The 72,089-nt window shown below is 45.0% G+C and overlaps 1 protein-coding gene across 1 annotated transcript; it reads left to right on the forward strand.

Annotated features, from left to right (window-relative positions):
• Positions 1 to 28,004: 28,004 nt before the first annotated feature.
• Positions 28,005 to 58,403, forward strand: olfml2a (olfactomedin-like 2A). Its single transcript, XM_083644097.1, has 8 exons — positions 28,005 to 28,106; positions 41,623 to 41,886; positions 45,555 to 45,662; positions 46,052 to 46,228; positions 47,204 to 47,435; positions 52,976 to 53,284; positions 53,946 to 54,131; positions 56,881 to 58,403. The coding sequence occupies exons 1-8, from the start codon at positions 28,038 to 28,040 to the stop codon at positions 57,483 to 57,485; spliced, it is 1,950 nt and encodes a 649-aa protein (XP_083500223.1). The 5' UTR covers positions 28,005 to 28,037; the 3' UTR covers positions 57,486 to 58,403.
• Positions 58,404 to 72,089: the final 13,686 nt, after the last annotated feature.

The following is a 72,089-nucleotide window of genomic DNA, read 5'->3' on the forward strand; positions in this document are numbered from 1 at the left end:
AACCAGTTGTCCCATTTTATTCTGACTGACATGAAATCAGGAAAACAAAACAATACAATACAGTGTTCTAGCTCCTCTCCCAAAGGGAATCTATTGTCACCACACTGGCTTATGATGCTACTCAAACATACAGTGGTACTGCAAGACTTAGAAGATAAAACAGTAGTGTACCTGACATTAAATATGAAAAACAAACCAAATCCTCAATTCAGTACAATGTTCCAGCTCCTGCATAAATTAAACCAAGGAAAAAGGCGGAAAGTTAGCTTAACTCATATAAACCCATCAAAGAAAGTTTGGAAATTTGTGTTTGGTTGATCATTTCTCTGTTGTTATCTCATTGGAAAGCGTGTTCATTTCCCTTTACAATGATGTCCCATTTGTATGGCTCGTGCATTTGTGGGATGAGCAGCACAGCTGAGTATGTGCACTGGTCCCAAATGAAATGTGTCAAATGTCCCTGCCAATGTCAAACAGTGTACCCTCCTGTTGGTATCGACTCTATTGTTGCCCTGGTCTCCAAACTCTGCATTGGCCACTAGCACAGTGGTTCCTAACCTCTGGAATTCAAATGGGTTTTTCTTATTCTTTCTTTAACACCACACACAATTTAAAGATACCAAAGAGCCACCTGTGAATTATTATTATTATTATTATTATTATTATTATTATTTTGCTTAGATTTTTTTTTCTGAGTTTAAGTGAGGATTCTGAGAATAAAGTCAGGATTCTGAAAATAAAGTCAGAATTCTGAGATTGAAGTCAGATCTCTCAGATTAAAGGCAGAAATCTGAGGTAAAAGGTCAGCATTCAGATTTTAATGTCAGAATTATATGGGAAAAAAGTCAGAATTATGAGGAAAAAAGTCAGCATACAGTACTGTTACATGTGACACATATTACCGATGTTCCGCAATTTGAATGTCTGAATTGTTGTGACGTCACAGTGGGGTTACACAAAAAAAACGGCTGGGAACCCCTGCTCTAGCATGTACAGCAGTGATACTCAACTTGCAGCCCTTGCAGCCCTAGTTTTTATTGTGAATTAGAATTCACAATAAAAACTAATGTGAAATAAAGTTTGACTGAGTGCCGTCTGCTCGCTACCCAGGCACATGTATGTACTTAACCTAACTAACTTAACCTAACTAACTATCCGGTGTGTACAACATTGTCAGACTAAACTTCAGCTGACACCCCAAAAACCTACAATCTGCTATAGAAAAATGTATATTGTTTGTTTATTAAGTGGCCCCTGGCCTATCTTTTCACAAAAGTGGCCCCTGGGCAAAGCAAGTTGAGTATCCCTGACGTACAGCATGCCTGAGCTGATCCCACAAGTGTTCAATTGGGTTGAGGTTGAGGTCTGTAGTCAGGTTGAGGTCTGTAGTCAGGTTGAGGTCTGTAGTCAGGTTGAGGTCTGTAGTCAGGTTGAGGTCTGTAGTCAGGTTGAGGTCTGTAGTCAGGTTGAGGTCTGTAGTCAGGTTGAGGTCTGAATAACCCTGGCTTCCGTGGGGGCGAGCGTTGTCATCTTGGAGGATGGCGTTAGGTCCAAGATTATGGAGATATGGGATCGCCCCTGGCTGTAGAATCTCATCCCGATATCTTACTGCATTGAGATAGCCTTCAATGGTGACAAGCCTTGTTTTGCCAGTGATGGAGCCCAGAAGCCCAGAACCTTCAAAATCAAAGCGCACAACCTTCAAAATAAAAGCACATAACCTTCAAAATAAAGCCCAAACCTTAGAAATAAATGCCCAGAACCCCACAAAATAAAAGCCAATAACCTTCCAAATAAAAGCACTAAAGCTTCAAAATAAAAGCCCATACACCTTCAATATGAAAGCCCAAAACACACACAGACCTTAAAAATAAAAACCCAAAACACACATAGACCTTACACATACACAATACAACACAACACAACACAACACGCGCACACACACACACACACACACACACACACACACACATGCACGGACAGTTTATAGAGGCACCGTGAAATGTGCTCTCCGCATTTCTCCCATCCTGGCTCGTCCTTCCTCCTCAGGTCAGCTTCCTCCTCAGGTCAGGCCAGGAGCGGTGGGCAGCTTCCTCCTCAGGGCAGGCCAGGAGCGGTGGGCAGCTTCCTCCTCAGGGCAGGCCAGGAGCGGTGGGCAGCTTTTTTCCTCTCAGCGCCCGGGGACCAACTTCCTCTCAGCCGTCGCTGGTCAGCCAATGAGCTTCTGCATGTTTTTTTAGTGGGGGGTTCACCTCCAACCAGGCCGGTTGTTGTTGTGTGTCTGTTGTACCGGGCTGGAGTCCCACCAACGCAGCCTGATCATCTTCTAGTAGATTAAAATGTCCCAGTTTTACTGCCACAATTTATTGCACGCACGCACATGCACACACACACACACACACACACACACACACACACACACACACACACACACACACACACACACACACACACACACCAGAACTGCTACTATTTTAAGATATATGATTGAAACTACTTCAAACACTAAAACTACTATAACTGTTGTAGTAGTACCATTGCTACTACTCTTACTATTGCTACTTCTGCTTTCCCCTTTTGCAACCCAGGTTCCCGAAGACGAGCAGTTAGTCCCAGTTTTCCAGTCTGATAACTGTAAGTAGCAGCTTATCCTGTCATATTTATGGAGGTGGCAAGAGTCCCGCAACAGTGCATCAACACTTTGTGGAATTACACACATCCTTTATTTATGTCTATATGTTTCTGAATGAGAGCACTGAAAAGACGGCTCTGTTTCACCATAACAAGCAGATATTTTTTGCAGGTGGAACCACTCAGCGTGCGATCACCCCTACAGCTTATTTTCTTTTGGTTTGAACCATCGTAGAATAGTTCACGCTCTATGCACTTTTGTATTTGGGTCGTTTAAATTCACACTGCTTGTAAACCAAGGTCACATGGATTTGGCGAGAAGAGGGGGTGTCAAATCTGATTCCAGTCCCCGTAACTTGAGCTGGTCATGTAACTTGAGCTGGTGTCATGTACACTGTAAGGGTTAAACATCAAGCAAGGTAGCGGTGGTCGGTGGAAGAGCGCCAACTCGGCCTAAATAATGGCAGTTGATGTGGCCCACCAAAGCTGTGTGTTATAAAAATGACTTCCTAGTAGGGGTGCACAGATCGATCGGCACGCAATCTGTATCGGCCGATTTTGAGCTCAAATATGCGATCGGCTGATTGCAGATATTTCTTTTATTTAAAAAAATAAATAATAATAATAATAAAAAAAAAAAAGCCCTATCACTAATCAGGGTTTCCAACGATATAAAATACAATACCAATTGGTATTATTAAAGGGGAGAAATAATCGACCGAAATAACATTTCCAAGTTTATATATCGGTGATCGGTAATCGGTGATCGTGGCAAAAAACGTGATCGGTGCACCCTTACTTCCTAGCAAACTAGCTGTGCACTAACAAGATCAGATAAGGGAGGGTGGGAAAATATTATTAAGTTAAGCGGTTTAGAAATCAGTACTAAACAGCAACTGTATTGTGTATTCAAACATTACCAATAAGCTGTTTTCACACATACAGACAGGGAAATTACCTGTAAATCAAGACTGGCTATTTCCCGGAATTTCCATTCACACCTGAGGATCACATGTGTGAAAATAGCAGCTAAAGTACCTGTATTTGAGGGGGGTCGGGGGGGTGGTGGCACTGCAGAGCGGGTCCAGTGACGTGTGCACTTGGATGGGGAATCGTCCTTATTTTACTTGGTCAAACCAAACGGTTCAGCTATATTTAGGATCGGGAGAGACCATAGAACATTTCACTCAGACCAACAAAAAAACAACAACATCGAAAAAATATTTTCTTTAAACCGCATTTTTTTAAAACATTTTGGTCCAAGTGAAATGTTATGCTGTTATTTTGTTCTGTTATGGTCCAGTGAATTCCAGCTTCCCAGACTGTGCTCCTCCACTGTAACAGAGACCTTCACTGGTAAGATCTTCAGAGACCGTTCATTCAGAGTGTAAATGTTTGGAAACAGCGGCTCAGTGAATCTGTCTGTGAAGGTATATATGTGTGTGTTATTAACAGGATCAAAGAATGACAGCTGTCCTCTGTTCCAGTCCAGGTGCACCCTGATCCTCTGGATCTTCTGCCGCACTGGGAGACCAATGGCTGGTTTTGGTGGACAGGCTGCTCTGTATTCACCATCATAGAACCATATTCTCCATAATCCAGACAGTATGTCTCCATTCCTATGGGCTGACTCTGCTGCCACACCCACCATCCACTCTGTACTGTCTCCAACCTCAACATCCCAGCTGTGAGTTCCTGAGTTGAAACCCTCAGATCCCACAACAGAGTAGGGGCATAACCTATCTGGGGTGTCAGGAAGCCACTGTCTCTCTCCACAACTCACACTGGTCAGATCTTCAGACAGGGTGAGGCTTGCATGGGCAGTGTTTGGGTCCAGAATCACTGGAGAGTAGGAGACCATCTCCTTCATCTTGTCCCAGACTGTGAAGCTCAGGTTGCCCAGGTGTTTGGCCTCGTCTATCAGAGTTCCTGAGACCCCCTGTGGATCCTCCGGTAGGGGGCGCTGGACTCTCTCCGCTGTAGCCTTGTAGCTCTTCAGGAACATCCTATCCTGAGCTTTCAGCTCCTTCTCTATGTCTCTCAGTGTGTCTGAAAGAGCTACTATCGCTCTCCTCAGAACCTCAAGCTTCTCCTTCATCGTCTGACTCTTCTTCTTCTCTTCCTCCCTCAGTGCGGCGATCCTGACCATCTCTTCCTCTTGTAGAAACCGGTGAAGCTTCTTAAACTGGTCCTTAATCTGCGTCTCTGTGCGTCGGGCCTGGACCTTAATGTGATCCGCTGTTTGATTACAGATTCCTCTCACTTTATTAAACAGCTTCAGTTTCTCCTTTAAGGGCTTCAGTGATTCCTTGATTTCCTGCTTGTGATCCAGTGCAGCTTCGTCGATGGGCTTGAATATGTGGTTGGTGTGTGTTCCTGAATGCATACAGACGAGACACACTGGCTGCTGATGGTCCAGACAGAAGAGCTTGAGACTCTCAGAGTGCAGACTGCAGAGAAGCTCAGATCCTGCTGACGTCATCTTCTCTCTGAGTGAGGCTAAAAACAAAACAGACAAACAGCTCAAACAGGAAGTTAGTCGTGGCACCACTCCCTCTTCTACAATGTTCTGGAAAGTTACGATGGTTTGTGTTTCTTCTAAAACTCCTGAGTCAGCAGCAGGTTGAAGTGTCAGTATTCCAGTATGTTGCTGGTCTCTACTCTACTACTTGGCCATGTCTGCTGAATAGGTTTGAGCTGACTCCACTTTATCAGGAGAATAATATAGTTTGTCTACTCAAATGCTGACAGGTAATTGGCTGACAGGTAATTGACAGGCCTTGCAATTGGCCAAAAAGTTAATGACCTTGGCTGCGTTTCCCAACAAAGAAGCTTCTTAAGGAGTTAAGAAGCTTCTTAGGGAGTTAAGAAGGCTCCAAAGAAGTGTTTCCCAAACGCCTTCTTAACACATCGCTAAAGAAGGTAAGAAGCATCTTAACTGGAGCTGTCCACCATCTCGATGTGAGAGGTCCTCTGCGGCCCACTAGAAGGCACTCTGAGCCCACCAGTGGGCCACGACCCAGTGGTTGAGAAACACTGTTGTAGAATAACCTAATCGTCGTCATATTAACACATTAAGTGCCAGAGACGGACTAATTCGTCTTACATAATCCAGCGCTTAAGTGCCAAGGACGGACTAACTCGTCTTACATAAAGATTTTTTTTTTTTGACAGTGGGACATCAATCAACCGCTTTTACATCTTCGAGATCACTATTGGAGCAAGATAATGTGTATAATCTATTTTACCGACCCACTAAGTGTTGACAGTGCTCCCCCAGACGACCGAAATCAAAGAAAAAACTGCCGCGGGACCAAGCCGTTCAAGGAAATGCCGTGGCGATTTTACAGTAACAGACTTGTCTTGCCTGAGAGCGGCCGCGCACCGGCAGCAGCACACAGAGAGCGGAGAGCGATTTGCAAAATAGATCATAGGTGAAACACACTTTGAAACACCTCAGAAAGGCCAGAATCAACATCTGCCCATCGCCCACGCATTCCCCGGCCCATCTTGACTCGCACAAGGAGCGTCTGCACGCAGGCAAGCAGGCAGGCAGGCACACAGGCAGGCAGCAGCAAAAGCGCTTCTGACACGCCCGCTGTACAGCGGAGGGAGGAGGGAGGAGGGAGGAGGGAGGAGGGAGTTTGAATGAGAGGGGTGTTTCCTGTTGTTATGGAGGAAATTACTGTTCAAAACTATTGTTTAGAATGTCTGACGGTCTTACTGATGCCAAAAATGAATGGTTAAAGTGACTGTTTCACAAAAAGCCATTTATCTCTGAATAAATTTCCAGACGCTGAAACCATGCTGTACTCAACGGCTAATATCTACATAACTACTAACTCTGCAAACTAACTCTTTTAGACAGAGAAAGCACACATTCTATTAGTTATTTTTAGATGATTGGTGTTCATGAATTCTTAACAGAAAAGAATCCTCGGCTGTCTCTAAAATGAGCCAGAATCGTCAAAAACACCCCTGGCACAACTTACCTACAGGAATGAAAACATGGCTGGCATTCAATGTGTTAAACAAGAACTTCTTCTATTAAACATTATTTATTTCAGACATGGACTGCAGTTCAAATTGCTTCATATACACAGCATACAACAAAATTGCGAGAAACACTACAGAATTTAAGCGACCGTGGGTTCTGTGAAAGGTGCTATATAAATCCACAACATTCTTATTATAAAAGGAATCCATTCTGATTAGAGGAATATAGCCTACGGTAAAACATTTAAAACACAAGTAACCATACATACAGGGGAGATTTTCAAGTGCTCCCCAATTTTAAACACTAAAGGGTGCATGAAAGAAAGGAAAAAGGGAAAAACACAAGAGGAACAGTGGACACAAGTATCTCCTTTTGCCTGACGCGGCTGGATCTGCCAGTGTTTCGTCATTAAGAAGGTGTTAAGAAGGCCCCAGACCCTTCTTACAAAACCTTCTTAACGAAAGATCATCTTAGCGCTAAGAACCTTTTGAGAAACGCAGCCTTCTTAACGAAAGATAATTTTAGGCTAAGAAGCAATCGGGAAACGCGTTGGTTTCGTTGGCTTCTTTCGGGAGCCTTAAGAAGAGTCAAAGAAGCTTCTTAGCGCTAAGAAGCTTTTGGGAAACGCATGCCTTCGTAATGAAAGATCATCTTAGGCTAAGAAGCAATTGGGAAACGCGTTTGCTTCTTAAGGGGGCCTTAAGAAGGGTTAAAGAAGCTTCTTAGCGCCAAGAAGCTTTTGGGAAACGCAGCCCTTAGTAGTTAACCATGATGTTTTGACAACTGGATAAATAAAGTTGGTTTTAGCGTTGCACCTCTCCAGTGCTTTCTAGATGTCGTATTTTTGGCCGCACCTGCTCACAGCTGGTTGAAGGGCTGTCCTTCCCTCTCTACACTGTCCCAGTATTCCCAGTGTTCCCTCCTGGAGCTGTCCTCTCAGTGGAAGTCGTGAGTTTGGTCTGAAGGTGAGTGTTGTCGTCTATCTCTTCGTCTGAAGGTGAGTGTCTGTCTCTTGGTGTGTGTGTCTCTTATCAGTGAGAGGCAGAGCATTAATCACCTCTGTTTCCTGGCTTGTCTCCGGTAACAGGTAACGTAATAATCTCCGCCCCCACGCCTCAGATTACCATGATGTTGCAATGACATGTTCCAGCGGACGGTTTAATCCCAGTCAGCGAGGTATGTCAACTATCAAGTCTGAACTCTGAACAACCCCAATGTGGAAAAAGCAGCATTTTGTAGGCCTATTGCAAGCCTGTTGCATTCTTTATGTGTCTGAAGATGGCAATCTTAATCAGTGTTGGGGGTAACTCATTACAAAAGTAACATATTACTTTTAGCAGTAAATCAGTAATATAACTTATTACTGATAGGATTTCAGTAATATTATCCCAGTTACTTTGTCAAGTAACTCAAGTTACAAATTGATTACTTGCCCAACACTGATCTTAAAATACAATATGCTGACAGACCAACTGTTACAATCCTATTCTTATAGAGAGGCAAAGTGACCGCCTACTTCCTGCTTCAGCACTGTACCAGAGATTTTCATCCGCCATTTATTTTCCCATCCACATTTCGTGAAATGCGTATAAAAATAGTTTTACTGGTTCAAACCAAACAGTACAGATATATTTCGAAACAGCAGAGATTGCATAACATGTCACTGGGACCAAAACGTAAAAAAAATGCTGGTTTATGTTTTGTTTGTTTTTTTGGATCCGAGTGAAATGTTCTATGATCTCTCCCGATTATAGCGTTAGCTGAACCGTTTGGTTCGACGAAGTACAACTATTTTATAAGCATTTTACGAAATGTTTATGGGAAAAAAATAAATCTCTGGTACAGTGCTGAAGCAGGAAGTGACGTTCCACTTTGCCTCTCTATTATAATTTGACAAGTGTCCGTGTGCGTGCGTGTGAGCAGAATTTTCTTTGGCCGCGGCTGTGCCGTTTTACGTGCGATGGGGCTGAAACTTTCAGGGGTTGTAAAGAGCACCCCCTGCAGGTAGTCTTGCAGTGCCAGCCGTAGATGATATCTTCCATCGCTGGAAGCTTGATGCCGTCGACGGTGGGTCTGACCATGTGACGTGAGACTACCGTACGGGTGACCTGACAGAGCCGGATTTTTTAATTAGGTGATTGCCCTGATTACCTAATGATGTGATGTCATCAGTGATGTGAAAACTTGTCTTTTCATTTATGTTTTATTGTGATAATTCCCACAACTTTAACACTACCGTACATGTAACCGGTGAACTTCTGCATTGTGTGAGGTTAAGGAAGGACCCAACAACCAGTTGTCTTTGGACCTGACTCCCATTTTATTCTGACTGACATGAAATCAGGAAAACAAAACAATACAATACAGTGTTCCAGCTCCTCTCCCAAAGGGAATCTATTGTCACCACACTGGCTTATGATGCTATAACATACAGTGGTACTGCAAGACTTAGAAGATAAAACAGTAGTGTACCTGACATTAAAGATGAAAAACAAACCAAATCCTCAATTCAGTACAGTGTTCCAGCTCCTGCATAAATGAAACCAAGGAAAAAGGCGGAAAGTTAGCTTAACTCATATAAACCCATCAAAGAAAGTTTGGAAACTTGTGTTTGGTTGATCATTTCTCTGTTGTTATCTCATTGGAAAGAGTGTTCATTTCCCTTTACAATGATGTCCCATTTGTATGGCTCGTGCATTTGTGGGATGAGCAGCACAGCTGAGTATGTGCACTGGTCCCAAATGAAATGTGTCAAATGTCCATGCCAATGTCAAACAGTGTATCCTCCTATTGGTATCGACTCTATTGTTGCCCTGGTCTCCAAACTCTGCATTGGCCACTAGCACAGTGGTTCCCAACCTCTGGAATTCAAATGGGTTTTTCTTATTCTTTCTTTAACACCACCCACAATTTAAAGCTACCAAAGAGCCACTTGTGAATTATTATTATTATTATTATTATTATTATTATTATTATTATTATTATTATTATTATTATTATTATTATTATTATTATTATTATTATTATTACCATTATTATTATTTTGCTTTGATTTTTTTTTCTGAGTTTAAGTGAGGATTCTGAAAATAAAGTCAGAATTCTGAGATTAAAGTCAGATCTCTCAGATTAAAGCCAGAAATCTGAGGGAAAAGGTCAGCATTCAGATTTTAATGTCAGAATTATATGAAAAAAAAGTCAGCATACAGTACTGTTACATGTGACACATATTACCGATGTCCCGCAATTTGAATGTCTGAATTGTTGTGACGTCACAGTGGGGTTACACAAAGAAAAACGGCTGGGAACCCCTGCTCTAGCATGTACAGCAGTGATACTCAACTTGCAGCCCGGGGGCCAGAAGCGGCCCGTGACAGGGTGCAGAGTGGCCCCCCGACCATTTTCTAATAATTTCACGTTAGTTTTTATTGTGAATTATAATTCACAATAAAAACTAATGTGAAATGTAGCTCTCAACGTAAGTTCAAGCCAGGAAGACTATAATATCTTTTACACTTCCTTAATTCACTTTATATCTCCACTCTTCAATCTACTCACAAGATCATAATAAGCTGTCAATTTCCGGGTTTCAATGAACAATCAGCTGGTTGCCGCCTAGTCTCTGTTAACCAATTGCATAGTGTCACATCACTGCTCTCATCACCTCTCACCCCACACACCTCCAGTGTAAGCCTATCACATTGCTTCTCAACCCCGTCGTAAGCCAATTGCTTGGAGACGGGTTCCTTAAATATGCTTGTTTCTGTCTCATTCAGCCTCTCAATCACCGCTGCTGTCAGGCTCGCACCCTCCTCCTCCCCTTCTCCTCCCGGTCATCGCAGACCTATCCGATTCTTCAGTCGGAAGAGTCTCATCATGAGTCTCAGAAGGAGATCGCCAGCACCACCAGTATCTAGACACTGCAGGGGGATATATCTGGATGCTGATCTGGGCTGATGCAGCTCTCTCAAAATCTCCCTGCGGTGTCTAACCGCCAAAGACTAATAACAATACTTTATTCTCATTCTTTCTGTAATGCATCATTCACTTTATTGTAATAAATATCACTTTATTCATTCTTTGGTCTCTAGTCTCCTGATTGAAATAAAGTTTGACTGAGTGCCGTCTGCTCGCTACCCAGGCACATGTATGTACTTAACCTAACTAACTTAACCTAACTAACTATCCGGTGTGTACAACATTGTCAGACTAAACTTCAGCTGACACCCCAAAAACCTACAATCTGCTACAGAAAAATGTATATTGTTTGTTTAATAAGTGGCCCCTGCGTTGAGGTCTGTAGTCAGGTTGAGGTCTGTAGTCAGGTTGAGGTCTGTAGTCAGGTTGAGGTCTGAGGTCTGTAGTCAGGTTGAGGTCTGTAGTCAGGTTGAGGTCTGTAGTCAGGTTGAGGTCTGTAGTCAGGTTATAACCCTGGCTTCCGTGGGGGCGAGCGTTGTCATCTTGGAGGATGGCGTTAGGTCCAAGATTATGGAGATATGGGATCGTCCCTGGCTGCAGAATCTCGTCCCGATATCTTACTGCATTGAGATAGCCTTCAATGGTGACAAGCCTTGTTTTGCCAGTGATGGAGCCCAGAAGCCCAGCACCTTCAAAATAAAAGCACACAACCTTCAAAATAAAAGCACACAACTTTCAAAATCAAAGCAGACAACCTTCAAAAAAATAAAAGCTCTAAACCTTCAAAATAAACGCACATAACCTTCAAAATAAAGCCCAAACCTTATAAATAAAAGCCCAGAACCCCACAAAATAAAAGCCAATAACCTTCCAAATAAAAGCACAAAAGCTTCAAAATAAAAGCCCCAAACCTTCAAAACCAAAGGACAGACTCTTCAAAATAAAAGCCCAAAACCTTCCAAATAACAGCAAAGAACCTTCCAAATAAAAGCTCAAACCTTTCAAATAAAAGCTCATACACCTTCAATATGAAAGCCCAAAACACACACAGACCTTCAAAATAAAAACCCAAAACACACATAGACCATACACATACACAACACAACGCAACGCAACACAACACAACACAACACACGCACGCACGCACACACAAGCACGCACACACACACACACACACACACACACACACACACACACACACACACACACACACACACACACACACCAGAACTGCTACTATTTTAAGATATATGATTTAAACTACTTCAAACACTAAAACTACTATAACTGTTGTAGTAGTACCATTGCTATTGCTACTTCTGCTTTCCCCTTTTGCAACCCAGGTTCCTGAAGACGAGCAGTTAGTCCCAGTTTTCCAGTCTGATAACTGTAAGTAGCAGCTTATCCTGTCATATTTATGGAGGTGGCAAGAGTCCCGCAACAGTGCATCAACACTTTGTGGAATTACACACATCCTTTATTTATGTCTATATGTTTCTGAATGAGAGCACTGAAAAGACGGCTCTGTTTCACCATAACAAGCAGATCTTTTTTGCAGGTGGAACCACTCAGCGTGCGATCACCCCTACAGCTTATTTTATTTTGGTTTGAACCATTGTAGAATCCATGTGACTAAGGTCACATGGATTTGGCGAGAAGAGGGGGTGTCAAATCTGATTCCAGTCCCCGTAACTTGAGCTGGTCATGTAATGCTGGTGTCATGTACACTGTAAGGGTTAAACATCAAGCAAGCTAGCGGTGGTCGGTGGAAGAGCGCCAACTAGGCCTAAATAATGGCAGTTGATGTGGCCCACCAAAGCTGTGTGTTATAAAAATGACTTCCTAGTAGGGGTGCACAGATCGATCGGCACGCAATCTGTATGGGCCGATTTTGACCTCAAATATGCGATCGGCTGATTGCCGATATTTCTTTATATTTAAAAAAATAAATAATAATAATAATAATAAAAAAAAGCCCTATGACTAATCAGGGTTTCCAACGATATAAAATACAATATGAATTGGTATTATTAAAGGGGAGAAATAATCGACCAAAATAACATTTCCAAGTTTATATATCGGTGATCGGTAATCGGTGATCGGTTGATGATCGGTTGGGCAGATATTTCCCATAGGCGATCGGCAATCGGTGATCGTGGCAAAAAACGTGATCGGTGCACCCTTACTTCCTAGCAAACTAGCTGTGCACTAACAAGATCAGATAAGGGAGGGTGGGAAAATATTATTAAGTTAAGCGGTTTAGAAATCAGTACTAAACAGCAACTGTATTGTGTATTCAAACATTACCAATAAGCTGTTTTCACACAGACAGGGAAATTACCTGTAAATCTAGACTGGCTATTTCCCGGAATTTCCCTTCACACCTGAGGATCACATGTGTGAAAATAGCAGCTAAAGTACCTGTATTTGAGGGGGGTCGGGGGGGGGGGGGGGGGTGGCACTGCAGAGCGAGTCCAGTGACGTGTGCACTTGGATGGGGAATCGTCCTTATTTTATCCCTATCATATCAATCGTGGTCATTAGGGACAGTTCGTCAATAAAATCATAGGCAATGCAAGGCGGGCATCATGCACGTGACAAAATTAGGCAAAGCACACAAACTGCTCGACTTGCACTATAAGCTGTCAGACAATTTAACGTTATCCACCTTATTTTTGTGAGGCTCCCGCTGTAAAATAATTCTGGGAGCAATATCCGGTCTAGAACATGAGCAGCTGTGTTTACGCTGGCTTGACGCTGCCTGGATACTACTCTGCACTGCAGCCCATGACTGCAGCGCATGCCTCCTCGCATCGCATTTCCTTGTCGAACTCCGACGTTAATGACGGCTTAAAGCCTTAAAGCCGTTTAAGGCTTTGCTTAGTCTCTTAAAACAGACTGTATCATCTACATCCGGCGAATGCAGCTATATACAGTCTGTACGTTACACCCCCAGAACATGCACAAGGAAGTTGGGAAAAAAACCTTCAGACTGGAAGGAAGTTCTACGGAATCCGACCAATCACGACACGCGAATGCGGCATATTGGATACTGATTGGACTAATGAGCGGAAGACCCGCCTTTCTGCCGGCATATTGGATTCTGATTGGACTAATGAGCGCAAGACCCGCCTTTCTGCTTCCCATTCCGGTTGGTGCATGATTCTCCCCCACGAAGTACAGACGGTATGGCGGAAGCATTTGAAAATTGCGGAAGCCAAGCTGTTCTAAGAGACTATAGGCTTTGCTCGTCACAAAATAACGCTCGTTTTGGGAATGTAGCCTAATGATGTTATCTATCACATCCGCTAACCTGTTGCTCGTTGAACAAGTCGGAATTTATCAGCTCAGCTGCTATTGTTTCATGGTAATTTTGGATGATTTAACATTGGCTGAAAGGTAATTTAACTATTGCACGCTGCGCTGTGCAGCAGGCATGGGGAGGAGGAGGTAGGGCAGAGGAGACGAGAAGATCATTTCGCCAGTTTGCTTTGATGTGCGCGAATGATTAGATTACCGGTATGCACGCTGGAACGTTAAGCAACGTGTGTACACCTTGCCCATGAGACAACGTGTGTACACCTTGCCCATGAGACAACGTGTGTACACCTCGCCCATGAGACAACGTGTGTACACCTCGCCCATGAGAGAAGGACCGGCAAATGACTTGACACGTTTCACACTTGAGTCGCTCGGCCAGCATACCAGTCCTGTCACTACCGAGGAGCTGGTAAAAGATCAGCGATCGCGGGGGCGCGCTTGTGCCGGAAAACAATTCTCACACATGAAAGGCATAGACCACTTTCTGGTCATTTCCCGGTATAAAGCGCATGTGTGAAAACGGCTATAGAGAGGCAAAGTTAACGTCACTTCCTGCTTCAGCACAGTACCAGAGGTTTTCTTCCGCAATTTATTTTCCCATAGACATTTCGTAAAATGCTTATAAAAATAGTTTTACTTGGTCAAACCAAACGGTTCAGCTATATTTAGGATCGGGAGAGACCATAGAACATTGCACTCAGACCAACAAAAAAAACAACAACATCAAAAAAATATTTTCTTTAAATATATTTTTTTAAACATTTTGGTCCAAGTGAAATGTTATGCTGTTATTTTGTTATGTTATGGTCCAGTGAATTCCAGCTGCCCAGACTGTGCTCCTCCACTGTTACAGAGACCTTCACTGGTAAGATCTTCAGAGAGCGTTCATTCAGAGTGTAAATGTTTGGAAACAGCGGCTCAGTGAATCTGTCTGTGAAGGTATATATGTGTGTGTTATTAACAGGATCAAAGAAAGACAGCTGTCCTCTGTTCCAGTCCAGGTGCACCCTGATCCTCTGGATCTTCTGCCGCACTGGGAGACCAATGGCTGGATGTGGTGGACAGTCTGCTCTGTATTCACCATCATAGAACCATATTCTCCATAATCCAGACAGTATGTCTCCCTTCCTCTGGACTGACTCTGCTGCCACACCCACCATCCACTCTGTACTGTCTCCAACCTCAACATCCCAGCTGTGAGTTCCTGAGTTGAAACCCTCAGATCCCACAACAGAGTAGGGGCGTAACCTCTCTGGGTTGTCAGGAAGCCACTGTCTCTCTCCACAGCTCACACTGGTCAGATCTTCAGACAGGGTGAGGCTTACATGGGCAGTGTTTGGGTCCAGAATCACAGGAGTATAGGAGACCATCTCCTTCATCTTGTCCCAGACTGTGAAGCTCAGGTTGCCCAGGTGTTTGGCCTCGTCTATCAGAGTTCCTGAGACCCCCTGTGGATCCTCCGGCAGGGGGCGCTGGACTCTCTCCGCTGTAGCCTTGTAGCTCTTCAGGAACGTCCTATCCTGAGCTTTCAGCTCCTTCTCTATGTCTCTCAGTGTGTCTGAAAGAGCTACTATCTCTCTCCTCAGACTCTCAAGCTTCTCCTTCATCGTCTGACTCTTCTTCTTCTCTTCCTCCCTCAGAGCAGCGATCCTGACCATCTCTTCCTCTTGGAGAAACTGGTGAAGCTTCTTAAACTGGTCCTTAATCTGCGTCTCTGTGCGTCGGGCCTGGACCTTAATGTGATCCGCTGTTTGATTACAGATTCCTCTCACTTTATTAAACAGCTTCAGTTTCTCCTTTAAGGGCTTCAGTGATTCCTTGATTTCCTGCTTGTGATCCAGTGCAGCTTCGTCGATGGGCTTGAATATGTGTTTGGTGTGTGTTCCTGAATGCATACAGACGAGACACACTGGCTGCTGATGGTCCAGACAGAAGAGCTTGAGACTCTCAGAGTGCAGACTGCAGAGAAGCTCAGATCCTGCTGACGTCATTTTCTTTCTGAGTGAGGTTAAAACAAAACAGACAAACAGCTCAAACAGGAAGTTAGTCGTGGCACCACTCCCTCTTCTACAATGTTCCGGAAAGTTACGATGGTTTGTGTTTCTTCTAAAACTCCTGAGTCAGCAGCAGGTTGAAGTGTCAGTATTCCAGTATGTTGCTGGTCTCTACTCTACTAATTAGCCATGTCTGCTGAATAGGTTTGAGCTGACTCCACTTTACCAGGAGGATAATATAGTTTGTCTACTCAAATTCTGACAGGTAATTGGCTGACAGGTTAATTGACAGGCCTTGCAATTGGCCGAAAAGTTAAAGGAACACTCTGCCCATTTTCAACCAGCTTTGTATCATTAGAACATCAGTAGTATATCAGGAAACCTGTCTGTCATTTAATTTGACAGTTATTGAGTGTTAAAGTGTGGACCAGTGACATCACTGGTCCACACTAACTCAAATGAATAACTCATTAACTCAAATCAACTCTCAATAACTGTCAAACTATTCATCATTCATCTAGTTTGACAGTTATTGAGAGTTGATTTGAGTTAATGGGTTATTCATTTGAGTTAGTGTGGACCAGTGATGTCACTGGTCCACACTTTAACACTCAATAACTGTCAAATTAAATGACAGACTTCAAAACAGTTTACAGTTTTCTGATATACTACTGATGTTCTAATGATACAAAGCTGGTTGAAAATGGGCAGAGTTTTCCTTTAATGATTTAGTATTTTTGGCCGCACCTGCTCACAGCTGGTTGAAGGGCTGTCCTTCCCTCTCTACACTGTCCCAGTATTCCCAGTATTACCTCCTGTAGCTGTCCTCTCAGTGGAAGTCGTGAGTTTGGTCTGAAGGTGAGTGTTGTCGTCTGTCTCTTGGTCTGAAGGTGAGTGTCTGTCTCTTGGTGTGTGTGTCTCTTATCAGTGAGGAGCAGAGCAATAATCACCTCTGTTTCCTGGATTGTCTCCGGTAACAGGTAACGTAATAATCTCCGCCCCCACGTCTCAGATTACCATGATGTTGCAATTACATGATCCAGCGGACGGTTTAATGACAATCAGCGAGGTATGTCAACTATCAAGTCTGAACTCTGAACAACCCCAATGTGAAAAAAGCAGCATTTTGTAGGCCTATTGCAAGCCTGTTACATTCTTTATGTGTCTGAAAGATGGCAATCTTAATCAGTGTTGGGGGTAACTCATTACAAGTAACATATTACTTTTAGCAGTAAATCAGTAATATAACTTATTACTGATAGGATTTCAGTAATATTATCCCAGTTAGTTTGTCAAGTAACTCAAGTTACAAATTGAGTTACTTTATTTTTATTTTTATCAAAGCACATATTTAAAAAAAGATACAATCATTTCCTAATCAAACTGTGTGTTTTTATGCAAATAACCATTTTATGCAATAACCACCTTAGATCAGAGGTTCTCAAATGTTTTTCAGCCAAGGACCCCTTACAAGAGAGAAAATATACTGGGGACCCCCTCATTCTGATTTGTGATTTTGGGCTAAGCTTAATTGTTTCCGCGGTATGGTGCTTGACTTTTAAATTGATAGGTTTGTTAGATTAGAATGTAATCCATGAACCATTTTAGATTTAAAGCATAACATATTTTCGTTGAACTATGAAGCTTTTGCAAAAAAAACAAGTTTTTATTTTTATTTCCCTGAAAACTTTTTGCGGACCCCCTGGCAAAGTGCCACGGACCGCTGGGGGTCCCCGGACCCCCATTTGAGAACCACTGCCTTAGATGACAATAACAAAGGAAAAGAATAACATTTCGAATTTTGGATTGTTTACACTGACTTCAAGGCAGTTGAAATAATTTTTCGGGATGGTTCCGGGGGGCGATGTCATTCTGCTGCTGCTGTTGTTTTGCTAAAAGTAATGCAAAAGTAGTGTAATAAGTAACGAGTTACTCTACACAGACAGTAATATTGTAAAGTAACTTATTACTTTTAAATGAAAGTAACTAGTAATATGTAGTAAATTACATTTTGAAAGTAACTTGCCCAACACTGATCTTAATATACAGTATGCTGACAGACCAACTGTTACAATCCTATTCTTATTATAATTTGACAAGTGTCCGTGTGCGTGCTTGTGAGCAGAATTTTGTCCGGCCGCGGCTGTGCCGTTTTACGTGCGATGGGGCTGAAACTTTCAGGGGTTGTAAAGAGCACCCCCTGAAGGTAGTCTCGCAGTGCCAGCCGTAGATGATATCTTCCATCGCTGGAAGCTTGATGACGTCGACGGTGGGTCTGACCACGTGAGACTACCGTGCGGGTGACCTGACGGAGCCAGATTTTTTAATTAGGTGATTGCCCTGATTACCTAATGATGTGATGTCATCAGTGATGTCAGTGATGATGTCATCAGTGATGTCATCACATCATTAGGTAATTAGGCAATCACCTAATAATTAAAAAATCCGGCTCAGGTCACCCGCACGGGTGCTCTTTACACCGGCAGTGGTGGGCAGTGGTGGCCCATTGGTTAGAGAAGCGAGCTTGTGACCGGAAGGTCATCGGTTCAATCCCTGGGACCGGCAGTATAAATCTGGGTGGGCAAAGTGAAAAGGCACCGCTTGCCTCCCTCATTACCACCACTGAGGTGCCCATGAGCAAGGCCCCTAACCCTAACTGCTCCAGTGGAGCTGCTCAGTGGCCAGCAGATCAGACTGTGGTTATACTGGTCAGCTTCCAGGTATGAATGCGTGTGTGAATGGGAACAGGGCGCTCCTGAAAAAGAGAGCTCTCAGTGAGACTCCACCTGTATAAATAAAGTAAAATAAAACCCCTGAAAGTTTCAGCCTGATCGCACGTAAAACGGCACAGCCACGGCCGGACAAAATTCTGCTCACTCACACGCACACAAACACTTCTCAAATTATAATAAGAAATTGCCCGCTTGAAACCTTGCAGGCTGTTAATAATTTTGAGATTGCCGAGCAATCTACTGACGTTACTTCTTATATATGGGCGGAAGAATGTCTGTGGAACTGCCCCTAGTAGAATAGCCATGAACATCCCTTTTCTTTTCTTTTTTTTTATATATTTTTATTGCGAGGCGCAGTACAGTCCACATTGGTGCATAGTCAAGTGAACATATTTTTACAGAAACAATATTACAGGTTAGAATGTACAGTTATCTTTTCTCCCCCCCCCCGCCTTTTTTTTTATTAACACACAAGGCTGAACAAACAGATAATAAAATAAACAAAACAAAAAAATTAAAACAAGGCGAAACAAACAAACAAAAGCAAAAATCACACACACTCACACTCCGAGTTTACAATGTGGTGAGGGTACTTGCAAAAAAGAAAATATATGTATGTATATATATACACATATTGTGCATTGGGTCCTGCACAAGAGGAGATCAACCAAGCGAATCACCCACCACCCCCGACCTCGTTGAGGTAGGCCAGAAACGGCTCCCAGACGACCAGAAATCTCCCGAGTGAGTTGGTCCTCAGGTACCTGAGTCTCTCCATCCGTATAACAGAGGTCATGTCCGCCAGCCATAGCTGGAAAGAGGGTGGAGAAGGGGACTTCCACTCCTGCCAGATGAGTTTCTTGGCAACGATTGTTCCCTGCGTCAGAGATTGCTGCACCGCTGTAGAGAAGTCCAAAGAGGACTCCGAGCAGCCAAAAATGGCAAGTTCTGCCTCTGGCTGAAGGGCTATCCTGTAGGCCTTAGAGTACCAATCAAATATCCTGGCCCAGAAACCAGTCAGTGAAGGGCAGCTCCAGAAAGCATGAGACAGAGTGCTCTCCGATATACGACACCTAACACACAGTGGTGAGACAGAGGGGTACATCTTGTGCAACTTATGGTTAGAATAGTGAAGACGGTGAGTGACCTTAAATTGAATCAGCTGATGTCTACTGTTAACTGAGCAAAGCTGTATCACAGACATACTCCTGTCCAATATAATGTCAGACAAGTCAATGCCAAGTTCCCCCTGCCACGCTTCTCTAATCCTCTCAGTAGAGGCCGTGATACAATTGTCAAACAGACATACAAATCTAGAAATGAGATGCTTGGAGTGAGCAGGGCTTAGCAGTACATCAAAAAATGCATTTTCATCTGGAAGCACTTCAAAAGTGTGAATTTTGGATCGAACATAATTTCTGAGTTACAGGAATCTGAGCCAGTTCGTGCCAGGCAACTCAAACTTCCTCTTCAGTAGATCAAAGGATGCGAAGTGACCATATATAAGTCTTTGATGGAGACTAGCCCCTTCTCACTCCAAGCGTGGTCATTTTTGTCTGACCATGGACACAGAAAAGAGTGATTGCAACAGATGGGCGTATGGACAGAAACGTCTGGTAGGCTCAAAGCACTCCTAATTTGGTTTAAAATTCTGACAGTTTTTTTTAACTTAGCAAATAGCATGGCTGGCAGTGAAGAGCTGTCAAGAGAGCTGGCCTCCATTTTTAGCCACAAGTGGGCCCCGGGGGTTATATTGCCAGGGGTCCCCTGGCACCAAAACATTAGAGCCCTAACATTAGCGGCCCAGTAGTAATGCCTAAACACTGGTAAGGCCAGCCCTCCTGCAGACTTGGGTTTTTGCAGATGAATTTTCGAGATTCTATGGTAGAGATTCTCATCATTTCAGATGTAAGGAAGAATTATGGAGTCCAGTTTTGAAAAAAAAGCTGATGTAAGAAAGATGGGGAGGTTTTGGCACAGATAAAGGAACCTGGGAAGTGAAACCATCTTAATTGAGTTTATGCGACCGATCATGTAGGATTTTCCAGTTTTCTATGCATTGTTTAAGCTTTAAAACAAAATTAGCTTAAATATTAGTTTTGGATCTCTGGGTATGGTCAAGCCAAGATAGGTGAGCTGGTCTTTTGCCAATTTGAATTGGAGATTTTCCAGAAAGCTGGGGGTAAAGGCATCAGAGAGCGGCATAAAGTCACTCTTTGTCCAGTTAATTGCATATCCGGACAACTTACCGAAAGAGGTGAATAATCCTAGAAGAGGGGGGATCGATTTTTCAGAGTTATGTAAGTATAAAATTACATCGTCGGCATACAAACTAATACGCGTTTCAATACCACCGACCTTCAGGCCTACAAGGCTTGGGTGGCTGCGTATTTTTAGGGCAAGGGGCTCGAGCGCGACGGCGACTGAACATCCCTTTTCTGACTTAAATCCTTTTTTTTACGTATTGGAGGACAGAACCATGTACAATTTTATGAACCATGCACAACTGGATCTGTGAGACTCTTGCTACCTACTTTAATCATCCCAGGTTCTCAAAATGAGATGGGCCAAGGAGGTCTCGCAGAGCGTGTCAGGTCCCTAAGTTGGTATTATATTTCAGGCACTGTACCTAGGTTGGTATTATATTTCCTTTTCAATATTAATAAGAAAGCAGATAACTGTCTGCGGTTTTCCGGTGCCTTGAGCACATTCCAGTCATGATGCTTTTAAAGTAATGTATTCGTGGAAAAGGAAGGGAAGAACACATCCATTCTGTGTAGCAGGTGCAGGACAAACAATTGATCAGCACCAAGAAAGGTTGGTATTATATTTCCTTTTGAATATTAATAAGAAAGCAGATAACTGTCTGCGGTTTTCTCTCGCCTTAGCACATTCCAGTCGTGTGTGGTGATGCTCTTAATTAAAAAAGTAATGTATTAGTGGAAAAAGAAGGGACTCTGTGTATCAGGTGCAGGACAAACAGTTGATCGGCAGCTAGAAAGAAGTAGACACCGCACACTGTGTAGACTCCCTCCCAGTCAAGTCATTGTATTCTTGATGATTGTTCTAATGAAGATCACAATGTCTTCAAGTAATTGATTCCCTCCATAATTGGATTTCCCTTCTGTTCGACTGGCTGCTCTGCGCTGCATCTCGCAAACAGGTCGTGCAGGACACCAAGAGGGTCTTTCTTGTCCTACGCCCTGCAGTCCCTCGGCTTCAAGGGGAACTTGAAGAAGAGCAACCTTGAGCCGAGGCAGGAGAAGTCTTGTTGGGGGTTTTGCCTGAACACGCTCACAACCCCTGAGCTGAGTGTGGCCAAAATCCTGGCGGTCGTACGCATCGTTCACCCAGGCAAATACCTAGAACTGGCTCACTTTCAGACACTGCTGCGGTTGACTTGATATTGGCAGCAGTGGCAGTTTGGGAGGGCAGAACTGTGTGCGATGTCTGGGAGCCTCCATGGGACACCAACACATCAAAGCTGGAGCTGAGGGTGTATCTGGCCCTCAGGGATCTTCTCCTTTACAGACACGGCAGGCATGTCCTTCTGAGAACAGACCATTCTTCCACCCTGTACCATGTCCACCATGTCCACCATGTCAATCATCATTGGGGCACAAAGTCCCTGCGTTGTCTCAAGGTGGCACAGGGGCTCCTGTTTTGGGTCTGCTCACGTCTGGCCTCACTCCAGGCTGTTTTTGTACCGGGGGGTTCTGAACAGGCCAGCAGACCATGTGGAGATTGCACCCAGAGATGGCTTTGGCCCAGACGGATCCGGAGAGACTTCTGAGCGGCCTTTGGGCCTGGATGCGCTGTCTCAAGAGTGTCCGGAAGGCTTAGTTACCATATACTTCCCCCCCACTGCCATTGATTCCCCACAGCTGGATTGGGATGCCAGATTTGGTGGAAATGTGGGCAGGGTGTAGCGCAGTGGTAGCGCTGTCACCTCACAGCAAGCAGGTCCTGAGTTCGATTCCCGCCTGGAATGTTGTGGGCGCTGAGGGTGTGTCCCCCCCACTGGTGAAAGTGGGCCGGAACCGTCCGGAACTCAGTTCCGTTAAGAAATTCTGTGCCTGAACGGCGTTCCTGGAAGACACGCAGCTGTTGTCAATCAAAATCCGATTGCGCTGCTGCTCGGCTGTCTGTCCATACTGCGTTATTTCGAAACCCACATAGGTTAAGCCAAAACCACGCCCTGTGCCCGCCTACGCAGCAGTCAAGCGCCGAGATTGGCCAGGAGCAAGTCTTTTGTCCTCTTTTGACAGCTGGAATCTCCCTCACCACAACCACTGCACAGCACACAGCCCAGCGATTTCATGAACCAACTGAATTGCTCTTGAGAGCGGACATTGAAATGAATGATGGTCACATACCTTCCTTAGTGTATTAACGCTATTGAAAACGTAATACAAGCTTTTAACACATTTCCCACACCACAAACACTGCGCCCAGCCCAGCGATTTTACTAGGCCTAACCAAATTGCTCTTGCGCAGACATTGAAAATAAATTACTGTAATATATTAACGCTAATGAAAACGTAGCACAAGCTTTTAACACACAAATGATTTTTAAACATATTTATTTCAAAACATCATTGTAAAATTCAGGGCTTTAGCCAAAGCTTCAATAACAGAGCTCAGCTGACAGTTGAACTTGCAAATGAAAAATATAAAAAATATAAAATTAAAAATACAATAGGCTACAGCACATAGGCCTAGCTTCTTCTTTTTTTGGCACAGCTATTCATTCCCCCCAGTCCAGCAGTTTTTTCCAGGCCAGTGAAGTCCCAACAATCTACAAAAACATGCAATAATATAAAATCATAGATACAAAGTTGAATCATACACAATCAATAAAGCCAAAAGTAAATGGTTAGCCTTCCCAATGGCATCTGTTATTCTGGCCTCATAATAAGCATTGAGGCGGTGGTCAGAAAGTCAAATAACCGCAACAACACCAACAACTACAGCAAGGCTGCAATGAGGATATTATTATTGAAAGACAAAATCCTACATCGCACCAAAGCATACAATGTAGCCTACCGCGGTTATTCAAAATAGTTCACACAGGAGAGAAACAATTTAATTGTTCAGTGTGTGGTAAATGTTTTGGTCGAAAAGGAGAGTTGAAATCACACATGATAGTCCACATAGGATAGTCTGTTGTTGTAATGTTTAAACAGGCCTAAATAATTCACTATAGCCTACATATTGTCAAGTGTTTCTAATTTCTACACCATAGGCTACAGGCATTCAAAAAATGGATGTGTGTGTTCAGGGATGCATGAAGCTGGGGGCGGGAGGAGGACAATATGAAACGATGAAGGTTGGGGTAGTATAGTTCCTGTAAGAAATTCAAACCACTTTCACCCCTGGTCCCCCCTCCCATGTCCCCGGTGCACACTACCCAGGTGGGCTTGTCAAAAGGGCCTTTCTGTGTGGAGTTTGCATGTCCTTTCCCCCGTGCTCCCCTGGGGTTTCCTCCAGATAGGAAGACCCACTAAAAAACATGCAAAAGATTTTTTGTTTGAAAAAACCCCTGTCATGCTCTGGTGGCCAATCACGTAGATGCCCCCACACACACACACACACACACACACACACACACACACACACACACACACACACACACACACACACACACACACACACACACACACACACACACACACACACACACACACACACACAGACACACACACACAGACACACACACACACACACACACACACACACACACACACACACACACACACACACACACACGCACACACACACACACACACACACACACACACCCTCAGTCTGTTTCACTCTCTGTCTCCTCTCTTCATTCACACTTTCTTTCTCTTCTCTTTATCACTTTCTCTCTCTAGCTCTCTCTCTCTCTTTCTCTCTCTAGCTCTCTCTCTCTCTCTCTCCCTGTGTCACGTTTTTGCAGGTAATTAGAATTACGTCCTCAGTCTCTGTTTACGGAGCAACTGGATGGAGCAAAGACTCATCTCCGACAGGGGCTATTATTTGTCCTATATAGTAAATGACTGAATGATGATAGGAATATGAATGGGATCTAGACTCAGTTTGAACAGCCTGATGCATCACTCCACTGCACTGTCACCTCTCACCCAGTATCTCCTCTCCTTCTCCTTGCCTGGCTGGCTGCAGTGAATTATTCACACACCTTGATTAACACCTTGATTAAGCATTTCATTATGTTGGCCAACATCCACCCAGTAAATAAACGATGCTGCTGTGAACAACTACACCGGTACATCCAATGCCAGGAAAATGAGAGTGTCTGTACTATAGACACTCTCATTTCCCTGACTCTATAGTCTCATGTTTCTCCACTGCTTCTGCTTTCTGCTACTACTGTATCCAAGGCAACCGCGCTGGAACTACTTCCTACGTTCCTACGTTTTTTGGACTTTTAGCCATATTTAGAGGAATATTTAATTTTAAATTAACATTAGGATTATACTATTGTGATTGTCATTATTCAGTTTCTTCTCCTCTTCTCTGCAGCATTACTCAATTTACCCTCAGGAATCAGGGACAGTGATAGCCTACCTGCTATTCTTTTGTCAGTCTTGTCATCTCGTATCTCTTTCTCTTCACAAAGCGTATCTCCGACTCCGTGAACAAAGTAAACACAGCTATGTAAACACTAGTTTCAACCTGAGGCTAAGTAAACAAAACTTCAGCATTTCCCGGGGTGCACGCTTCACATTGTGTGGATCCTATTTTTACGAACCTATTTTTAAGAACCACTGCGTTGAGCAAAGATCGTCTATGGAGAAGATATCCACTACACAGCACAGACTCATGCACAGAAACACAGTACCCGAGCCAAATCCAACCATTTAGAAAATTCCATCTTTTGCCACCAGGGGGTGCTGCAGCACCCACCGCACCCAGCTTCCCGCGCCCTTGATCCAAGGTGCTGTTAAAACAACATTGGCTGGGTTTCCCAAAAGCTTCTTTGCGCTAAGAAGCTAATTTAACCCTTCTTAAGGCCCCCTTAAGAAGCAAACGCGTTTCCCAATTGCTTCTTTACGAAGGCATGCGTTTCCCAAAAGCTTCTTAGCGCTAAGAAGCTTATTTGACCCTTCTTAAGGCTCCCGTAAGAAGCCAACGAAGCCAACGTGTTTCCCGATTGCTTCTTAGCCTAAAATTATCTTCCAATTATCTTCCGTTAAGAAGGCTGCGTTTCCCAAAAGCTTCTTAGCGCTAAGATGATCTTTCGTTAAGAAGGTTTTGTAAGAAGGGTCGGGGGCATTCTTAACACCTTCTTAATGACGAAACACTGGCAGATCCAGCCGCGTCAGGCAAAAGGAGATACTTGTGTCCACTGTTCCTCTTGTGTTTTTCCCTTTTTCCTTTCTTTCATGCACCCTTTAGTGTTTAAAATTGGGGAACACTTGAAAATCTCCCCTCTATGGTTACTTGTGTTTTAAATGTTTTACCGTAGGCTATATTCCTCTAATCAGAATGGATTCCTTTTATAATGTTGTGGATTTATATAGCACCTTTCACAGAACCCAAGGTCGCTTAAATTCTGTAGTGTTTCTCTGTTTTGTTGTATGCTGTGTATATAAAGCAATTTGAACTGCAGTCCATGTCTGAAATAAATAATGTTTAATAAAGTTTAAGGGGACCATGATTAGGTTATTCTACAACAGTGTTTCTCAACCACTGAGTCGTGGCCCACTGGTGGGCTCAGAGTGCCATCTAATGGGCCGCATAGGACCTCTCACATCGAGATGGTGGACAGCTCCAGTTAAGATGCTTCTTAAGAGCCTTCTATTTTTTTTATTTTTCTCTTCTGTTAAGAAGGCGTTTGGGAAACACTTCTTTGGAGCCTTCTTAACTCCTTAAGAAGCTTCTTAACTCTTAAGAAGCTTCTTTGTTGGGAAACTCAGCCATTGTGGATTGCACTGATGGCTGGAGTGAATGGCATGACTGAATGATTTCACAGCATTATTTAGGCTACTCGTTTATTGCTATTTAACCTTAAAAATAACGGAACTATATGATATAATAATTTTGAAATATATAAACTACACTAGAAATGTTGCATTGTCCTGTGAGTCCTCCTCTGTCCTCTGTCCCCATGTGTCCTCCTCTGTCCCCCATAGTCAGAGTCGGTTACATGCTGCCACTCCGACGTGCTGCCACTCCGACGTTCTGCCACTCCGAAATATCGGCACTCAGAAAGGGATCATGTCTATGTTCCCCGGGTTCTATATTCCCCGTTTTTCACGCCAAACCTAACCTCCCCCCATGCCTAAACCTAACCTCCCCCAGACCCTAACCCAAAACCTAACCTCTCCCACCCCCACGCCTAAACCTAAGGTCGGCATTGCGGCTTCTAAGGTGAACGACCGCCAGTCCGAATAATGGAAGTTAACGTTCGGAGTGGCAGGGCTTCGGAAAGGCAGTCAGTAGCCGTCAGAGTCGATGGCATAGAGTAGACGTAAAGATAATGGCCCGCTTTCATACCGTCCTATGGCAGCTGCTGGAAGTCAGGCCGCAGCTGTGATGTAATAAAGCAAATGGCCACAAGACGGCGGTGTAGGCCTTTTTAAATTCCAGTAACTGTGTTGACCTGACGGCCTGTTCTCTCTTCCCCAACATGTCCGAACCATGTTCTGAATTTACACATTTATAGTTTCCACCTTCCAGTGAAAATATTCCACTGTGGGAACATGGCAATGCACGTCAAATATGAATAAATAATAAGGATAATACGCTCACATAAGAAGATCAGTGGATGAGAAGATAATGACATTATTATTATTATTATTATTATTATTATTATTATTATTATTATTATTATTATTATTATTATTATTATTATTATTATTATTACTTTTTACTTTTTATTGTGAGGAAAAGCCGCCGCTGTGTAATTTCTGGCCCATCAATGTACTCGGTGCATCCCCAGTTTGATCCTTTCTGATGCTAGTCAGTAGGCCTATCTCTCTCTCCTCCCCCCCATCTCTCTCTCTCCTTCACACAGTGGGAGGTGGTACGCAGCGCTACTTCTTTGGAAATGCAATGTGCTTCGGTACAGAGTGGTACTTGTGGTCTGAAAAGTTTGGGAGTAAATAAAGACGAAGCCCCTCCCCTCAGTCCTCTGGAGGACAGCGCGCAGATGACAGATGATGCGCGCCCATGTCTGCGCCGATCGAGTTCAAGACACGGTGCGCCTCCCGGACAGTGCGCACACTTCAGCATCCATCCAACCAACCATACACCCATAGGCATATGCTACAGTCTATTCATCTATCTAGATACATCCAGGAACAGAGAGAGCCTTCCTGCACTGGGGCGATGGAGATAAAGTAGGCGCAATTTGTCCGAAAGTCGCATCTTATGGATTGAATACCAGTGACTGCTTTTCGGGGGGATTTCGACATTTTCAAACAGGACAGAGACAAAATGTGGAGATACACGAACTTGTTGGCTTGTCTCCTGGTTCTGTGTAAGGATGGCACTGCTCAGAGCAAGGTAAGAAAGCCCTAAATAAATGAACGCTCGTGATTTTCTGTCCAGTTAGAATAAACTGACATGATTATTTACTTTAATTACTTTGGGAGGGATTTAAATGCATTGTGTGTTTTATTACGGTGTTGGTTTTCCCTGATGAATCATGTCGCTTTAATGAGGCTTGGCAATGTTTTTTAATCAACTGGGGACACGACATTTATCCCCAATTAGACCACAAGTGTCCCCAATCTGGTCACACACACACGCACGCACGCACACACACACACACACACGCACACACACACACACACACACACACACACGCACACACACACACACACACGCACACGCACACACAGTCACACACTCGTCACTCCCCCTCCAGTGAACAGCTCTCCCTGCTTTATTGTGCCATTTGCTTCAGACAAAGTGACTGACTGACCCATAACCAACAGCTCTCCCTGACCAGACCTTGACCCATAACCAACAGCTCTCCCTGACCAGACCTTGACCCATAACCAACAGCTCTCCCTGACTAGACCTTGACCCATAACCAACAGCTCTCCCTGACTAGACCTTGACCCATAACCAACAGCTCTCCCTGACCAGACCTTGACCCATAACCAACATGTCTCCCTGACCAGACCTCTTGACCCATAACCAACATATCTCCCTGACCAGACCTCTTGACCCATAACCAACATGTCTCCCTGACCAGACCTTGACCCATAACCAACAGCTCTCCCTGACCAGACCTTGACCCATAACCAACAGCTCTCCCTGACCAGACCTTGACCCATAGCCAACATCTCTCCCTGACCAGACCTTGACCCATAACCAACAGCTCTCCCTGACCAGACCTCTTGACCCATAACCAACAGCTCTCCCTGACTAGACCTTGACCCATAACCAACAGCTCTCCCTGACCAGACCTTGACCCATAACCAACATCTCTCCCTGACCAGACCTCTTGACCCATAACCAACATGTCTCCCTGACCAGACCTTGACCCATAACCAACAGCTCTGCCTGACCAGACCTCTTGACCCATAACCAACAGCTCTCCCTGACTAGACCTTGACCCATAACCAACAGCTCTCCCTGACTAGACCTTGACCCATAACCAACATGTCTTCCTGACCAGACCTTGACCCATAACCAACATGTCTCCCTGACTAGACCTTGACCCATAACCAACATGTCTTCCTGACCAGACCTTGACCCATAACCAACAGCTCTCCCTGACCAGACCTTGACCCATAACCAACAGCTCTCCCTGACTAGACCTTGACCCATAACCAACATGTCTCCCTGACCAGACCTTGACACTGTCTGTCTCAAAGTAGGCACATGTTTCAGTGTTTTTAACCATTGATCTAATCCCCCATGTGGGCTTTGTCTTGGGACTGTGTGACATCATAACAACAGGTTTAATGTAATGTAGCTCCAGGCAGGCAGTGTGGGGTCGAGACCTAGCTGGTGCCAGTTAGAGGTTAACCAGGCTGTTAGATCTACCAGATCCGGTGTTCTGCCAATCCGCCGCCTTGTCAAAAAAATGCTACCGTAGCGCAAATTGATAGCAGATATGAATTTGTGCTACCCTCTCAAAAAATGCTACCACACGTGTTTCCATTTCCAGTTGTGTATCCCATAAAGGTATGACTCACAGTATTATGACATATTTGTATGTGTTTTGATTAACAGGGGTAGCCCATAAGTGTAAGAATATGGGGAGAATATATTTGATGAGCTACTATATTTGGCCTATAACATCTTTATTTAAGATTTCAGGGGTAGCCTCGCGTATTTTGATAAAAAAAATGCTCAGACTACAGAATCATTTGATATTAAACCACTACTTATACACCATGTAGCTATACTGTAACACTATGGGGAACATATATTTTATTATTCCACCAAAGACAGTAGCCTATGTGCGAATTCTGGCTTATAAATTTTAATTTTACATGGAGAAATAAAAGCCACTATTGGCTATTTTAAATCCCAGCTAGTTAAAACTCATGAAAAATGTGGTTTAAATAGCCTATAGAACTTTAACACGTTAAAGCTTAGAACTTTAAAACTGAGCAGCACGCTACAGCCTCTGGCAGTACGCTAATGTTGGCAGAGGATGACATGCCAATATCATCTAATTTCTACATTCTGCAGCAAAGCCAGTGTGTACATGTGAATATTTACATTCCAGGTCAAAAGGCACGATGAAAAACATATTTAAAGAGGCCTTACAGCAAGGTTGCATGGGTTGCTTGTGTGTTCTGTGCACACGTGCAGATGCCCAGAACTGATAGCATGGATTGATTCAGCATGGATTCAGTCTTGTCTATTGGAGATGTGTGGATACAGTCTGTAATGTTCAGTCTTGTCTGTTGGAGATGCATGGATACAGTCTGTAATGTTCAGTCTTGTCTGTTGGAGATGCGTGGATACAGTCTGCAATGTTCAGTCTTGTCTGTTGGAGATGTGTGGACATGTCTCTAATGTTCAGTCTTGTCTGTTGGAGATGTGTGGACACGTCTCTAATGTTCAGTCTTGTCTGTTGGAGATGTGTGGACATGTCTCTAATGTTCAGTCTTGTCTGTTGGAGATGTGTGGACATGTCTCTAATGTTCAGTCTTGTCTGTTGGAGATGCGTGGACACGTCTCTAATGTTCAGTCTTGTCTGTTGGAGATGCGTGGATACAGTCTGTAATGTTCAGTCTTGTCTGTTGGAGATGTGTGGACATGTCTCTAATGTTCAGTCTTGTCTGTTGGAGATGTGTGGACATGTCTCTAATGTTCAGTCTTGTCTGTTGGAGATGCGTGGACACGTCTCTAATGTTCAGTCTTGTCTGTTGGAGATGTGTGGACACATCTCTAATGTTCAGTCTTGTCTGTTGGAGATGTGTGGACATGTCTCTAATGTTCAGTCTTGTCTGTTAGAGATGTGTGGACATGTCTCTAATGTTCAGTCTTGTCTGTTGGAGATGTGTGGACACAGTCTCTAATGTTCAGTCTTGTCTGTTGGAGATGCATGGACACAGTCTAATGTTCAGTCTTGTCTGTTGGAGATGCGTGGACACAGTCTAATGTTCAGTCTTGTCTGTTGGAGATGCATGGACACAGTCTAATGTTCAGTCTTGTCTGTTGGAGATGTGTGGACACGTCTCTAATGTTCAGTCTTGTCTGTTGGAGATGCGTGGGCAGAGTCTCCAGAGCCAAACTGGCACTGTCTGGCTGGGATTATTCAGAGACAAAGGCCGTTCAGAGGAGGGCATGGAGGGCACCGCAGGGTGGCGTGGGAACCACCTGCCTCCTGTTTTGGTTGTAAACAAACCGCAGTTACCATCACAAGGTCGACTGGAGGCCAGAGAGAAGGAGAAAACGCCCCGGGATGCTCTGAAGGAGACAGCTTGCCTGCTATCAGACTCACAGTGTTGTGCAAGTTCACACGTCACAAGAGCTAGCTCAAAGTTCCTTAACTCCCGCAGGTGTTGAGTGGTCTCTACGGACTAGCATGGACTGACATCTAGCATGGACTGACATCTAGCATGGACTGACATCTCGGGGTGCATTTCTCTCTACGTCTTAAAGGAGAATTCCAGTTTTTTACAACCTGGACCTTATTTTTGTCTTTTTTTATGATGTTTAACTCCTGAAAAGAAATTTTCCAAATCCATCCACCACAACACAATAAGGAGCCCAGACACGGCCTGAAACAATGTGTGTATTTACCTACTATAAATGTTTTTTCTAACATGCAGCAATTCATATCGTTATTATATCGTACCTATTGCGTGCCAAGTAAAAGTACAAAAGTACTTTACCTGGTTAATAAATTACTCAATGTTACATTTTAATATTTGAGGTTGTACAGGCCAGTGCAAAAATCATGAAGATGGAAAAAACAGCACTTGATGTTAAAACTTTCTTTGAATGAAGTCGAGCAGGTAGGCTAATAAAACAAATAGATATGAACTGAGATATGAACAATCTCCCTCTTTCTCTCTCTCTCTCTACCCATCTCTTCCTCCCCTCCCCTTCTTTCTCCATGTCCCAGAGTGGACACATGTAGTGACGTCAAAAGTAGACTATAGCTACTGGCTCAAAAAATAGATTCAAATAAAGAGTAGGCTAATTACATTAAAAAGGAACATGGAAAAAGTACTCGTACCATAAAAACCTAGACTTTTTTTTTGGACTCATGTGTGTTACTTCTAAGGCGCTACTACAGAACCCACTCCTGATAACAGAACTGGGTCAATTGTACCAGCGTGAAATCTCACTCATGGTCCATGATATAGGCCCCGCCAAGCCAGCATCTCCTTGGAACATCTGTTGTAGGACCAGATCATCTGGGGGGGAAGTACTGGCTACATCTCTCATTCCATTCATGGCTGAGGTCACCAGACACACACTAATAATTAGGGAGGTAGCTGTTTGTGACTGTATTATTGTATGGCTCTTATTAATGGTGCATGTTGCGCATTAGGCTTTTGCTGATATGGCTTTCTGAAGGCTGATGCTAATATTTTTCAGCAGGAGTTGCAGATAGCTGATATTTTGTGTCGATATTCAAATGCCACTGAAACAGCATTTACACCCCATTTACACCTGGTCTTTAAATGTGACCTGTATCCGGATACGTTATCTGGATGTTATCTGGATAAGGAAAAATGCATGCTAATGGATGGTGTTAATGCATCGTGATCAGGATGTGATTAGAACTTCATGACCACATCTGGATGTAGTCTGGCTCACATTGTGTTGTTTTACCATTATCCAGAGAACTTATCTGGATACAGGTCACATTTAAAAGCCAGGTGTAAATGGGCTGTTACTCTCATCATGAGACATGATAAGACTCTCCACCACACCTATTCAATATGGGAATGAAATCAAACGTGCAAAGAACATCTCATATCACGTGAGGTTTTACAGACTGTTCTTCTGTAGCTGGTCAGGCAGGAACCTCCATCATTTTAAAGGGTGACGACTGACTGGCCAATATCCCATATTTAACTAAGTGTACTCAGAAAGCACAGACCTCCGCCCAGGCCAATAGTCCAGTCTGCTATGATACAGACCTCCGCCCAGGCCAATAGTCCAGTCTACTATGACACAGTTTCATGAAAATCGGCCCAGTAGTTTATCCATAACCCTGCTAGCAAACAAACAGACAGACAGACAGACAGACAGACAGACAGACAGACAGACAGTGAAAACAGAACCTCCTTGGCAGAAAACAGAACCTCCTTGGCAGAGGCAATGAAAGGCCAGTATCGGCCCATATATTGGTCTGTGGTGTGCATCTCCCTCCGTCCCTCCCTCTCTCTCTCTCCTTGTCTCTCTCTCGCTCTCTCGTTCTCTCTCTAATTGTCTCTCTCTCGCTCTCTTGTTCTCTCTATCTCTCTCTCCGTGTCTCTCTCTCGTTCTCTCTCTCTCTCTCTCCTTGTCTCTCTCTCTCACTCTCTCTCTCTCTCTCTCTCTCTTGTCTCATGATGTGCTTGAAGACCACTCAGCACTTCAGAGAGTAGCTGATCTGGACACAAACAGACCCAGTAGGAATGTAGATGTGGACCCCCAAAAGCAGCGAGTGCTTAATACAATTTGTGTTGGGTTCATTTACATCCCCGTGTGAATGTTTCTGCTGTGGGTCTGAGCCAGCGATCTCATGGTTCATCTCCAGACTCCAGGCTTAGATTCCCCCTCTTTGTACTGCAGGTTCATCTCCAGACTCCAGGCTTAGATTCCCCCTCTTTGTACTGCAGGTTCATCTTTGTACTGCAGGTTCATCTTTGTACTGCAGGTTCATCTTTGTACTGCAGGTTTATCTTTGTACTGCATCTTTGTTCTGCAGGTTCATCTTTGTACTGCAGGTTCCTCTGTGTACTGCATGTTCATCTTTGTACTGTAGGTTCATCTTTGTACTGCAGGTTCCTCTGTGTACTGCATGTTCATCTTTGTACTGTAGGTTCATCTTTGTACTGCAGGTTCATCTTTGTACTGCATCTTTGTACTGCAGGTTCATCTTTGTACTGCATCTTTGTACTGCAGGTTCATCTTTGTACTGCAGGTTCCTCTTTGTACTGCAGGTTCATCTTTGTACTGCAGGTTCCTCTGTGTACTGCATGTTAATCTCTGCAGTGAGACTGTTTCTCATAAGCACTGCTAATTAGATTACGGATCAGGCGGACTCTCTGGACCGGAAACTGGACCCCAATTTGGGTCTGGAGTGCTTTGCTGGAGAATTTAAAGAGCTAGTCTCATCCTCAAAGCATAAGCCTGATGGGTTTAGGCTGAACATGGGTTGGTATTCATGCTGCTATTTGCGTATCTATGTGCAAACATTTCAAAAAGTGGGAGGTCAAATTTCATGCATGTCATAACAGGAACGATAGCACTAAATGGTGTGTTTTCTCGTGCAGTGGAAAGGTTGGAACGCATCTGAATATTTGAGCTTTGCCAAAGGATACCCGATTTGTCAACGCTGTCACAATTGTTCTTTGGCCATACAGCTGTCCCAGTAATGACCAGCTGACAAAATAGTAAACGCAGAGGATTTCCTTGTTTATATGAACCAAGGCTGCAGATACAACAGGCCAGTGCTACTGAAACAGCTAATCAATGGCTAAAGCTAACAAAGGCTCTGAAATGCACCAGCTATTGTGTAACACGTCTTGTGTTTTTAGCAGTAGTGGTTTTCTCTTCATCAGTGTGAGAGTGTTTTAGTTGATAGTTGTTGATCTGATAGAGCAGCGGTTTTCAAAGTGTGAGGCGTGCCTCCCCCTGGGGGGCGCGAGACAGCTTCAGGGGAGGCACAACGTCACTGGGGAAAATCAGAGACTTGGCCATGCTGGCTGCACGCCTCCTCCGGGGGTGGAGCGCCCGCAGTCTGGCTGCCTCTGTTGAGGCCAGTCAGTGGCCATAACTGGCAGGGAATTTATGAAGCCAGTATGGAAATTGCATTCTCTCGAATGGCCAGGGGGGGGGGCGCCATTTGACGGTCCGGAAGTGACGTCACGCCCCTAATAAACATGTGTAAAAAAAAAAAAAGTCCTTCAGAGTGGATAAAGATGTTTAAAATGTGAAAAAAGGTTCAAGATGGCAGCTGTCTCTATGTTCCCTGAGCGGAGGCCCACTCTCACACACTTAGAAAAGCCTTGTCATAATGTTCTGCAGGGCCCCAGGCCCCAGGCCTCCTGCTTTACAGACATGAGTTTGTGTGTTAGTCCTGTTCTTGTTGACCTGAAACTTGACTGCACTTGAGAGGTCAGAGGTCAATGCCAAAGACTCCAAACTCAAAGCATGCCTTATATAGTCAACACAATAAAGCCCATGGCACACCAATCAAACATTATCCAACAAACACCAACAAACACCAACAGACAATTGTCTGTGAATGTTGGCAGATGTTGGAGATTGTTTGAAAGCATGGCACACCGACCAAACATATTCAGCACAACAGTTGTTCTAATTTCAGCCAAATGGTGGCGGTAATGCAACAATAACTATGCCAACTGCCGTAAAACACCAAAGAAGAAGAAGCTGACCAAATAACTTACGTGTTTACTTCGACCTACACTGCTGATGCTGACAATAGTGCTGCACGATTTGGGGGAAAGGTGCGATTAGCGATTATGGTGGACAATATTGCGATTTGCGATTGTGATTGCGATATAATAAACAAGAGGTATCTAGGGATGTGCCGGCATGAGTTTTTGACGGTATGATAACCTTGGACAAAAATACCACGGTTTCACGTATCACAGACTAAAATACATGAAATATGTTACAATTTAAAATATATTAAAACTAAATAAATAAAACAATTTGAAATAAAATTATCTTTACAAAAAAATAAAACATTTTGAGACATTTGCCTGTCCCAAACATGTAAAAAGAAACACCAGAAAAATAGAAACTGCACTGTGTTACAGCACATAGAAGATGGCTCAGACTGGCATAGTTAGTTACATGTCTGTCGAGTAATACAATGATACACCCAGTTTATTTATTTTGTAGCGACAGATGGCCTTAAACGCCACACTCACGTGACGCTTCTTGAGAGAGTGGTGAGGTAACGTGCTCTTTCTGCAGACTTTATCGAGGGACCATGAAGGCGTCATGTGACAGGCTAATGCTAGTTGAAGCCTGGAGGTGCTGCTGATGGCAGCTACGACAGTGTTTTGCTATCAACCTTGTTAATCTCGCTATATTCTTCATCACAGCGGGTCATTACCCACTGTGCACTTCGTGTAGTAGTTCTGCATAAGCACCTGCAGCTGTCTCCTTATTTTACTGACGTTTTCACTAATCACACGGCTGTTTACATGCGCTTCTGAACGGCTAGCTAGTTATTAGCATAGCTCGCTGTTAGCGATCATGGATGTTCTCTCTCTCCCTCTCGGTAAGATGTTATGTAACCTTTCTGCGCATAACATTACTTATTTGCGGGAGTGCATGGGAGAAGTCTCCTGCTAGTGTTGATGCCCAGTGTGATGGCACATGGCAGAGAAACGTGTGTTTGCTGCGTCGCGTGTAACGTTAGTTTAGAGGAGGCTCTAACCAAACTGCCCAGACAACCGCGAACAGCGAACACCGAGCAAGCACGGATTGAACATGTTGAATCCGGGCGAACATCACCGAACATCGCCAAACACGAACAGACAAGGACAGACAGCTATGGCACACCAAACGAACATCTACGTGTGTTCGTGTTCGTTCGTGTTTGTTGGAGAATGTTCGATTGGTATGCCATGGGCTTAAGAGAATGTAGTAGAATGAAGTTTCACTGTTATCTCTACCGACACAGATCATAGGATTCTGGACAAAATCATATCTAACGGTACAAATATTCTCTGATTTGGGTTCGAGAGTCAAAATCTCATCGAATGGGGGTCTGTGGCTCTAATGGGGACTAAATTAGGGGTCCTTCACGTGAAAAGGTTGAGAATCACTGAGGTAGAGTTTTCATAATGAGAAAAGACTTGCTCCTGCAGAAGAACACGGTAATCGTCTCGTCCTTGTTGGCTAAACAAAACAAAGACAAGTGTGGTGCTCCACCACACTACATCTGGCTGGAATGTCTCTGACGTCTCCATCCAGAGGGACCTAACACATCTTAAGCTCATGTTGCTATGGAGCAGTCAGGGTTTGGCCGGCTGTGGCCGCGGGCATAACCTCAGTTTAATCTGCTAATCCACTCTGTTTTCATGTGGCTGTAGCATTTTGTCATCCTGCTGCCTTTTGGCTTGACATGGGCGAGGATGGGTCCGGCCCTGCACACAGGAGTCCCGCCCCATAATCAGACCCCTCCCACTTTGTCTGCAGTGATGGTGGGTAAAGAAGCCCACCCCCCTGTCCCTCAACCTGCATTCCTTCACTAATGAGCCCCTACCACCACCACCACCTCCTCCACCTCCACCACTCCTCCCCCTTACCTCCTCAAGCCTGTTACTGCACGGCCCACAAAACATCCATCTTAACAAGTCATTGAATCAAAAAACCTCCATCTTAACAAGTCATTTAATAAAAAGACATCCATCATAACAAGTCATTTAATCAGCATTTCAACTTTAACATTTTATCTTAAAACAAGTGAAAAACAAATCAATTGGGTGAGAATAATTCTATTGTTTCCAGACATTTCTCAGATCCAGTCCAACATCTTGAATCAGGACTGATCACAACTTGAATCATTCAGGACTGATCGCAACTTGAATCATTCAGGACGGATCACATCTTGAATCAGGACTGATTAGGCTACATCTTGAATCAGGACGGATCACATCTTGAATCAGGACTGATTACATCTTGAATCAGGACTGATTACATCTTGAATCAGGACTGATTACATCTTGAATCAGGACGGATCACATCTTGAATCAGGACTGATCACATCTTGAATCAGGACTGACCACTTTTTGTCACATAATGTCCCGCAATTCAGGAAAATTCTTGGGAGAAAAAGTGAAACTGCATTGCAAACGTAGTGTCAGTCAGTGTGACATATAGTGCATACAAGATCCTTTGAAAGGCGGGTGTTAAGACTTTGCAGATAGTAGCCATTCACAATGCTGGTTACTATCATCTTTTAAATACTGACCTTGTGTTTTTGGGTCAAGACAAGACCACCAAACTGAGCGGGAGGGTCCAGCACCATGCTCTGAAGTTCCTAAACCACCAAAGTGAGTGGGAGGGTCCAGCACCATGCTCTGAAGTTCCTAAAGCAGATCAGAGAAGGCTCCAATTGTACAGAGGCTTTAGGGTGCAAAGGTGCCAGCCTTGGTGGATTAGTCTTAACTGAAGCACTTGCATTTGGTGATGAAGGACTAGCTTGCTCAGTGCTCTTTGGTGATGAAGGACTAGCTTGCTCAGTGCTCTTTCGGAGGGCTTGAGCAACTTGATTTGCATACATCTAAAAAACGGTGTGCTCTTAGCTCAAACAAGGTGCACAAAATGTGCAGATTGCCCTCGCAAAACACAATCTTATACCTGGTACTCACTCAGTCTCTACAAATGGATTCTGTAAATACTACTTCCTAGTTTCAGTCTAATTTCATGTAACATCATCAGACCAAAACAATGTCCGGTTGAGACATGCCACCCTCAAGCTACAACGTGGCACGGGACGGGCTCCTCAGAGACGGGCTCCTCAGAGACGGGCTCCTCAGAGACGGGCTCCTCAGAGAAAGCCACGTTTCAAAGCGATCAGACAGAGACAGGCAGAAATGTTTAATGAAGAATCTCTGTGATGCTGCATGTAAGTGGTAGCACATGTGGGCCTGCCCTGGGGTTTATAGAGATCCCTAAATCTCACCAGGGAGAGATGACAGCCTAAACCCCCTCCGACACAGGAGCTGAGAGCCAAGCCTGAAAGGTGATGGGGGAGATGAGCTCAGCATCAGTGAAGTGCATCCCATGGAGCAAACATAGGAGACAGGAAACAGAGAACCAACATAGCCAACATTTAGCCAAGTTGACGGATGGCAACGACAGTCAACATCATCAACAAGTACACGATTTTTCACAATATGACATTACAGGATGGTAAAAAGTAATATAAAACTAGTTTTGGAAGCTTTTTTTTAACTAGATATTTAGGTCCTGATTTGAAGGTAGCATCTATGAACAATTCCGGGTGTTGTCTCAACTTTCATTTTGGTTCTGTATTCACCTGGGGTTTCAACTATGGTTGAGGCAGTTGTATCAACATCTTTTCAACAGCTAAATGTTTCCTGGGAGCCAAGACTCTTATCTATGGGTGTGGGTCTTGACAGATGTAGCGGAGGACATCTCAGAGCTTTCAGTGGAGGTATGCCATTTCATCAAATGTGCAGTAAATCAGTGTAGCTGACTGTCAATACTATTGTTGGCTAATGTATGCCAGCAGTATGCCTGTCTCATATAGGTACCGATTATTAAATAACCTATGATCAGTGTGCATGTCTCCTATAGGAGGTACCGTTTATTAAATAACCTATGATCAGTGTGCATGTCTCCTATAGGAGGTACCGTTTATTAAATAACCTATATGATCAGTGTGCATGTCTCCTATAGGAGGTACCGTTTATTAAATAACCTCTGATCAGGGCCTGTCTCATATAGGTATTGGTTATTAAATAACCTCTCATCAGGGCCTGTCTCATATAGGTATTGTTTATTAAATAACCTCTGATCAGGGCCTGTCTCATATAGGTATTGTTTATTAAATAACCTCTGATCAGGGCCTGTCTCATATAGGTATTGGTTATTAAATAACCTCTGATCAGGGCCTGTCTCATATAGGTACCGATTATTAAATAACCTCTGATCAGGGCCTGTCTCATATAGGTACCGATTATTAAATAACCTCTGATCAGGGCCTGTCTCATATAGGTATTGTTTATTAAATAACCTCTGATCAGGGCCTGTCTCATATAGGTATTGTTTATTAAATAACCTCTGATCAGGGCCTGTCTCATATAGGTATTGTTTATTAAATAACATCTGATCAGGGCCTGTCTCATATAGGTATTGGTTATTAAATAACCTCTGATCAGGGCCTGTCTCATATAGGTATTGGTTATTAAATAACCTCTGATCAGGGCCTGTCTCATATAGGTATTGGTTATTAAATAACCTCTGATCATGACCTGCTAAAGCTCGCTCTCCTCTTACAGTACATGGGGCATGCAGCCATCCCAGCCCAGCTGGCGATGGGGACTTTGCAGGAGTTGTGTTTGTCTCCATGGCTTTCATCTGAGTCACGACGGATAACATTCAAACGAGGGGAAGCATGCGGTTATATTTCGGGATCGCTTTCCTTCCCTTGCTTTTGTTTCCCCTCCTAAAAAAACGGATTTATTATTCCTAGAAGTCCACCGGGGGTTTAGACTAATGCACCGGGCGACTGGAACAACTCTGGGCCCTGGACAGCCCAGATCTTCATAAGCTGCTGTCATGGAGTTGGATAAAATATGAAGGCCAATCCTGGTCATTGATCACCGGTCAGACGGGTTAAATTCCGGTCAGAAGATTAACCTCTTTACCTCCGAGATATGTGTTAACCAAGTGCCTTTTAGTGGCATTTAACACACAAAATGTAGATAGTCATTACTGTATGTTTTAAGGATGAGATTATACGTTTATCTCATTCGATACATGATATGGGGTTCATGATTAGTGATTAGTGATTAGTGATTAGTGATTAGTGATTAGTGATTAGTGCGCAGGCGTCGACCAGGAAGGTCAGTTGTTGCAGTAGCTCGTTCGTTTTCGTGCTCTTTGTATTTATATTATTAAGATCGCTCTTTTTCTAACACTTAACGTGTGTATATATTGTGTAAATAGTGTATCCGTCAGTAACCATGTGGTTCAGAGGAATTTTTCTTAATATTGCATTTACTACGGTTTATTTTATGCTGTGTGTTCTGTGAGCGAGCTACTGTAACTTGTCCCAATTTCCCCCCGGGGATCATTAAAGTCTTTCTGATTCTGATTCTGATTCTGATTCTGATTACAATGTGGCAATGTTCAATGACAACAAAGTCAGATTGTGCAGAATTCTATTTATTTCTGAGCCACACATTTTTTTAACAATGGCATTGGCTTGCTAGTAAAAAAAATACGAATCTTGAAGCATGGAATGCAACACGTGAATGCAACTTTTCTGCATCATTTAGCTATCAGCATAAAAAAAGAGTTGTAGCTGCTGTGCAGGGTTATAGCTGCTGTGCAGGGTAACCCTGCTGCTGTGCAGGGTTATAGCTGCTGTGCAGGGTTGAGTCAGGGTTGAGTCAGGGTTGAGTCAGGGTTGAGTCGGGGCGAGGCATTTTGAGGAGCAAGAGGACGCAGAAGAAGAAGTCGAAGAATTAGGGTCCATCAGCTGAACTGAAGTGAACAGTAAAGCATATAGGACAGAAAAGATAAATATCGTACTTAAGCAGATGCGCAGTTTCTTTGCTGAAATTTATTGAACTGAGGTCAAAGTAAAGCTATACTGGTAGCTCACTATTGAGGTACTTTGAGCTCAAGCACCATCCTCTCTCTCTTCCAGATCTTCGGCGAGACCGAGCCTGTTCGGATGACGTCGGAGGGCTCGGACTGCCGCTGCAAGTGCATCATGCGGCCTATCAGCAAGGACGCGTGCGCGCGGCTGCGGAGCGGCGCCGTGCGCGTGGAGGACTTCTACACGGTGGAGACGGTCAGCTCCGGCTCTGACTGCAAGTGCTCCTGCACGGCTCCTCCGTCCTCCCTCAACCCCTGCGAGAACGAGTGGAGGATGGAGAAGCTGAAGAAACAGGCCCCCGAGCTGCTGAAGGTGAGAGGAGGCTTAAAGCAGTGGTTCTCAAATGGGGGTCCGGGGACCCCCCAGGGGTCCTTGAGAGGGTTCCAGGGGGTCCGCAGCCAAAAGGTTGGTTTGACACCCTCTGGTTGACTGGTTTGGCACGGAGAAACAACGACTTTTGATTGACAGAAATAATTGGAGCTGCTGCTGCGGGCATTGATGAGAAGGAAAATGACCGATGCTACGAATGCTAATGACCGTAGGCGCGTGTCATCATTGGACATTTGTCTCACTTGTGTGCTGTTGGGGAAAATATCCAAAACATGTCAAACTTCAAGCAGCCGACAAAAATAGTTCTATCCAATATGAGCCATGTGAAGCAAGATAAGAGCTTCAGCAAAAATAGCCACATAAGTAAACAAGCTCAAATAAAACGTTGAGCTGTAACCTAACAGCTGTGCTAAAAGATTGTTATGATCAACAAAGATCAACAAAGAAACAGACACAAGCTACATTAGAGTCTTCCTTCACTTTCTTTTTATAAAAAAAAAACATTTGGTGCGGTAAATGAATACGAATAGGTCTTTGTGTATGAACAAAACCAAATTAAAATATGCAAATCCTGCGTGTGATTTACATAATGCAAATCTTGCCTGGCATTACGAGTGCCACCGGACACCTGTGTTCACAGGTGTGTCGCTATACTGGAACGGCGGATGTTACAGCACTAAATGCACCCCCCCTCAAAACCACATCTGGTTTGAAGGTATAAAAGGTTATTGCTCAGCTCCCTAATGTATGACCTGACTATAGCTCTATGCCATCTAACATCTATGACCTGACTATAGCTCTATGTCATCTAACATCTATGACCTGACTATAGCTCTATGTCATCTAACATCTATGACCTGACTATAGCTCTATGTCATCTAACATCTATGACCTGACTATAGCTCTATGTCATCTAACATCTATGACCTGACTATAGCTCTATGTCATCTAACATCTATGACCTGACTATAGCTCTATGCCATCTAACATCTATGACCTGACTATAGCTCTATGTCATCTAACATCTATGACCTGACTATAGCTCTATGTCATCTAACATATATGACCTGACTATAGCTCTATGTCATCTAACATCTATGACCTGACTATAGCTCTATGTCATCTAACATATATGACCTGACTATAGCTCCATGTCATCTAACATCTATGACCTGACTATAGCTCTATGTCATCTAACATCTATGACCTGACTATAGCTCTATGTCATCTAACATCTATGACCTGACTATAGCTCTATGTCATCTGACATGTATGACCTGACTATAGCTCTATGCAATCTAACATCTATGACCTGACTATAGCTCTATGTCATCTAACATGTATGACCTGACTATAGCTCTATGTCATCTAACATGTATGACCTGACTATAGCTCCATGTCATCTAACATCTATGACCTGACTATAGCTCTATGTCATCTAACATATATGACCTGACTATAGCTCTATGTCATCTAACATGTATGACCTGACTATAGCTCTATGTCATCTAACATATATGACCTGACTATAGCTCTATGTCATCTAACATCTATGACCTGACTATAGCTCTATGTCATCTAACATGTATGACCTGACTATAGCTCCATGTCATCTAACATCTATGACCTGACTATAGCTCCATGTCATCTAACATATATGACCTGACTATAGCTCCATGTCATCTAACATGTATGACCTGACTATAGCTCCATGTCATCTAACATCTATGACCTGACTATAGCTCCATGTCATCTAACATCTATGACCTGACTATAGCTCCATGTCATCTAACATATATGACCTGACTATAGCTCCATGTCATCTAACATCTATGACCTGACTATAGCTCCATGTCATCTAACATCTATGACCTGACTATAGCTCCATGTCATCTAACATGTATGACCTGACTATAGCTCCATGTCATCTAACATATATGACCTGACTATAGCTCTATGTCATCTAACATCTATGACCTGACTATAGCTCTATGTCATCTAACATGTATGACCTGACTATAGCTCTATGTCATCTAACATCTATGACCTGACTATAGCTCTATGTCATCTGACATCTATGACCTGACTATAGCTCCATGTCATCTAACATGTATGACCTGACTATAGCTCCATGTCATCTAACATATATGACCTGACTATAGCTCTATGTCATCTAACATCTATGACCTGACTAGCTCCATGTCATCTCTATGTCAACTCCCTATGAACTGACTATAGCTCCATGTCATCTCTATGTCAAAGCCCCCCTCTGGTTTGAAGGTATAAAAGGTTATTGCTCAGCTCCCTAATGTATGACCTGACTATAGCTCTATGCAATCTAACATCTATGACCTGACTATAGCTCTATGTCATCTAACATCTATGACCTGACTATTCACCTTATTCTTTGCCGACACATGGACGCTTCCGCATTACGTCATTCCGTAATAGTATTTCCGTTTTGACTTGCCAAAAACTCTGCGCACACTCCGCATCTAAACTGGCAGAATTACTCCGCCATAAACTAACATATCTTGGCCAATACGTATGTAACATGCAAAATAAAACAACCCGTAATATCTTAATTTTATGTAGAATGCAGAGGATATGTAACTGTTTAGTTAAACTTGCATTCCAGGAATATTGTGCTCTTAAGATGACGGTAGTGGAGTCGAGGCTGTTGCGTCCTGAAACCCACTAGCGTAACCTATGTGCGATTCGAAATAACGCATCCGAGATAGAAACGTTATGAATATAGCCACGTTATAAACAACAAACTAACGCTGGTGATCCGTATGGAAACAGTGTTACTCGAAATGGTTAAAAGTTATTATCAATTTGGTCATTCAGTGGCATTTTACTGCCATATAACATAACTAACTAGTGGCTAACCACAGAAGCCACAGAAGGCAACTAGCGCTGAACCGGAAGAACAAATACGTTTGCGTTGAACGCGGAAGAGAGAAAAAGTGGGCGTGGTGAATAAGGTGAATAGCTCTATGTCATCTAACATCTATGACCTGACTATAGCTCTATGTCATCTAACATCTATGACCTGACTAGCTCTATGTCATCTCTATGTCAACTCCCTATGAACTGACTATAGCTCCATGTCATCTCTATGTCAACTCCCTATGAACTGACTATAGCTCCATGTCATCTCTATGTCAAAGCCCCCCTCTGGTTTGAAGGTATAAAAGGTTATTGCTCAGCTCCCTATGACCTGACTATAGCTCTGTGTCATCCAACATCTTTTGAGAACATGTGAGCACCTCTCCGCACCTGAAGCACATTCATTTTTCAGCAGCAGAAGCAGCACGCTATGCCCCATATGGAAGAAAGAAGCAGATCCAGATGTGTTTTAACTATAGACTAACCTCATAAATCCCCACAGAAAATAGTGTAAGGGGAAAGGCCTAGCGCCTCAACGTCCAACAGTCCGGTGTTTCACCCCTAATTGAAAGCGTCCTGCTGCCTATTGAGTAGAGGCTAGACGTCAATAGTGTTAATCAGATGAAGTGTGCTGGGAGGGCTGGAGAGCTCTTACTGCTTCCTGTATAGTTCAATAGGAGCACATAAAGATGTCAATTGTGTAGCGAGGAGATGGTGACTAATGCAAGTGCTTCTGTTTTTATGGCATGAATGAGCAGCTCCACTCGATGGTGGACCTCCTTGAGGGAACCCTGTACAGCATGGACCTCTTGAAGGTCCACTCCTACATCAACAAGGTCGTCTCCCAGATGAACACGCTCGAAGAGGTAAGCTCTATTAGCCCAATGGAAGATAAGGTTCTGCAAATATAAGCCCCTTAGACTGTTGGACCTACAACCTACATTGCAAGTCACTGTGGATTAGACCATCAACGAAATGTCAAATACATACCAGTGGGAAAGCCCACCCCCTTTCCCAGGAAGATGCAGAAGTCTTTGTTTAAGATGTAATTCCTCGAATGGCCACTTGGGCTCGGGGGCAGTAGGCAGATCTCCCCATGTTAAAATGCCCGACTTTGTAACAGGATTAAACATCTTTCCAGTTTCCCAACCAAGCTGGAGGTAACACGGGGGCTCGAACCGGCGACCCTCGTGTTGGTAGACAGGTGAATCCAGCGCTGCACCTGGGCGCTGACAGTAATGATGTTATTTTGCAGACAATCAAGACAAACCTGACGCGGGACAATGAGTTTGTTCGGGACAGCATGGTGACCCTGACCAACCAGTTCAAGAGATACGAGAACTACTCCAACATCATGCTGAGCATCAAGAAGGAGATCTCCAGCCTGAGTCTGCAGCTGCTGCACAAAGACTCCACCGAGAACAAAGCACAGGTTCACATATCGCCTTCTGAAACATTACAAGATCAAAACAACACAGTCCAAACTCATATTTCAAGTGTTCAGATTACATTTTGTAGTCAGATTACTTTTTTAAAATTACATTTACATTGTATTTCTATGACTACATTAGCTACTTGAAGATTACATATTGAATACATTTCTGTGATGTGTTTTCTCTCTGAAGTCACTGTTAAAGGGACAGCTCACCCTAAAATCCAAAATACATATTTTTCCTCTCACCTGCAGTGCTATTTATCCATCTATATCGTTTTGGGATAGTTGCCTGAGTTTTGAAGATATCGGCTGCAGAGGTTCTGCCTTCTCTTGAATACAACTGGATGGTACTTGGCTTGTGGTGCTCGAAGCACCAAAAACAATATTTGAAGAGATCAACAGCATTGTCTCTTTCCAGAAATCATGACCCGGTTACTCAAAATAATACGCAGACTTTGTTGTGAGCAGTTTCATGTAGGAACTATTTTCTTTTGCAGTCTCATGTAGGAACTAGCTAGCAGCTAGCGGGTGTAGTTCGGCCAAAGGAAAATAGTTGCTACATGAAACTGCTCATAACAACGTCTGTGGATTATCTTGAGTAACGGGGTCATGATTTCTGGAAAGAGACATTGCTGTTGAGTTGATCAAATGTATTTATTTTGTGGCACTTTGAGCACCACAAGCCGAGTGCCATCCAGTTCCATTGTATTGGAGAGAAGGCAGAAACTCTGCGGCCGATATCTCGAAAAACTCAGGCAACTAACACAAAACGATATACGGTAGATGGATAAATAGCACTACAGGTGAGAGGGAAAATATGTATTTTGGATTTTAGGGTGAGCTGTCCCTTTAAGGGTTTTGCCATAATCCATATGCATGCACTTTCACAAGAGCGCTCCACACATAAACACACCCCACAAGCCCACTTCCACAGGTTACTGACGCGACCCTGATGCCCTGTTCTGTTCACAGGACACTCATGATGAGAACACCAAGGAGGCTGTAAAAAGCAGCAAGAAGAAACCCCCTCCCAAAACGCCCAAGGAGAAGGTCGTAAAGCCCAAGAAAGACAGTGTGAAGCCTGGGAAGCCGGCGAAGCCCGACCCCACGGCCAAAGCCAAGGTGGCTCATGGCCACCAGCCCGGCGTGGTGAGGGGCATCACCTACTACAAAGCTGCCAAGAACGACGAGGAGCACAGCCGAGGTGAGACGCCCGCAGGCTTGTTAGAGCAGAGGTTCTCAAATGTTTTTTCAGCCAATTACCCCTTACAAGATAGAAAATATACCGGGGACCCGCTCATTCTGATCTGTGATTTTGGCCCAAGCTTAATTGTTTCCACGGTAACGTGCTTCACTTTTAAATTGATAGGTTTGTTAGATTAGAATGTAATCCATCAACCATTTTAGATTTAAAGCATAACATATTTTCATTTTACTATGAAGCTTTTGAAAAAAAAACAAAAAAAACATTTTTATTTTCCTGAAAACTTTTCGCGGACCCCCTTGCAAAGTGCCACAGACCCCTGGGGGTCCCCGGACCCCCATTTGAGGACCAGTGTGTTAGGGAAGAGAGTCTGCTGTCCCAGCATAGCACTGTGTCCACGGGAAGCTAAAGAAAACATTAGATGAGTTCACAGTCCCATCTGTGTGAGCTCATCTGTGTGCTCTTCCTCATAAATCTCAGCTCCAGTGTTTCTTGTTGTGAAAAGTGAAAACCGTCCAAATTAGTTTCTTAAACAATCCAAGCCGACCCCGTGACTGCTTGCTGGATCAGCATCAACCACACTGTGGCTTTGGGATGTCTTCGAAAACAGAACCGAGCTTTTTTACTAGATGGATTTTATTCCAATAGAGCAACGCTGTGAAGACCTCCTGTCCTGTCAGTGTTTTCCTATGCGAGTGCGGGGGAAGATCGTAATTGTGTTGCAAACTTTACACCCAAGCGAGAGGCAGTAAAACCGGTAGGGGCTGGGAAGCACCAGATGCCCCACGATACGATATTATCACGATACTTAGGTCACGATACGATAGTATTACAATATTGCGATAGGCTAGTATTGCAATACATTGAGTATTGCGATATTGTGATTTATTACCTTTTTTCAACTACAAATGATGTCGTCCCCAAAGGAAAGAACATTGTCAACATGTGTTTTATCTAATCAGATAAAGTTTCCAGTCTGTTCATCTCCCTTCAATCATTTTTATTGCAGTAAAATGGGATTGTCAAGCAGACAGACTGACCAACACTGTCATAAAAACCTGTCATAAATGTTGCATGATGCACTTGACATTTTGTATAATAAAATATCACAATACTACCCACGATTTTTTCCCCCACCCCTAAAAACCAGGTCTGGTCGCTGGTGGCTTAAGTGTGGTGCACCAGAGCCCCTCACTTACTAGATCTCTTCCACTGTTGTTTGAAACAAAGCTGGTCTAGTCGGTGCAGGATGGATTACGGCTGCACGTTCAGCGGGCAGGAAATCCAAATCTTTTATTGACAAAATACATGGAGCTGATGGAATGCTGTCTCAATAGAGCGCTGCCACAACCATGACATGCCTCAGCGTCACTCCTCACAGCGATGTGCAGCCGGGGACAGAGAAAACACCTCCTGACTGCTTCCAATCCTCTTTAAGTCTAGTTGAGTGAATAGGTATGCTGCGTTTGCACAGGGCACACGCACAGAACACTGTCACACCGTGTGTTCTGCCGGGCCTCTGGACCTCAGCCACCCGCACACACGCACAGAACACTGTCACACCATGTGTTCTGCCGGGCCCCTGGACCTCAGCCAGCCCAGCCACCCGCGTCAAATCACTGAAACCATTCCTCTCATCTCGAGCAAAGAGCAGGGTGTGCTTTTTTTCCAACGGGAAACTATTATGGTTTTCCATATTTGGTGTCATATATATATATATATGGTTAAATTGTTGGATGTTAAATGTGGCCAAAGTTTCAAATAATGAGGTAAACATATGTGAAAGCTTAAGTTTTTAGTAGGATAGCAGTAGAATAGCTACAGCATTGCAGCAGCTATACTTCCTGGGGTCCACAGGCCCTACACTGAATGTTATTAGGATGTTAGGAGTATTAACCCTAACATACATGTCTTTGATGACGGGGGAACCCGGGACCTTCTTACTGTGAGGCAGCAGCGCTAACCAGTGAGCCACCGTCTATCCCCATGAGAAAGACAGAGATTACGAGATTTGAACAAGAACACGGTTCTAGGTGATGTCAGATAGACCCTGATTACCTGATTGGTCACTGATCCAGCCCCCTCCCCTGCACTGTTCAAACCCTATGGAGCCAGGCCAGCCTTGAGTGCGTGATGTCACAATTCACTCTACCATACTTTCCAGGCGGTACTATTTTACTAAATTCACACATTTTAAAACTGTGACAGTTCAGACAACTTTAATACTACACACACACATATTTATACACCAAACCCTTCAGCTAGTTCTGCTCTCACGCACAATGTCAAACTAGAAAAGTGCAGTCAGTGGAGTGCAGATCTCCGCCAGGCACCGCTATCCCTCCAACTGCGGAGGGAACCGCTTGCCGATAACAAGGCAACATTAAACCACCGCATTGTTTCATTGAGTTTGGCGTACGGCCAGGATCATGCTTCATATAGCATAGAATCATATGGCCCCTTTACAGCTTTATTTATCTGAGGAAGGTGAATGAAGTCCATGTTTCGTTTTACCAGTGACTCCCTGCTTCACATTCAGACATTTACACACACACACGCACACACACACGTGCACGCACACACACTCACACACATGCATGCGTGCACACACAAACACACACACACACACACACACACACACACACACACACACACACACACACACACACACACACACACACACACATACGCGTATATACATACACCTGCCATCCCTTTGATTTCAAAATGTTGAGAAATGTTGATCTGTTTGGAGTTCAGTAGGTAGTGCATACTGCATTCCATATGTTATCTCCCTTTATAGTCCCCCTGCAGTGATTGTGTGACACCATTTTCACTTTTGGTCTGAACGCAACATTAGATTCAACTCCAGGCAGCATTTACAACATCTTTAAACATGTGAAATCAGACACTCTTCCAATGGTGTTCCTCTCTACTCCCAGCCTTCATCAGATCCATGTGTTCAGGTCAGAGCTTCTCAACGCGCAGCCTGGACTTTGGTGTACGTGTGTCGAGCAGATGCACTGCTTATGTAGTGCTGCTGCCGACATCTGTGTGGCAGGCAGCGCAGGAAGTCAACAGTATGAGGACCAGAGAGAGAGCACCCTGTCCCTCTGCTGACCCTGTCCCAGGGAAAGGACCAGGAGGGGCTCTAGAATTCGGAATACGGGTTTGACCAGTATGGGTCTTTGAAAGCCAAGACAAAAAATTCCAAAACATGACAAGGATTTTTTTTTTAACCCATTGATACCTGATCAATGGGTATGGGTAATGGACCGTGAACCGCGCCACGCGGTTCGCGGTCTTAAAGGGATACACACACAAATGAGGGATATACACGCAAATGCTGCATCAGGTATCAATGGGTTAAATGAAGTAACCCCCCCCCCCCCCTGTTTTCTCCCAATTGTACTTGGCCAATTCCCTGCTAGAGTGTCCCGGTCGTTGCTCTCTGGGGAGAGCTGTTACTAGCACTGTAATGTTTCCTCCAATACATGTGCAGTTGCCAGCCACTTCTTTTCACCTGACAGCGAGGAGTTTCACCAGCAGGATGTGGCGTGTGGGAGGATAACGGTATTCCTCCGAGTTCCCCGTCCCCCTGACCAGGCCCTAGAGGAGGCTACCGGTAGTGCAGCAACCAGGACTCGTACTCTTAAAGGAGAATTCCGTTTTTTTTTTACAACCTGGACATTATTTCCAGCTTTAATTAGGATTTTTAACTCACCCAGATTGCTATCGTTGCACTAGAAATCACACCCAGGTGCTGAAGTGAGCGGTGCAGACAGACAGACACCACTTAACCAATTTTAGCTAAATAAAAGAGACGAAGAAGACAATTGCTCAAGTGACATCACTAATGACATCACAATACTGGGTGATGACATCACTGTCGAGCAATTGCGTGACGTAATTTCCAGTTGAGTGACATCACTTCACACACACACATGCACGCACGCACGCACACACACACACACGCCCTCTTCCTTGTTGCCTTGTTGTTGATCCAGATTCCAGACCCAAATCTGGGGTGACATCAAAGTTGAGCAATGTGGATTATGACTAATTGGGGTAAAGAGATTTTTGATCAATAATCATCAGCAATGTGGATATGACTAATTGGGTAAAAGCAGCAAGTTCAGAAAATGACATCACTTTACTGTAATGCAGCCATAATGATATCGAAAATCTGAGACGATATCGAGTCTCATATCACGATATCGATATAATATCGATATTGCCCAATGTTTGCACAGAAATGTCTTCTTGTTAGGATGGAATGCTGAAAGCTTTTCTTACCATCATGGGACACTGAAGCTCTTTATGGTTGGCAGCTCTTGGAGGCACAGTGGGTCTGGATCCAGTGCAGCTTTTACAAACAGACGTCATCACTGTTGCGGAAAATCACATCCTCGCCTCATTGGCTCCATATATCAGCAAACAAACAGCAACAAAATAATTATATTACAGTTACTAATCCTAATCCAAGTAACTTCAAGTTACTGCATTACTTCCTCCAGTGCTGGCCCAGTGGTAAAACAGTGTGTGGAGATACCGTAGGTCTGACTATGTGAGAGAGACTACTGTGATGCCAGAACACGATTAGTTTTTTGTCCTAGGCTGGCAAATAAATAAAAAGTATTCAGTTTGGCTAATTGTTGACTCCTCCTGTAACGTTAATTATTGTTCCAATTAAGTGGATTCAGTTGAATCAATTCTAAAAGGAGCTGGCTAAACCGGTTGTACGTCACTTTTTCGGAAGCGGGGTGGGTAGCGGAAGTAATATAGTAATCTAATGAGTAACGTAATGAGTTACTTTTGATACCAAATAATAAGTAATGCATTTTATATTTTTTTAAAGGAAGTAATAAGTAACTGATTACATTCGCTGGAGTCGCTTGCCAAACACTGACAAACACATGGGTCTGACCCTAGAGACAGCGGGACAGTCTAGGCTGCTGTGGTGGAGGGACAGAAAGACATGGAGACCAGAGAAAGGAAGTGGGCATGCTCTCTGTGTGTGCTAACCCTAATGCTAATGCTAATGCTAGTGCACGATGGCCTTTGATGTGGACTCCTGGAACAGTGCCGAGCGTAATATGTTCCCCGCTGACACGCAGCCACACACACATGTGTAACACTCCGCTCGCACAGACAGACAGTTTACGTAAGTTTTATGGACTTATTTTGTTGGAGGCGAGAGGTCAGGCAGGCTCACAGGCTCTGCAGCACCCTGGGGACCAGTGTCTCGCTCAGGGACAACAGCAGCAGCAGACAGGGAAGGGATGGGGTTTGTTCCCAGATGCTCCAGTTGAAAGACAATCTCCCTAATCACTGCACCACCAAAAAGCATAAGAAATATACAGGCAGTTTGTCATAAGTTGTCAATGTATTTCTTCCTTGAACAGAAATCGCACCCCTCAGCTTTGGGAACCGCCTGACCTCGTTTGACCATCGTGTCTCTATTTGGAATGAAAAGGAGCCTTGTGGCGTTTTAGATTTCATGAGTTTTATCTCCACTTCCTTCCCTCTCTCCCTCCCAGACCACTCTGCCAAGACCTACACGCTCCATCACGTCAAGGAAAGCCAGTCCGCGGATGGAGGAGCTGAACTGCTTCTGGAGACCGTGGAGGCCACCGTGGCCGACCCCACAGAGGGCACCGCGGCTCCTCCTCCCACCACGCCTCCCACCACCACCACCATCAGCACCACCACCACCATCAGCAGCACCACCACCACCACTGCACCCACTACCTTCAGCACCTCCAGACGGCCCGAGAGGCCGGCTCCTACCATCGTGCTCGTGCTGGACAACTCCGACAACAACAGCCGGCCCATTCTCCACCGAGCAGGTAACGGCAAAGTAACTTGCATTACTCACCCACGAGAGTGAACTCACTACTTTATTACAGACTGTGACTGTGGTGACAGATGCCATTTTAGCAGCAGAGAGGCGTGTAGGTTCACGCTGCCAAGATCTGTGCGACTGTGAAATTGATTTCAACTCATGCAGAGTTAATGCAAACCATCCTTCCCCGGGCAGGGGCGGACTGGGATCATAATTCAGGCCGGGCATTAGATACCAAGCAGGCCAGGCTGATACGGGTCGACGCGCGTGCGGCGTCCGAAGGGAGTGGCGAAAAATGTGGGCCATTTGAAGCTCAATTTGGGCCGTTTGAAGCCCAATTTGGGTCGTTTAAAGCCAGATTTGGGCCGTTTGAAGCCCGATTTGGGCCGTTTGAAGCCCAATTTGGGCCAAGTCCAATTTTACAATGAGATGCACCCACTTTAACCCTGAATAAAGTAATAAAACCACTAGTAAACCAGTAGGCGGCGCCTGGCCTGCTGTTCAGTGAGTGGCCTGACTGCGGGCACACAATTTTTTTTTTTTGCAGGCCAGGCCAGGCCAGGCCACCGGGCATTTGCCCGACGTGCCCGATTATGCAGTCCGCCCCTGTTCCCGGGCATACATACGTGCTGAGCGTTTGTGTTGCGTGTGCTTGGTCCCGGCAGGGAAGATCCTGGACTGTGACGGGACCCTAGCATCCATTGACCAGCCGGAGAAGCGCCATAGCTACGGGCGGAACGAGGGCGCCTGGATGAAGGACCCCCTGGCCAAAGACTCCAAGATCTACGTCACCAACTATTATTACGGGAACAACCTGGTGGAGTTCCGCAACCTGGACAACTTCAAACAAGGTGTGTTATCAATAAGGGTTCAGCCGATATGAGTTTGTGGCGATATGGTAAGAGTTATTTTTTAATTGCCTGATATTTTGTACCGATGTTACGCATAGTAGATTTAACCATTTCCATGCCAAACATTTCAAATAAGAGGCGCTTGTAGCATGGTGGGAGAGACACAAAAATACCCCACAAAATTCTTTGGTATTTTTGTGTCATCCTTAGTTGGGGTTGGTCAGACTAGCCCCTCCTCTGGTCGGTTGGGGCACCTGTTTGGGGGGGGGGGGAACTGGGGGGGAATGGCGTGATCATTCCACATGCTAGGTCCTGCCAGTGAAACTCCTGTCAGGTGAAAAGAAGCAGCTGCACATACAGGTATATTGGAGGAAGCATGTGCTAGTCTACAACTCTCCCCATCGGCAGAGAGGGTGGAGCAGCGACTAGGACAGCAGGGAGACAAATACAATTGGGAAGAAAATGTGGGGGGGGGGGGGGGGGTTGGGAGGGGGATCTGAAAAAACCTGATTCAAAACAACAAGACTTTGGGTAATATCCAATTCTTATTGAAAAGACAATATCAGGCCAATATATCAGTCTGAGCCTAGTCTTAATCCATCTTAATAGCTTTGTTTTCTATGCTAACATTGTTGACACTGATTCATTCTGATGACCCAGTGGCCTCCGTGAGACCGATGAGATCTCTGGAATGCAGGTCTTGGCTATTTCACGGCTTCACTGGGTGGGAAAAGCGACTCCTTCCACCTCTCAACTCAACGGAGGAACTGGATTTTACACTCTGTAAAAAAAGAGAGTTCAGATGATCTCCTCTCGTCGGACTTGGCTTGTTGATCTAGATGTGTTTGGACAACGGCCTTTCTAAAATGCACTTACATGCGAGGTGCCCCGCGGTGTGCGGAGCTCACAGCCCTGTGCGGATGACTTAGCTATCTTGTTGAGTGGCTGTGATGCCTGCTGAGGCCGACATGTGCTCCGGCCTCTCCTTTGAACCGGGCACGGCCCAGAGGGATTAAGAGTGTGGGCTGGCCTCAGGGGGGGGTGGGGGGTGAGGGGTGCGGGGGGTGGGGGGGTGAGTGAGGGGGGGGGGGGGGGGGGGTAGGGAGGGGTTGTTTTTGCCCTTCCTGCTGGGCTTTCTATCATGAGCTAAATCACACTTCCTGAGGTTCAAAGCCATAGGATAACACACATAGGATGTGATTAGAAAATGACCTGTTTGTTCAGCAGCGAACTCCTAACCAAACCTGCCACTATCACATGAAGCCGTTGTGTACACAGTCTGGCATTATCCCAACATTGTAATTGGCTGTAGAAAAGGCATGATGTCAGCATAGCACACACACACACACACACACACACACACACACACACACACACACACACACACACACACACACAAACACACACACACACACACACACACACACACACAGCAGGATGTGATGTCAGCATAGCATACACACAGCAGGATGTGATGTCAGCATAGCATACACACACAGCAGGATGTGATGTCAGAATAGCACATACACACAGCAGGATGTGATGTCAGCATAGCACACACACACAGCAGGATGTGATGTCAGCATAGCATACACACACAGCAGGATGTGATGTCAGAATAGCACATACACACAGCAGGATGTGATGTCAGCATAGCACACACACACAGCAGGATGTGATGTCAGCATAGCATACACACACAGCAGGATGTGATGTCAGAATAGCACATACACACAGCAGGATGTGATGTCAGCATAGCACACACACAGCAGGATGTGATGTCAGCATAGCATACACACACAGCAGGATGTGATGTCAGCATAGCATACACACAGCAGGATGTGATGTCAGCATAGCACACACACACAGCAGGATGTGATGTCAGCATAGCACACACACAGCAGGATGTGATGTCAGCATAGCATACACACACAGCAGGATGTGATGTCAGCATAACACACACACACACACACACAGCAGGATGTGATGTCAGCATAGCATACACACACACACACAGCAGGATGTGATGTCAGCATAGCATACACACACACACACACAGCAGGATGTGATGTCAGCATAGCATACACACACAGCAGGATGTGATGTCAGCATAACACACACACACACACACACAGCAGGATGTGATGTCAGCATAGCATACACACACACACACACAGCAGGATGTGATGTCAGCATAGCATACACACACAGCAGGATGTGATGTCAGCATAACACACACACACACACACACACACACACACACACACACACAGCAGGATGTGATGTCAGCATAACACACACACACACAGCAGGATGTGATGTCAGCATAGCACACACACACAGCAGGATGTGATGTCAGCATAACACACACAGCAGGATGTGATGTCAGCATAACACACACACACAGCAGGATGTAGACAAGTCATAGTAAGTAATGGATCATGTACAGAATAAAATAACATGATTATCCTGAGGGGGTTTATTTGTGCAATAATGACTGGCTCATCGGACATTGTCCCACTCATTATATGGCAAGAACGATTTGATTACAAGCTAAATTTACTGACAAGCTTCCACCAAAAACTAGTCCAGCTGGAGTGCCTGCAGTAACCAACTTTCTGACAGAAGGTCTCTATGGTCAATTAGAAATCAAACTAAATTGACAACATCTTGGGCGGTTGGGGGTCAGAGGGGGAAAAAGCTGTGTAATATATGAATTAAGCTTAACCAATCATCTTGTTTCTCCTAGGCCGCTGGAGCAACCTTTTCAAACTGCCGTACAATTGGATCGGCACCGGCCACGTGGTTTACAACGGGGCTTTCTACTACAACCGGGCGTTCACCAAGAACATCATCAAGTACGACCTGAGGATGCGCTACGTGGCGGCCTGGACGCTGCTGCACGACGTGGTCTACGAGGACACCACGCCCTGGAAGTGGAGGGGCCACTCCGACATCGACTTTGCGGTGGACGAGAGCGGCCTGTGGGTGATCTACCCCGCCATGGACTACGACTACTCCCAGCAAGAGGTGATCATCATCAGCAAGCTGGACCCCGGAGACCTGTCCATGAAGAAGGAGACCACCTGGAGGACGGGTCTCAAGAGGAACTCCTACGGGAACTGCTTCATCATCTGCGGCGTGTTGTACGCCGTGGATGTGTACAACCAGAAGCAGGGCGAGGTGAACTATGCATATGATACCCACACCAACTCTGATGCCATCCCACATCTGCCCTTCACCAACGAGTACGCCTTCACCACCCAGATCGACTACAACCCCAAGGAGAAGGTCTTATACGCCTGGGACAATGGCCACCAGCTTACATACCATGTAAACTTTGTTGACCAGTGAGCACAGCCAGTTTGTGCTCCGGAGAAGCTTGCAGTAGGCCAGCCAGTATGGCACCTTAGTAGAAAGGAGATGCTCAGTATTTGACCGCCAAGCAGCAGCCATATTGGACTCAACAGCAGCAGCCATATTGGACTCAACAGCAGCAGCCATATTGGACTCAACAGCAGCAGCCATATTGGACTCAACAGGACAAAGGATGAACCTACCCAATACCAACGCATGCTAATCAAACACCTGACCTCACAGTGGACCAATCACACAAGATGCCTTCAAGTGTGTTGGGATGTGACTACATTATGTCGATGGAATGGAAGGAGAACAATGAAAGAGGAGGTGTTTTTCTTTACTTTCCTTTGTTTCAAAATCATTTCTATCTCAGTTTGGAAGGAAACTCTTGAAATATTCTCGGCTCTTTTATTTTCCAGATTGGAGTTAGTGCTGCAAACAAACGAGGCAGAGCTGCTCTGGAGTCTCAGCCCGTCCGTCAGCAGTCTCTGTGTGCGAATAATCTGCACGCAGATTTTGCGTCCCGGGCTGCGTGCAGCTATACGTACTTGGTTATATTGGAAGGTTGCACACCAGGGCGGAACTTTTGTGCAACAGGATTTTAAATAATCGCAACCACTTTGGGCCCTATCGTCGTACAGGCGCTGTCGCTTATGCACAGGTTTGTACGCCTTAACGCACGCCTTATGCTATCTTTCCTGCCTCTTAAAGGAGAATTTTGTTTCGTTTTAACCTGGACCCCTCTCCTCACATTAATTATGATCTGACGACTCACCCAGTGATCTCCGCAGCGTTTTTGTCCGTCCTAGGCGTTGTTGTGATCGAAATAGTGTGCAAGCCAGTCCTAGAATGTAGCTCCGTGGGGGCCAAGTGGCAGCGTGTTTTCCTCCATCTAAATAGACAGTTTTATTCCCGTTTTCGACGCATATCGTCATAAACTGTTCCCTAAGGAACGATCAGACTGCAATTCTCCCCCGGGCTCTTTTCACTGGTGGTTACAGGCATCCCATTTTTGCCTGTCGGGTCAGTGAGACACAACTCTCGTCAGGAAAGTCTCACTGAGCCGACAGGCGGAAATGGGATGCCTGGGATTCCTGGAATGCCTGTAACAACTACTGCTCGGCGCTCTTTACTGCTGTAAAGAGCCCGGGGGACAATAGCAGTCTGCTGGTTCTTTAGGGATCCGAAAACGGGAATAAAACTGTCTATTTAGATGGAGGAAAACACGCTGCCACTTGGCCCCCACGGAGCTACATTCTAGGACTGGCTTGCACACTATTTCGATCACAACAACGCCTAGGACGGACAAAAACGCTGCGGAGATCACTGGGTGAGTCGTCAGATCATAATTAATGTGAGGAGAGGGCTGCAGGTTCAAAAAAACTCTCCTTTAAGGCAGGGACGGTAGCAGTCCGTCTCGCGCAAGTTTCAATTTGCGTTCCGTCGTGGATAATTCTATATGATATACTATATAATATGTCGAAATAATAGGACAACCTCTCAGTCGCTGTGAAGATATGAATCTGTTTAATTATAACCACACATGAGCATTTGTAGTCAGCTTTGCACGCAAAGCCCAATTTCACACAATGAAAGGAAACCACACCACCTAGCTAATCGTCCCTCAGGGACCTTGTTGTTGACCACTTTACCTAGAAACGCCTAAACGCCTATTTCACCTATTCCATGCATGAGTCATGCAAAAATTCTCCCACAGTTGTTATGTGTTATGTGTTATGTGCACAGTGTTATGCCAGGTTTTGCACCCCAGCCGCCAAACACATCCCCACCTCACGGGAGCATATTGTAATGATTTATACAGAAACATAACTGTTTAAAAATTATATAATTGTCTGGGTAGACGTGACCTCCCTGTTTTTAAGTTAAAACAGTCCCAAAATATGTTGGGGATGCAATTCTCAGCGGGGATACAGAACTTGGCATAACACCAGGCGCAGGAGGAAATTTGGAGGCGTGCCAAGTCATCTGCTATTCTCCGTGCCCCGCAAAATGCCATCTGCGGGCGGCGCAAACAGAATTTGGGCGGTCTTAACCACCAGAATTATTTACAGGTGTGGCCTGGCAATGCCTGGGTGTTACATCAATCAAACCAATCAGATTCTCGTCTTGCAGTCCCTTTAATACAGTTTGGCAATGCATGCTGTAATTCTCTCATTGCATAATTTGGACATCTCACAACAACACCATCACATGATATACCTGGTAAAAAACATCTGTGATTTCATGCAATTCGGGTTCTTTTGTTGACTGGAAAATAGAAATGTGTTTGAAATGGGGCAACAGGGACATTTGATTGACAATAATTTTGCAAGCAGGCTACAATGTCCCAAGTTTTCTCAATTCATTTCCCATGAACGCCTCTTTGCCATGTGATAAAAGTGTCTCAGTGAATTATAGTTGATTGCCTCACTGAATTATCTGCTGTTGCAATTGGAATTTTAGCAGCATAATTTGATGTCCTGCCGTTTGGCACGTCCGTGCGTAAAGCGTAATGACCTATCCAAAAGGAATTTCCTTGCACTGCGCTGCATAATGCATAATGGAATGCTTAAGCGCAGCGGGGTATTTTTCCGCCAAGAGCTGCTTTTAGGTGGTCTTAAAATTGCGTGCACGCAAAGGATTTGCGGCATGCTGGCGATAGCAGAAGGCAAGCATTTTGCGGGGACACGCCTGGTTTGGCATGGGGCACGCCTACCCCATGCACGCCCAGTATAATTATAACCGATAAATGAGTGCAAAACGAGCGCAAATGCAAAATGACCGCTTTTGCGACGATAGGGCCCTTTGAATTTTGCGGAATTCCGTCTCAACACATGGTAATGCTATTTATCCAGAAAAATGGTGGTTCTTTGGCTCCGCCTATTCAGGTTTTTTTCACCCAGTGAGATTATTTCTGTCTCCAGAGCAGCTTTACCGTCAAGAAATGTTTGCAGAACTGAGCTATTATTTCACTGGCCCATCAACTCCATCCTATCACAAGCACTTTGATCATGATTCTGCTATGTTTATTATTCCGACCTCAAGATGCTGCCTGCCTTTTTACCATTGATGTTGTTTTGAGGGATGTGTTGAATATAATTAACACAACAAGACATACGTGAAAATAATACCGCCCCCATCTGGCGGAGTCAGGTTAGAATATAATATGAACTCCAAAAAACAATGTACACAATTTTCTAAGCCCAAGATATTTTTTTTACTATTCACAAATTATTTGAAAATTCATACCATACAACTTTTTTCTAATTTCCATGTTATTCCAATATTGTTGTATGGACATTTTTGTTACTGTTCATAACATTTGCATAACCACTACATTTGTCATAGTTGTTGAGTGTTTGTACATTTTTTGCCCACTGAAAATTAATATCAATGTTAAATCATGCTAATGTGCGCACTGTACTGTTAGCTGTACCCTTGTCAAAAAACACAAACCATGAACCATGAATGTCTTTATTTCTGGGAAGTCAGACTGTACAGTGTGTAGCATTTAGAAGTCACGAGAAGCTTTAAGAGAGACATAGCATATCTGTACAGCGTTTTACACACAGTGGTGTTTTGGTCCTGTACATTCTTTCTTTTGACACAACCACTATAATATTTGTTCTCTTTTTTTCCCTTCTTTTTGCCTGTTCTGGAATTATCTTGAGTGTTTCGTTCTGTTTATTCAAAAAGGGCATGCCAATATAGTCATTTGTTCATTTGCAAAGTTGTCTTTTTACAGGATTAATAATAATGTTGGGATATAAAACACAGCACATAAAACTAACATCTGTGCTTGTGGCTGTGCTATGAAATAAAATGTCCATGGTAAACGTCTGCTGTGAGAATTCTAAATCTATTCTGCACTGACCCCGTAATGCCATGGGATACAGACAACGTGCCCTGCCCAGTGTTGATGGGATGACAAGCAGTGACTCAGTTCTTCTGATTTGTGAAGAACAACTCTCATGAGCTGTATTCAGTGGTGGGCTGAAGGTCACCGTGCTCTGCTTGATCTCAAGCCCAACATGCACTGGAGGAGCAGCTCTGGGGGTCATGGTAATAAGGCCATGGCAGCCATGCTGATTTCTTAGCTCCGTCATGCTATTCTGTAGGGAGACGCGAAAATGTACCGAGAGCTGAATAGTGGGCGAGGTCCACGCATGTGGTCCTCGTTTAAGAAAATCAACTCCCGACTCCATTTAAAGGCCATCAGTGTTGTATTTGACATGAGTAAGGCCCAGCCAATGAACTGCATTCATGATGAGCGGTGTTGGGCAGTAATAAACTACTCAGTAATATTATTACGGTAATATATTAGTTTCCCCAGTAACTAGTAGTGTAAGGGATTACAATTTCCACAACAGTCATTATATTACAGTTACTAATCCAATTAACTTCAAGTTAGTGCATTACTTACTAAAACGGAGTGTGGAGATAAGTCTGGCTATGTGAGATGCGTTGCCAGAAGACGATTAGTTGTTTGTCCTCGTTAGACAAATAAGTAAAAACTCTGCAGTTTGGCTGTTTGTTGACTCCTATAGGGTTAATTATTGTTCCAATTAAGTGGATTCAGTTCTAAAAGGAGCTGGCTACATCACTTTTCGGAAGGGGGAGATAGCAAAAGTAATATAATAATATAACGAGTAACGTAACTAGTTACTTTTGAAACTAAGTAATAAGTAATGTAATGTATTATTACTTAATAAGTAAAAAGTAACTTATTACACTTACTGAGTACATGAGCTTTGATTAGTGCAGTGGTGTGGTTAATGGTGTGTCCACTTGTGAACTCTGTGACAAAATGTTGACATGATGTCGTTAGAACAATGGCGTCCACGCTAGCGGTGGTGATGAACGCTGACACTTCACATGACCTACTATGGTGCTGCGGGTCACATGACCTACTGTGGTGCTGCGGGTCACATGACCTACTGTGGTGCTGCGGGTCACATGACCTACTGTGGTGCTGCGGGCCCGGTGCCTCATGGCGAACACAAAGTCTCTCCTGTTGCCAAATCAGGACTTCAACTTGATCCCATTGACATCAGCAGGGCCTCCTGTTGACCATCATCACACATCCATAATGTAGACGAGCATCATGTCCTCACAGCGCTGCCGCGCAACAACGCCTTTGTCCCCGTGTCACATGTCACTTTGAACACAGGCAGTGCACGGACGACGTGCACTATGGAGCCATATGATTTATGTACAGGAAGTAATTGGGTTAAATGTTGGACGGGACTCTCCGCCAAGACCCCTGCAAAGGCCTCTCCTATAGTGAGGTCATTTTCTCCCACTTTGGGGACCTTCCTCCGCATGATCTACCCACATTTCCACATACACACCCAGCAGTTAAAGCGACTCATCAGGACCTCTGTGTATTAGGCTCATTGTTAACATAAAGAAAAGCGCGCATATCCAGCCAAGAAAATCAAAGAGCCACGGCCACACGCAAAACCAGGAAGGACATTGACATGACTACAGATGGAAATGAAGGACTATGGAAATAAGGACTACAGATGGAATTTAAGGACTACAGATGGAAATAGCTTATTGCTAAATCTGATGCGCCCATTTTTTTATTTTCTCAATAATGTCTGTGCGCACTGTCCTTCAAATTGAATAGAGAGGCAAAGTGACCGCCTACTTCCTGCTTCAGCACTGTACCAGAGATTTTTATCCGCCATTTATTTTTCCATAGACATTTCGTAAAATGCTTATAAAAATAGTTTTACTTTGTCAAACCAAACGGTTCAGCTATATTTAGAATCGGGAGAGACCATAGAGCATTTCACTCGGACCAAAACTTTAAAAACTACATTGAAAAAATATTTTCTTTAAATCCGCAATTTTTTTAGGTTTTGAAATGTTATGTGATCTCTTCCGATTCTAAATATATCTGAACCATTTGGTTTGAACAAGTAAAACTATTTTTATAATTATGAAATGTCTATGGGGAAATAAATGGCAGATGAAAATCTCTGGTACAGTGCTGAAGCAGGAAGTTGGCGGTCACTTTGGCTCGCTATAAAGTAAACTAAATGTGTGATTTGTTAGCAAACAAAGCTCTTTCTGGCTGGTGTGGATTTACTGAAGTGGATAGTAGAGAGCAAAACATCTGACTCTAGTAGACTATGACATGTTTTTTACAGAAATATACAACTCAGTCCGATGCTCTAAGAAGACATTAAATATATATATATATATATATATATATATATATATATATATATATATATATATATATATATATATATATATATATATATATATATATATATATATATATATATATATATATATATATATATATATATAATGTATAGGCCTATATATTTATATTATTAAATATACAACTCAGTCTGATGCTGTAAGAAGTGCTCATGGCACGCAGCAACATGTGGACTCCAGCTACAAGTTCATCCACGTTGAGACCTTCATGGCCATGAGTTGAACTTGAAATCCTCGTCAATAACATATTGCGAACACACTCCGGCAGTGCTGACGGTGAACACACTCCAGCAGTGCTGAGAGTGAACACACTCTGGCAGTGCTGACGGTGAACACACTCCAGCAGTGCTGAGAGTGAAGTGTGTGTTTACGGAAACGGCTCGTGCGCCACGGCGCTCTGCTGGACCCAATGTGGATCTTGAATGTGACTCTAATTAGGAGGCTTTGGTGTTATTTCCTGTGACAGTGGCTTTAAAGGAAGGGGGCCTGGTGGTGAACAGGATGTGGCAGCAGAGCAGGGACACAGATCTCCGACAGGCCTTTTGAAGGCTCCATGGAAACGTGTAGGATTGGCCGACCTTCTGTCAAACAAACTCCTCGGCCTTATGAGAGCGACAGTGATGTGTCAAAAACGAGGCCCGAGGGTCTAATACCCGATAACAATCCAATTAAAGAAGGCAGGAAGCACTTTCCTCTGTATGGGAGCTGGCACGCATTCAATAGTGTCTCATGTTGGTATGTTGGATGGGGGCTTTCCTGAGCTTTTAGGGCTGAAGAGGGCACCAAAGAAAGGCTTTGTCCAACATACAATGGAGGCCTGTGGAGATGATGGAGGAGGAGTGGTCGTGTCGGGGACCTCACATGACATTTTGTGGCAGAGGAACATCAGAGGAACCAGACACAGATGCGCCGAAACGCCCACCGATACTAGTGGCATGTGATGACTGCGACGCAGCGCACGCTATAAACAAATCACAAGAAACATAACTTACAAAGACAGAGCGCTCTTCCAAAAATACATCCATAAATCACCTTGATGAGGTGTTGAACTCTTCCCGCCCGCTGGGCAGTTATCTGAATATAATGGAGTCTTAGTTTGAGCTGATGCTTCAGATAACAGGTAGGCTGGAAGATCAGCTTTATATAAAACAAACTGAATTGAATGTGCCTGATGTCCAAACCGCTAAACACATTTCAGAGATATTTTCAGCTCTTGGCAAAGCAACAAAGTCCATCTGCTGCTGATGGTGACAGTCAGAGGATAAATCAGTCAACAAACAAGAGGAACAAGAGACGCTGTGCTGGATCTGCAGATAAGGATGACTGCTTCATAGCCAACACTGTCAGGATCGGAGTTGGACATGTGGATCTATTCGCGGGTAGTTGAGGGCCACGGGAAACTTGGTAGGTCTTGAGAAGCTGGGGTGTTGTGGAACTTGATGGCTGGGGCTGCACTGTTCGAGGTTTTGGGAACGGTCGCAGAGATTGCAGAGATTGGTATGATCCTTGATGAGAATTTAGATTATGAATCACTGGCGAGGACCTGCAGGAACAGGCCCTTATAGATGTGAATATGACATCACCTGTGTTATGACATCACCAGCGAAAGGCATGAAAGACGCTTATGAATCATGACATCATCAGTGATTGATGACATCATAGTAGGAATGACGACGTCAAAGTAGGAATGATGACGTCATCCTAACAGTACCCTCCCCTCAACAGACGTCACCTGGCGTCCAATGGGGCCATCAAGGATGGCATCTGGGAGACAAAAAATCCGTAGGTTCTGGTGGAGGTGCTCTTCCGCAGGTGGTTAGACGCAGGTGGTTAGGCCCCAAAGGGGGTGTAAGAGAGTGAGGTGCTCTTCAGCAGGTGGTTAGATGCAGGTGGTCAGACCCCAAAGGGGGTGTAGGACAGTGGAGGTGCTCCTCCCTAATACAGGATATCGAAGCCATAGATGGACCGATACGTAGATAGAACTTCCACCGGGTCTGGTGGATCCTCTGGGGCCGGCCATCCCCCGGGGCACGATCCAAACACGGGAGGCTGGAGACCATCAAAAGGGTCAAATGCCGCCGTCTCCGAAGGCAGAGCCGCAGGGGGATCTGACACAGCGAGGCCTGCCCTCCCGACCTGTAGTTTGGGGAGGTCACCCACCGTCTCCTCCTTTAAACGCCTCTTATTTCTTCTTGCTCTTGACCGAGGGCTGACGACACTACGGGAGCCTCCCAGCATGAGGCTGGAACCTACGTGTTGGTCAGGGACAGGAATTGGCTGCTGCTGGGGTACGGGTTCAGGCTCGGCGAGGGGAAGGTCCACAGGTTGTGCCTCAGGTACGGGTTCAGACTCGGCGAGGGGCAGGTCCATAGGTTGTGCCTCAGGGCCAGCAGACTCGGAGGCCCCCTGCGGGGGGACGGAGCCGATCTGCAGGCAGCGATTGAACTTCCCCATGAGACGATCGACAGTCCTCTCCAACTCCCTAACCCTCTTGGAGACACACTGCCACTCCTGGGTCCTGCAGGGAACGCTACCCAACCGTACAGATTTCTTGGCTGGACACGTAGAGTCTTGATCCACTGAGAGTACCACGGGCCGGCGAGCGGTGGGACCACTTACTGGACGCCGGGAGCAGGAGGAGAGGTAATGCCCGGCTCGACCACAGTACAGGCAGCTCCGGGTGTCCAAACGGCGCTGCCTCTCCTCTGGTGTGATGCGAACCCTGCCGGTCAGATCACGGTACAGATGGCTGCTGGTGCAGATGTCGGCCGGCTGCCCCTGCTCTGGGATGACGCGAACTCCCCCCCAGAATATGCCCTTAGCAGCTGGAGGCGGCCGAGAGGCAGAGCTAGAAGCAGGTCTGGAAGGTCTGGAAACCTCCGGAACGACGGCGCGCTCGGAAGCTGGGGCGGGAGGGGCAGAAGGCTGCGGAATGGCACCCTGGGGGCCTAGCCCGTCGAGACGGTCTAGCCTGCTCGCCAGGAGGGCGAGCTGATCCTGGGCAGTGGAAGCTATATTCTGGATTGTGCTAACCAGGAGAGCGTCCCGATCATCGGCCTTGGAAACCAGAGCCTGGATTGTGCTAACCAGGAGGGCGTCCCGATCATCGGCCCTGGAAACCAGCGCCTGGATTGCTTTTTCCTGCTGGGCAATCAGCTCAAGTATTGTCGGCAAGTCTCCGAACGTGATGGGACGAGTGGAGACATCAGGATGAGTGGAGATATCAGGATGAGTGGAGATATCCAGCTGAGACTGCGGAATGACGCCCTGGGGGCCTAGCCCGTCGAGACGATCCAGCCGGCCAACCAGGAGGGCGTGCCAATCATCGGCTTGGGAAGCCTTGAAAGCTGCCTCCCTCTGGCCGTCGAGCACGTCCCGAAGGATGTCATCGAGGAGCGCCTGCTCCCGTCGCATCTCCGCGAGTCGCGCGCCCAGGCCAGAAATAGTAGAAATCAGTGCTGTTTGGAAGGTGTCGTCTGGTGGACCACCTGACGTGGCCGGCGGGAAAACTGGGGTCTCGGGAGCTTCTTCCTTGACTGGCGGAAGTGTGTCCGCTAGATCCGCTTTAGAGTGATTGGGGGCCTCCTCCTTGATTGGGGTGAGAAATTTGCCCGCTAGATCCATTTCTGAGTGATTCATACTGTCAGGATCGGAGTTGGACATGTGGATCTATTCGCGGGTAGTTGAGGGCCACGGGAAACTTGGTAGGTCTTGAGAAGCTGGGGTGTTGTGGAACTTGATGGCTGGGGCTGCACTGTTCGAGGTTTTGGGAACGGTCGCAGAGATTGCAGAGATTGGCATGATCCTTGATGAGAATTTAGATTATGAATCACTGGCGAGGACCTGCAGGAACAGGCCCTTATAGATGTGAATATGACATCACCTGTGTTATGACATCACCAGCGAAAGGCATGAAAGACGCTTATGAATCATGACATCATCAGTGATTGATGACATCATAGTAGGAATGACGACGTCAAAGTAGGAATGATGACGTCATCCTAACACGCCCTCATACTGAAACAACAGAATAAGTCCACTTCCAATGACTCCAAAATGACATGTATGACTGAAACAGTGCGTGCAGGTGATACGTCTCATGCAACCAATGAGCATGCAAACGTCTAGACTCTAGACAGAAATAGGCGCCATTCATCTAGAAGAAAACAACTTGGTTGAGGTTAGGCAACTAAAACAACTTGGTTGAGGTTAGGCAACTAAAACAACTTGGTTGAGGTTAGGCAACTAAAACAACTTGGTTAACGTTAAAGGAACACTCCGCCGATTTTCAACCAGCTTGGTATCATTAGAACATCAGTAGTATATCAGAAAACTGTAAACGGTTTTTAAGTCTGTCATTTAATTTGACAGTTATTGAGTGTTAAAGTGTGGACCAGTGACATCACTGGTCCACACTAACTCAAATTAATAACTCATTAACTCAAATCAACTCTCAATAACTGTCAAACTATTCATCATTCATCTAGTTTGACAGTTATTGAGAGTTGATTTGACTTAATGAGTTATTAATTTGAGTTAGTGTGGACCAGTGATGTCACTGGTCCACACTTTAACACTCAATAACTGTCAAATTAAATGACAGACTTCAAAACAGTTTACAGTTTTCTGATATACTACTGATGTTCTAATGATACAAAGCTGGTTGAAAATGGGCAGAGTGTTCCTTTAAGCAACTGGTGTGATGGATTCTAGTTTTCAGTTATCATGCATACCGGTATTTTTCTTTCATTTTTCATTTTTCAATATTCATGAATTAATTCACGAACACATTTCTACTCAACATTTATGGGTTGCGTTATGTATGTCTGTCATTATATCCTATGTATGCGTCTGAATGTGGTCTTCACAGATGTTTCAGTTGTTGCGCTGGACGTCAACAAACACATTGTGTTCACTGACTGCACCAGCCTGCATTAGTGTAATGGCATCATGTGTCTTCTAGTAGGACTTCTCCATAAAAACTGGAGCCCAGTGATGATGACTCTATTACAAGACCCAGAGAGAAAATGTTGAGTTAGCAAGAGAGAAATCCCCACGAGAGAAAGAAAAAGATCTACAAATCACTTCCAGACTGCATTTGTACTGGCACACCCTCTTTCCTTATCCTTAAAGAACAAATAAAACAAAGATCTCTATATATTTTTCTGGGCTCGGCATGAGAGCGGAGAGAACACCCTAGCTGGGGGTGTGGTGGCGGCGGTTGTCCTGGTCCTGGCGCTGGTCCTGGTCCTGGCGCTGGTCCTGGTCCTGGCGCTGGTCCTGGTCCTGGCGCTGGTCCTGGGCCAACAATAATGTGCTGGAGGGTTCAGAGACACACCTCCTCCCCCCCAGCAGCGCCTAAATGCAATCTTCACAGCATGGCGGTCCATCCCAACAGAACAGCTGCTCCTGGCTGAGCCTGGCACCAGTGGAACTATATGACTTTGGCCCCAGCCTTGCCATCCGTCATGCTGCCCCGCCCGACGACGCCATGACGCCAGCCAAATATCAACAGAGCTTTGCAGCTGTTGGCGGGGGGGTCGGGTAGGTGGTGGGGAGGGGTGGGGGTGGGGGTGGGGTGGGGTGGGGTGGGGGATTGATTTGTTGTAAATGTCAGGCAATCCTTCATAGGAACTGTTGTCGATGTTTCTTAAGCAACGTCAATGTGAAATTTATGATGTGAGCATTGATGTCCAACTCCAAAAAGACAGCTCTGACATGTATTAGCACTGCAGAATAAAATGACAATACAATACAATACAATACAATACAATACAATGCAATGCAATGCAATGCAATGCAATGCAATGCAATGCAATACAATACAATACAATACAATACAATACAATACAATACAATGCAATACAATACAATACAATACAATAGGACGAAAGTGTGACATCACGACAAACAAAAAAGCACTTCCAGGTGCCACTGTAGCCATTAAAGGAACCAGCTAACATTTCATCTTCGTAAGACGAGAAGATAGAGTCCCCTTCTCTTCTTTGCGCGTCTAGTTAGCTTAGCAAAATTAATGGTAGTCAGTGGTACGGCTAGCCTACCCCTGTTAACATGAGCAAAAAAACGGATGCTGCTCTCCTGGTGTAATTCAAGTCTCCACAAGCCCTGAGATGCCAAGTTGACTTAAAAACACATCATTTGCAGATTTCAGCTAAAAACAGGGTGGTGGTTAGCTGAAATCTGCACTGGAGCCAGGTGCTCGAACTATGAGAAGTACACCATTGTAAGTAAGTAGATAAATAAATCAAGTCTTCTTACAAAAGTAATCATTGGACAAACATCACCAAATTACATTCAATTAAACATCATGTCATTAACCATACAGTTGTATCAAGTAGTATTCATCCCACTTATATTTCCTGATGCCTTACAATTTGCAACAATTTCTATTGACTTGTGACTGAGCAAAGACAATATCATCTCCAAAGTGAATTTCAAGTTGCACAGGATTTGCTGCAGTCGTGATCAACGGCTTTTGTTTGGCGCTTCCACACACAAGTGCCCTTGACATTCAGCACAAAGCCACGTCTCCTCTGGCCTTTAGGAATGCCACAGCAAGCTGGACCTCAGCTACTAGAGAATGTGAGCATTGTAGCGACAGTCACATCTCCCTTTTCCATCGTGCGCTGCCTCTGTGGGCATCACAGACAGCTGTTGTTCAGATGCTAAAGGCTGCAGCAGGAATCCCCTCACACAGGCTGTATTCATCGGACAATGGTGGAGGAGGAGGGCGCCTCTGGAAGACACCTCGTTTGAGATGTTAATAGAGATGACGAGACGTCTTGGAAGATAAATGAGGTTTTCTCTGAAAGTGTTAGGCTTTTGCTCCCCAGGCACTAGCTGTGTCGACACCCGTGACTTCAGGGTGGCATATAGCGCTAAGAGAGCAGGTCATAAGTTCACTCCCTGCAGCCATGTGTCCTTCAGCATCCTTGGGCAAGAGGACCTGCAGCCTGCAGGGGGCAAGATGACCTGCAGTCTGCAGGGGGCAAGATGACCTGCAGCCTGCAGGGGGCAAGATGACCTGCAGTCTGCAGGGGGCTAGATGACCTGCAGTCTGCAGGGGGCAAGATGACCTGCAGTCTGCAGGGGGCAAGATGACCTGCAGCCTGCAGGGGGCAAGATGACCTGCAGTCTACAGGGGGCAAGATGACCTGCAGCCTGCAGGGGGCAAGATGACCTGCAGTCTACAGGGGGCAAGATGACCTGCAGCCTGCAGGGGGCAAGATGACCTGCAGTCTACAGGGGGCAAGATGACCTGCAGCCTGCAGGGGGCAAGATGACCTGCAGTCTACAGGGGGCAAGATGACCTGCAGCCTGCAGGGGGCAAGATGACCTGCAGTCTGCAGGGGGCTAGATGACCTGCAGTCTGCAGGGGGCAAGATGACCTGCAGTCTGCAGGGGGCTAGAAGACCTGCAGTCTGCAGGGGGCAAGATGACCTGCAGTCTGCAGGGGGCAAGATGACCTGCAGTCTACAGGGGGCAAGATGACCTGCAGCCTGCAGGGGGCAAGATGACCTGCAGTCTGCAGGGGGCTAGATGACCTGCAGTCTGCAGGGGGCAAGATGACCTGCAGTCTGCAGGGGGCAAGATGCCCTGCAGCTCACAGGGGGCTAGATGACCTGCAGTCTACAGGGGGCAAGATGACCTGCAGTCTACAGGGGGCAAGATGACCTGCAGTCTGCAGGGGGCAAGATGACCTGCAGTCTACAGGGGGCAAGATGACCTGCAGCCTGCAGGGGGCAAGATGACCTGCAGTCTACAGGGGGCAAGATTACCTGCAGTCTACAGGGGGCAAGATGACCTGCAGCCTGCAGGGGGCAAGATGACCTGCAGCCTGCAGGGGGCAAGATGACCTGCAGCCTGCAGGGGGCAAGATGACCTGCAGTCTGCAGGGGGCAAGATGACCTGCAGCCTGCAGGGGGCAAGATGACCTGCAGTCTGCAGGGGGCAGTCTGCAGGGGGCAAGATGACCTGCAGTCTGCAGGGGGCAAGATGACCTGCAGTCTGCAGGGGGCAAGATGACCTGCAGCCTGCAGGGGGCAAGATGACCTGCAGCCTGCAGGGGGCAAGATGACCTGCAGTCTGCAGGGGGCAAGATGACCTGCAGTCTGCAGGGGGCAAGATGACCTGCAGCCTGCAGGGGGCAAGATGACCTGCAGCCTGCAGGGGGCAAGATGACCTGCAGCCTGCAGGGGGCAAGATGACCTGCAGTCTACAGGGGGCAAGATGACCTGCAGTCTGTAGGGGGCAAGATGACCTGCAGCCTGCAGGGGGCAAGATGACCTGCAGCCTGCAGGGGGCAAGATGACCTGCAGCCTGCAGGGGGCAAGATGACCT

The sequence above is a fragment of the Poromitra crassiceps genome, assembly GCF_964638095.1.
Source record: "Poromitra crassiceps genome assembly, chromosome: 10".
NCBI lineage: Eukaryota > Metazoa > Chordata > Actinopteri > Beryciformes > Melamphaidae > Poromitra > Poromitra crassiceps.

Bases quoted from the DNA above. Each gene is read 5' to 3' on its own strand.
- olfml2a (XM_083644097.1), top strand. From the start codon at position 28,038: ATGTGGAGATACACGAACTTGTTGGCTTGTCTCCTGGTTCTGTGTAAG. The intron at 45,663-46,051 runs GTAAGCTCTATT...GTTATTTTGCAG, and splicing joins AGATGAACACGCTCGAAGAG to ACAATCAAGACAAACCTGAC. The intron at 54,132-56,880 runs GTGTGTTATCAA...TGTTTCTCCTAG, and splicing joins CCTGGACAACTTCAAACAAG to GCCGCTGGAGCAACCTTTTC.